The sequence below is a fragment of the Pristis pectinata genome, chromosome 8, assembly GCF_009764475.1.
Source record: "Pristis pectinata isolate sPriPec2 chromosome 8, sPriPec2.1.pri, whole genome shotgun sequence".
In the NCBI taxonomy this organism is placed as follows: domain Eukaryota; kingdom Metazoa; phylum Chordata; class Chondrichthyes; order Rhinopristiformes; family Pristidae; genus Pristis; species Pristis pectinata.
Genome location: NC_067412.1, coordinates 6,457,529 through 6,518,476, shown reverse-complemented (window position 1 = coordinate 6,518,476; position 60,948 = coordinate 6,457,529). Strand labels below are relative to the sequence as shown.

The 60,948-nt window shown below is 41.0% G+C and overlaps 1 protein-coding gene across 1 annotated transcript; it reads left to right on the top strand.

The window, feature by feature from the left end:
- Positions 1–4,749: 4,749 nt before the first annotated feature.
- On the top strand, positions 4,750–43,043 carry LOC127573456 (cAMP-dependent protein kinase type I-beta regulatory subunit-like). Its single transcript, XM_052021697.1, has 4 exons — positions 4,750–4,905; positions 5,193–5,363; positions 34,155–34,328; positions 42,954–43,043. Exons 2-4 carry the CDS (start codon positions 5,196–5,198, stop codon positions 43,035–43,037), a joined length of 426 nt encoding a protein of 141 aa, XP_051877657.1. The 5' UTR covers positions 4,750–4,905; positions 5,193–5,195; the 3' UTR covers positions 43,038–43,043.
- The last annotated feature ends 17,905 nt before the right edge of the window (positions 43,044–60,948 follow it).

The window sequence follows — 60,948 nt, the reverse complement described above, 5'->3', positions numbered from 1 at the left end:
CCTGACCTGCTGAGTACCTCCAGCATTTCATGTGTGTTGCTCCTGAATTCCATCATCTGAAGTCTCTGTTGTGTCAAGGTTTTTTTCAAATTTACGCATTCATGGGATGTGGATGTTGCAGGCAATACTGGCATTTACTTTCCTTCTCGAATTCTCCCTAAACTGAGGCGGTTGTTAATAGTGGATGACAGTTGTGTATCTGGAGCCACATCATAGGCCAAACCAAGTCAGAATAGCAGACTTCCTTCCCTAAAGGGCACGAGTGGACCAGTTGGATTTCTCTGACAATCCATTAGATTCACGATTCCTGCAATACATAGTGAAATTAGCCTTTTAATTCCAAGATTTTTATTTAACCCCATGAACCCAAGTTCCTCAACTGCTTTGAACTAATGTCTTTGGTTCAATCATGTAGAACTTGGGCTACAACTCTAATAACTGAACCATGATGCTACCATAACATAAATTGTCCAGCCACCATTGTTCTATCCTCTGTAAACTTGCTGTCCATAATGAATTGAATGGTTGGGGAGGGGAGCACTTAAAACGTATGGACGCACGGTAGTGTCGCGGTTAGCGTAACACTATTACAGTGCCAGCGACCCAGGTTCAATTCCGGCTGCTGTCCGTAAGGAGTTTGTACGTTCTCCCCATGTCTGCGTGGGCTTCCTCCGGGTGCTCCGGTTTCCTCCCACATTCCAAAGACGTACGGGTTAGGAAGTTGTGGGCGTGCTATGTTGGCGCCGGAAGCGTGGTGACACTTGCGGGCTGCCCCCAGAACACTCTACGCAAAAGATGCATTTCACTGTGTGTTTCGATGTACATGTGACTAATAAAGATATCTTATCTTCCACTTGTCCTAACTGGTACAAGACCTTTTCACCCTTTATCCTTGTTTACAAAACTTCACGTAGCCTTGCTCTCCCTGACTCTATAATCCACTTTCTTTTTCAGGCATCTCAATTTTAACTAATCCACCACTGGTGGCCGGAACTCTTTCCCTAAACCTCTCTTTTCTCCTCTGAGAGGCTCTTTAAGACCTCACTCTTCACAGAGTGATAGAACATGGAAGGGAATCTTCGCTGCATCATGTCAGCACCCACCATCAGGCGTGTAATTTTACACTAATCCTACCCTAACCCATTTTATTCTCCCCACATTCCCATCAACTTCCCCCTAAATTCTGCCATTCATCTAGGGGCAATTTACATTGTCCAATTAACCTACCAATCCCACGTCTTTGGAATGTGGGAAGGAAACTGGAGCACCCAGCGGAATTCTGCGTGGCCACAGGAAAAATGTGCAGACTGAATCTGGGTTGCTGCAGTTGAGGCAGCAGCTCTTCAAGCTTGTTATCAGCTGCCCTTCTATGTCCTTATTTCCTATTTGATTCTTTGTCAAATTTTGTGTGATAACACTCTCATGAAGAGCCCTGTGTTACAGCTGCCATAAAGATGCAAGTCCTTGTTGCTGGTAAAGGAAACAAATCCATTATGCAAGTAAAATTAATAAATATTGGATGTATTTGGTGAAATCAAGTCAAAGGTACAATCTGGCATGTGGCTAAAATCAGAGGAGCCACACAAATTGCCAGTTATCACCCTGCCATCTTCAGATTCGGATTAGTTTATTGTCATATGGCAAACCCACCATCCCTGGAACCATTTAAATGAATCTTAGCTGCATTCACTCTGTGACAAATACATTTCCCTTTATGTAAGGAAACCATAACTGCACGTAATACTCCATATATGGTCTCACAATGACAAGGTCACAATTACAAGGCAATAAAACGTTGTTACTCTTGTATTCCAACAAGCAATAAAGGCTAAAATACACTTGTCTTCTCATTGGCTTTCTTTACCTGTATCTTGGCCTTCAGTAACTTATATACAAGCACATCTAGGTCTCTATGAACTCTAACACTACTCAATTGCTCACCATTTAATTACTCTATTTTTCTGCTATGTGCATCTAAGTGGATGATTTTCGCGTTTTTCCTTTTTACGTTCCATCTGCTGTGCTCTCCCTCGTTCACCTTCTCCATACTCACAATCCTATCAAGATTAGTATCATCAGCAAATGCAGAAATTTGATATTTGGTCCCCTGAGCCAAATTGTTAATATAGACAAACATTGACTTGTGCAGTATTTGACTCGTCAGTGCCTGCTATCTGGAGAAGGATGGTTTATTCCCACACTCTGCTTTCAGTTCAATAACCAGTTTTGAAGAGACGCAAGAGCCTGCAGATGTTGGAATCTGGAGCAACAATCTGCTGCAGGAACTCTGCAGATCGAGCAGCATCTTGGGGGGTGGGGGGGTGGAAGAAATTGTTGACATTTCGTGTCAAGATCCTGTATTGGGGTAATTTTCAATCTATGTTGGTATATTACCCCTAATTCCATGTGCTCTAACATTTTTGATTGACCTGTGTGGGACCTTTATCGAATGACTTTTTTAAAAAAGAAAAATATATAAATTCACCATATTCACTAGTTTCCCCTTTTCCGTTCTGCTACGTTTCAGGAACAGCTTCTTCCCCTCTGCCATCAGATTTCTGAACGGTCCGTGAACCCATGAACATTACCTCGTTATTCCTCTTTTGCACACTATTTTATTTATTTTTGTAACTTATAGTAATTTTTATGTCTTGCACTGTACTGCTGCTGAAAAACAACAAATTTCACTACATATGTCAGTGATAATAAACCTGATTCTATTCTGTTCTGTTCTAATCACGTCCTTGATGAACTTCAGCAGATTAGTCAAACATAATTTTCCTCTTTAAGTCCATACTGACTCTGTTCTATTGGACAGTATAACTCTTTTTAAGATGTTCTGTTATTTGACCCTTAGTTAGACCTGTTACTGAAAAGGCAGCACATGGGCTACACCAGTCCTTTGCTAAGTAGGATGGGAATTGGCATAGACTAGATGGGCAGCATGGTCTCCTGTGTAATACATATATGAGTATATAACCTAATTACAAGCAGACATTTGTAGGTGAGTACACCAGGTTTGCCAAGTCTATTTTGACGTGACTGATTTTGAGATGTCGTATTTTTAAGTGGGCTTGCAATTGAACGGGAAAGCAGAGGAACAGGCTCTTTGGCCCACCGTGTTGGGACCAACCAGGATGCCAATCAAAACTACTCCCATCTGCAATCTACCTCATTGTTTGATATGGTAAGTTGCACTGCCAGCAGAACATCACATGATTTGAATGTTAGCTGTGCTTGGATATGTGCCAATAGCACAGCTAATATTCAAATCATCAAATGTCTGCTGTCAATAGCAGGGAAGTATCAGGGGGTCTACCCCCCTCCTTTCCAGTCCTGATGAAGGGTCTCGGCCCGAAACGTCGACTGTTTATTTCCCTCCATAGATGCTGCCTGACCTGCTGAGTTCCTCCAGCATTTTGCTCCAGATTCCAGCATCTGCAGATTTTTTTTGTGTGACCATATAAGTAGTGGTGATTTATGAAGGTAGATAGTGTCTGGAGCGTTATGGAGGGTAATTAAAAATAAATGTATCCCAAACAAATTGACTTGCCACAAACGTGCTGGAGGAACTCAGTGGGTCGAGCAGCATCTGTGGGAGGAAAGGAATTGCTGACATTTCAGCACTGACTGATGTTTGATGCAGGATTTTGACCCAAAATGTCTACAATTCCTTTCCTCCCACAGATGCTGCTCGACCCACTGAGTTCCTCCAGCACATTGTTTGTGGCAAGTCAATTTGTTTGTGATTCCAGCATCTGCAGTCTTGTGTGTCTCCAGATTGAGTTGCCACGTCAGATTGAAAGCATTCCTGGAAATTTCATATCAGCTTCTACTTTGCACTATCCTCTCTACATTCCCTCCCACCACATCCTCTACACTTTGCCTTCCCATGACCAACTGGAAAAGCAACCTGTTAAATCCATCAACCATTTCCCAGCTCCATTTCCAAATTTGTTTTATGAGCATCTGAAAATGTAAAATTAAACATTTTGTTTTAATACTCCAGTTTTTTTCTCCCATGTTGTTTGCATTTGTGACTTTGAGATTAACTTGCAATTCCCAGACACTGCAGGAAAATCTTGGAGGATTGGTAATGTTATGAACAAATGAACAAGGGAGGGATAATACCTGCCAAAAAAGGGCCATGGAGGTCGATGGAAACGTCGTGTGATTTCGGCTTGGAATAAAAATTGAATTTTTTTAAAAAGCATTTCATGTTCTGGATCTAATGCTCTTCCTGCTGGGGTCAAGAACAAATTGAACAGGGGCGGATTATTCACATTCTATTGCTTTATTTAGGGAGGTTGATAGCCAGTTACTGTCAATAAATTGACTGCCAGGTTTCCTGTATTGCAACAGTGAGTATATTTCACAAGTACTTAATTGGCTGTGAAGTGGGTTGAGTCGTCAATCAGGGCATTGCGAGAAACTAGATCTTTTCTCTCTCTCTCTATGCTTCCGGATCTTCTGAGGTTTGTCTGACAATGAAAAAAATGTATTCGTTCTATTTTAGATCTCTAACATCCGGAAACATGCCTGATTTCCGTTACAGTAAATCTCTTAAGCGTTTGCAACGCACAGCGCTGCATTCCCAGCATCTTGCAAAGAGCATCTGCGGGAGAGCTCAGCCTTTGATTGACGTGGGCAGCAGCGGAGCGCACGGGGAAGGCGGGGCGATGCAGCGGGGGAGAGAGGGAGGGAGTGCGCACGCGCAGCCCCGCCGCCCGGGGGCTCCGTGCGCGCGGGCGGTGGCCGTTTCGATCGCCGACTCGCGCGCGGCCGGCAGAGGCGCGTGCACGCCCGAAGGGCGCGCGGGTTGGTCGCCTGCAGCGAGAGGAGGAGGAGGAGGAGGGGGCGGAGCGAGAGCGCGCGCGCGCGTACGTGAGCGAGCGAGCCGGTCAGGTAGCGTCCGACTGTTTTGTCTTTCAAACGCCAACGGCCGGTGGCGGTGGCGGTGGCGGTGGCGGCGGCGGCGGGAGGGCCGGGCACCGGCCATCGCTGCTCCCCCCCCCTCCTCCAACACCCAGCACGGCACCCAACCCCATCTTCTTCATTTCCAGTCATTGATCACGGTGTCTGCGCGTGCACGAGCGAGGTGGGCGGGGGGGGGGGGGGAAGGAGGTGAGGGTTTGTGCAGAGACGAGTCATTCATTTGCATCTAATTCTCTTCATAATACATAACCGCATAGAAGATGGCGTCGTCGAATATGGAGGAAGATGAGAGCTTGAGGGGATGTGAAGTTTACGTTCAGAAGCACAACATCCAGCAAATCCTGAAGGAATGTATCGTCAGCCTCTGCATTGCAAAACCTGAGCGCCCAATGAAGTTCCTCAAGGAGCATTTCGATAAGCTGGAAAAGGTAAAACAAGAAAAGCTGCCTCCATTGCATAGAAATGGAATTCTTACAAAAAAAATTAGGGTAGGAATGGTTCCTGGTTGCTTTCCCCCGGTGTTTTATGTTGCAATGAGTGTTGTGTTTTTTTTAACTTAAGGTGACAGTTCTCTGATGTTTGGGTGGCCCATTGGCAATGTTGATGGGAACCCTCAAGTTGACTTCTGAGGTTCAGTAAACACCTTGACAGCTGTGCATCTATGGAGATCTTTAAATTAAATCAAAGCCTAAAAATATGATGTGCCTAAATTGTAAGATCTTGTGCTCTGCAGTCGTTATCATGTCCTTTGGACCCCTTTTTTAGCTCTACACTCCAGTTCTGGCATCTAATGAATTATTACTGGAAAATACCCACCTTTTTAGCCTGTATTGTGTGGCATTGCAATTTTTTTTCTTCATCTGCATGCTGGTTTTCAACTACCTTGTTCATTCTGAAATTAGATTTTTAACTTCCCCAAACCCTTGTGTCCAGATCATAACACGTGCACAAAAGTGTGCCAGGGAACATCAGGTGACATTTAATACTGGCATTAACAATTTGAGATTTAAGACTTGTGCTTGCACCTAGTGGTGCTACATACTTCCCTGTGATGTAATGATTCTCTCACTTGCACTGAAATTGTCAGCCTAATGTTGTGAATAAAATTACATTAGTGGTAGTACCTTCAAAAGATGCAATGCATGTGATTGGTAAAAGAATATCAGATTGAATTTTAAGGTTCTGTCCATTTTTGTGTTACTGTTAAGTTATATGGTCACCTGAATTACTAGATTATGTTTTACCTTGTTAGGAACAATAGGTGCTTGCCAGGTATATCCATGTGGTGTATCCCACCTAATCTGCCTTTTGGTAGAAAGTCTTTCATGTGCTAGGTGGCTTTGTTTCTAGCCTTCAATGAAATGGAGGTTGTGCATTGGATCAAGCCACTATTTGAATTATGGTTCTGAAGACTGGCAGGAGATGCAGTTTAATCAAAACGAGTTCCAGTTGAACAGCTGATTGGAATGTGCAAAATACTTCCAATTGAAGCTGGTGTGTCTGACAGATATGGTGCTCTGGCTGTCATTATCAACTTGATAATTTGAACTACATTTTCTTATTTTGTTTTCAATTATGATGACTATCTTATGCCTCTTACTGTATGTTGAATGGTGATTTGATGAATTTGTTTTTTACCTCAATAAGTTCCAGGTGATTGTGATCGTTCTGAACTTGATTGAGGGGCAGGAATGTATGGGTTTTGGTGGAGGGAATCAAAATTTACTGGAAATACTCAGCAGGTCAGCCATCATCTATGGAGAGAGGAACAGTTAGTGTTTCAGCCCTGAACAAGATTTTAAGATGCGTAGAAAGCCTGGCAGGCAGGGCAGTGGTAGGGGGAGTGTGGGGTTCGTTCCTTATCACAGATGCGGCATGACTTATTGAGTGTTTCCTGCATTTCCTGTTTCTATTTTAATTCCCAACAACATGGGAGCATTTTCAGAACCACTGCAGTGGTTAAGAAAGGCGATTTTCTACTACTGTCACCTTCTCTGGAGTAATGCCCATGTTCTGTGAAATAAGGGAAGGTCTGCAAAAGGGTGGAAGGTGAGAAAGATTTATTGATAAAAAAGAGTGAAGGGTGACAGAACTGTAGAGTAAATAAAACTGCAGCATAATTACCTGAAATTATCAAAATAATGTGGAAGGAATGCTAGAAATCTTAAATTAAAAATGCCAGAGCTGCTAATTATATGAAATTGTTTCAAGAAATATTGAGTCAAGAACACTAATCTGCCTGTTTGGAGGATGAGCTGCTGTTCTTTGTGCTGATGTTAAATTTCACAGAACAATATAGGAAAAGAGAACAGAGGTTGGAATGGGAAAATAACAAAAAATTTAAGGACTGGCGGCCAGAAGCATGAGGTTGTGTGGACAGGACATGGGTATTGCAACAGATTTAAATGTAGTTCATTTGTGTTTCATGGTGTAACTGGTTCATTAGAATATCTGAAAATGGTTGTCAAAATCTCCTTGTGATCTTCTGGTGACTGGTATCTAAAAAGGGCGAGTTGTTCCACAAGCTATTCAAACAACAGCCTGACATTGGCTACTCACAAAATTGTACCTCCAAGGCATTTTGTGAGAAACCGCCACCACAAATGCATGGTAAGTTCTCTCCCACCGACAGGACAGAGCCAACAAAGATAGCGGTCAATTAGTATACAGGCTGTCCCTGGGTTAGTAACATCCAACTAATGGACATCGTACATCCAAATGAGCTCCCATAACATTAAATTAAAAAGCCTGACCACATACATTCATTCCTACGAATGGCGGAATTAGTTTCCTCTCTCCACCTTAAGTAATTGTTTTTTTATCAGTCTTATGTGCTTTTGATGCCATTGATAACAATACTGTGAAGGTATCATTAACATATCGAGCGACTTCTGTGTATTTTCTGACTTATGGACAAAATCGACTTATGGACATCTGTAAAATTAACCTGGTCATTACCCAAGGATGGCCTGTACATGCGGAGAGGAGCTGCTAAGGGAATCCACAAAGGTCACTCCAATCAAATCAGAAATGGCCAAGAAAACCACCTCTTGATTACCACTTGCCATCATCAGTGACGTGATTAATCTACACTCTTCTCTGCTGAACAATAATTAGAGAAGTTACTGAAAGGCACAGAATGCATTCTGAACAGGAGACTTCAATGTCCATTGCCAAGAGTGGCTTGGTAGCATCACCGTTACCAAGCTGGCCAAGTCTCGAAGAACAAAGCTGTCAGAGTGGATGCGACTAATGGGGAACAAACACAAAGGATAAACCTATTTGACTTTATTATTATCATTCTACTTGTTGCATATGTACCTATCCATGATGCCGATGATGGGAGAGACCACTACGTAGTCCTTGTGTTGTGTGGCACTACCATTCTGGTAAGTGGGATAGGTTTATTTCAAAACTGGGCATCTCTGAAGTGCTGTGGACAATCAACAAAAGCAGAAATATATTCCACCACAGTCTATAACCTAATGACCCAGTATATTCCACCCTCCACCAGCAAGATCAAGCCAAGGGTTCAACCACGGCTCAATGAGTACAAAATGTCATGCAGGGAGCAGCACCAGACATACCTAAAAATAAGATTCCAACCTGGCAAGTTTGCAACATTGGACAACCTGAGTCTAATCAGCATGCAGTAGACAGAGCTAAGCAATTAATGGATCAGGTCAAAGCTCTACAGCCCTGCCATGAACATGGTGAATAATTAAACAGCTGACAGGATGCTTCAAGAATCTCCCCATCCTTAACGATGGCAGAATCCAGCAGGCGAGTGCCAGAAAGAATGGTGTAGTATTTGTGGCCAATATTCATTCACAAGTTTTGAGTGGATGATCCATCTTGTCTCTTGCTGAGAATCCCCACCATCACATAATCCAGTATTTAGCCAATTTGATTCGCTCTGTGATATCGAGAAATGGCTAAGTGCACTGGATAACAGCAAAGTCGAACAGTATCCTGACTGTAATACTGAAAATTTGAATTCTTTCGACTTGCACCTTGAGCCAAACTGTTCCAGTACATTTACAGCAGTGGCACATTCTTGACAAAGTAGCAACTTTCTCATGTTAAGCATAATAAATTCAATATGGCTAATCACCACCCAATCAGTTTGTCCTTGGACATCAGCCAAGTGTTGGAAAGTGTCATCAACAGAACCATCAAGCAGCACTTGCTCACCAGTGTCCAGCTTAGATTTCACAAGGTCCATTCTTGTTCAAACCTCATTGCAGCCTTGGGCCAAGAACTGAAAGTCAGTGGTGAGGTGAAAGTGATTGTTTTTGATTCAAGGGCAATATTTGATCGGTTGTGACATCAAGGCCTTTGATAAAACTGCAGTCAAGGAGCATGAGGGGAAAAATATTCTTGGCCCAACCTCCTTCAGTTGCTTCATCAATGACCTACCTTTCATTATAAAGACAGAAGTGGGCATGTGTAGTCATCAACAAACAACATTCAGTTCCGTTCACAACTTAGAAGGTTATTGGGATTGGTTCATTATTGTCACTTGCACCGAGATACCAGGACAGGCTATTGGTGATGTTCACTCCTAGGAACTTGAAGCTCTCAACCCTCTGGACATTAGCACTGTTGTACTGCCCCCCCACCCCCCGAAGTCAATGACCAGCTCTTTTGTTTTGCTGACATTGAGGGAAAGGTTGTTATCATGACACCATGTCACTAAGCTCTCTATCTCCTTTCTGTACTCTGACTCATCGTTATTTGAGGTACGGCCCACTACCGTGGTATCATCTGCAAACTTGTTGATGGAGTTAGAGTAGAATCTGGCCACGCAGTCATGAACGTATAGGGAGTAGAGAAGGGGGCTGAAGATGCAGCCTTGTGGGGCGCCAGTGCTGAGAATAATCGTGCTGGAGGTGTTGCTGTCTATCCTTACTGATTGCGGTCTGTTGGTCAGGAAGTCAAGGTTCCAGTTGCAAAGGGAGGTGTTAAGTTAAACAGTCCACACCTGCGTGCATCAGGAAGTGGATAAAATTGAGCACGTTCTGATAAGTTACAAATTTTTGCCAGGCAAATGCTAGACTATGACCATCTCCATAAAGAGAGAATCTACTTGTCCTTGTGTTCAGTGGCATAACCATTGCTGAATAGCAGGTTGCCAACATTCAGGGGATCACCATTGACTGGAAACTCGAGTGGACCTGCCACAAATATTGTGTCTACAAGAGCAAGTTAGAGGCTGGGTTTCTCACAGCTAAATCGCCTCCTAATTCCCCAAAGCTTTTGTCAGCGTGACCAAGGCCCAAGTGAGAAGCATGATGGTATGCTTGCTGTCCTGTTGCCAGGATGAATGAAGCTCCAACTGCACTCGAGAAACTTAACACCATTCAGAACAGAGTAGGATGCTTGATTAACATCTTGTCCACCACTTTAAATAGTAATTCCTTCTGCTGCAGGCACATTGTGGCTGCAGTGTATACCATCTGCAAACTGTTATTCGCTTGGGGTACTCTGAGAGGAATTCCCAAACCTGAGTCATCTACCACTAAGAAAGGCGAGGATATCAGTGGCATGGAGCCATCACAACCTATCGATTATCTTCCAAGTTGTGCACTATCTTAACTTGGAAATATTGTCATTGCTTCCATGTTACTGGGTCTAAATCCTCGACAACTCTACTTAAAAGAATTGTGGGAATACATTTTCGATAAGGTGGTTTAAGAAGGCAGCTCACCACCTCCCTCTTTGAAGAGTTATTATTGATGGATTATAAATGGTGTTTTTGCCTGTGATGCTTGCGTTCTGAAAAATGCAAGCATCACAGGCACAATGATGCTTGCATTTTTCAGAATGAATAAATTGTGAAATGATATCTTAGTTCCTTGGAGTCAAAGATGATTTGCTTCCGCTTCAGTTCTCGATTCTGACGTGGCTGAAGGGTCTTTTGCAGATTCTGTCACAGGTAGGATTAGTAGTGCTTGACAGAGAAGAGGGATGGGTTGTTTGGGATGTTGTGCATTCCCTTTGAAGATGCTTGAGGTACTGTGCCTTTCCGAAAATGGAAAGTGATCCATGGCTTCCAGTGTCTCATTGTGGATAAAAAGATTAATTCCTGATTGTAAAAGCACTCTGTTGCCAGAAGAGGCTATTGCATAAGAAAAAAGCGCAAAGGATACTTCATATATTGATCTTCCCAATGTCCTAGCAATTTCCAGGAAATTGAGTGAGAATAATCACTACAGAGTTATGTATAAAGTGGAACCAAATAGGTGTATTATGGCAATAACCAAAAAAGAGTGTATTTTCCTTGGTTGATCTTAGCAAAATCATAGATTGTGTGGTGAGTGATAAATGCATGTCTAGAATCAGAATCAGGTTTATTATCACTGACATATGTCATGAAATTTGTTGTTTAATGGCAGCAGTGTGGTGCAAGACAAAAATTACTATGTGGAAAAATGAATAAATAGTACAAAAGATTTAAGCATATCTGCGCATTCATTAAAAACATTGAAAGCTAATGAAAAGAGTACTACGCGTTATAAATTATTTGTAGATCATTAACATTTTTCTTAATGGAAAAAGGCGCAACTGTGATGCACAAGTCATTTACAAATTTGTGAATAAAAATCCAAAACTGGATATGAACTGCCAGTATGTTTGTTTGGACTTAATGAGGAATTTCACTCTTAAACTTCTACAAAGCACATTGCTTATCATTAATTCATGTTATTTCCAGATGTTAAAAATAGTGTGTATAAAGAGGAGTCAGCAGATAGTGAAGACTCTGTGGGTGAAAATCAAGAAATTTAGCTCAAAAATAGTAGGGTTGTAGAGGTATTTATATGCAGGCCGCCTGATAGCTGTGTAATATTATAGGGCAATTCCAATATGACCAGTTACCTCCCTATCCATTTATTCTTCATCACCAACAAAGTACTGGAAGGTGTCATCAAGAATTGAGAGAGATACCTCACCTCAAGCCCAAGGGTATGTGATTGCTTTCAGGTCAGTTTTTGTGTATATTCTGATACAATGCTAGGTTTCAAATTGGGTTGGGCCATGTTGGTTTGGCTCATTACTTGATTTAGGTTGGGGTGATTTGTGTTTATATTGTTTCTTGTGCCGTCTGATTTTGATCAATATTAGTGTATGTCAAAGGGATAAGGACAAATTTCCAAAAAGGTATGGAGCTGGATTCCAGGTGAAGTGAGACTGAGGTGTCATTTGTACTGTGCAAGATTCTTGAGCCATCACAGTTGCCAAATTTCCCCACCACTCTATTTTGTGTGTTACCATTTACCAGAAATTTAACTGGACCAGTTGTATTCAGTTACTACAAGAGTAGCACAGACGTTGTTTATTCTGGAACAAGTAACTTGTCTCCTGACTCTTCAGAGTCTTCTCGCTGTCTAAGTATTTGTCAGGAGGCAACTCAATTGCTCCAGGAAAAAGCTGGAATAGTGTAGTTCCAGCAGCATTCTTTACACCATCCATGGCAAAGCAGGCTGGTTAACTGGCACTCTGTGTACCACTTTGAACATTTCTCTCTTCGCCACTGTTGAACCATATCTGCATCTTGCACCATCCACAAAGTGGATCTCAAGACTACTTTTCTAACTCTTCCCACACCTGTGACTTAGAAAGAAATGGGCAGCAGGAACATGGGAACACCACCATCTGAAAATTCCCTTTCAGGTCTCTCAATGTACTGTTTTGGAAATTTGTCCTTTTTCTTTTGGCAGTACTTGATGAACGTCTTAGAATTCTTTATCTAATACCATTCAGAATGCCTTCAAAACAAGCAGTGTGTGGCTTGTGGTGGAGTTTATCACCATCTTAACAAGGGCAATTAGAAGTGAGGTATAGATGCTGAGTTTTTCAGCAACTTTCATAATCATTGAGTAAATGGAAAAACAAATCCCTCCAGCATAAATGGTACTAATCATTTTCTGCATTGTTGAGAACCAGTTTCAAATTCATTAGTTGTGATCTTGGGAAAATGGTGGTTTTGTTCAAAATGTAAATATGAATGCACAGCTAATGTAAATAAGACAGATTTTGAGATTAGGAATGAAAGAAATTAATGCATTGATATTTTATCACCACTGCCCAATTGCTACCAGTTGCCAGAAGCTTCCTTCCATGAACTGCTGTACCCAGTTGATGCTTCTACACTGGGGCTCCTTTTCAATGCATTCCTGCTGCAATGTTCCTTATTTCTGAAAGTTCCATCTGTTCTTCAAAAGCTTTGCAACTGCCAGTGCCTCCATATTCCCATTCTGGTCTCCAGTTATAAATTTTCCCACTGGCTATTTCCCTTTGCTTTCTCCTGCTGAACCAATTTTTTGCCCAACTCCTTGTCATGATCTTTTGAAACCCATGGGTTTCACTTTGTCATATTGTCATAGTTAAATGCTTGGAAATTTCAAGTTTTCTTTTTCAGTATGTTTTGTTTTCTTTTCTGTTTTCATTAGCTTGGCAAAATTGGGTGTTCTTGGTTCTTCAAAAAAAAAACTTTCCTCAAGATGCATCTACTTCCGGTCTCTATAATGTCCAACTAAGTCAAAGTAAGAATTAATATTACAGACCAGCTTAAGCTTTATCTTCAGTGTTTCTGGGACAAAATCTTCATTATCTTTCATGTAATTACAAATTTCTTCTGTCTTTAGACACATTTCCAGTTGTTCTGTTATTCTTTTGGCCTTTTTTCACCTCGTGTCATGCCATTGACCATTGAATCTTGCAAGCTGGGATTGGTTAATAGTTTTTGAACATTTTGAAAGCCACGTACAATTTAAAGCAGAATAGATAAAGAATACAATTTTTGTACATTTGGCTTTTATTTCTCGGGCATAGTTCTGTCGGGGGGGGGGGGGAGGTGGGTGGGGGATAAGCAAACAATTTTTCAGCTAGCGTTTTCAGCTATATCTGAAAAATTTCAGGCCCTGCATATAGATAGCATAAGGGAGATTCAACTGTTGCTACACGGTTGTTTTGTTGCTATTTCAGGGCTTATTTCCCATAGAATCATAAACAAGACTTGAACGTAGAAGAATGCAGTCATAAGAATCATTTGGTGAGCTTCTTAAAAAATTTTGTTTTGAAAGGAGAAAAAAAACTATCATAATTCAATTAAGTTTCTGAGCTTGGAGGCACAGAGATGGCAGATGCTGGAATCTGGAGCAACAATCCGCTGGTGGAACTCAGCGGGTCGAGCAGCATCTTTGGGAGGAAAGAAATTGTTGACATTATGTGTTGAAACTTTGCGAAACATTGATAATTTATTTTCTTCCACAGATGCTGCATGACCCACTGAGCCTCCAGCAGATTATTTGTTGCTCCAAGTTTCTGAGCTTCCTTGGGTAGACAGAACTTTTTTATTTGGTGAAAAATGTGGTGCTGGTATAGGAAGTTGTATCAGACATCTTCACCTGTCGTCCACTTAACTTTAGTACTCGGTCTGTATCTTTTCTGATGGAGAGAGATCCATGAAGATTCAGTTTGTGTACCAGAGAGTATCCCATTTAAACACCCTTAAGAAGTGACCTCTAATCCTAAAATGAATGTCTTGAATATTGCAAAAATGCACATTGTGATTTACACAATGTTCCCGGATTATCAGAGTTTTATTTCTTCCCAACTGTTGCATTGGATTGTCTTGAACTTGCACTCTGGCTCAATTACTTTGAGTTGGGGAGCTCAGGACATGCACGTCTCTCACGGGTGAGATGTTCAGAGGCAGACTAATGGGTGCACGTTTTCAAATTAAGCAATTGTAACACATTGCCTTTCTTGCCAAGACCTATATGTTTATTTTCTAGCATTTATTATTCATCTCAAATGCTAGCACCATGGCTCAAAGGCAGCACAGTGGCGCTGCAGTTAGTGCATCCCATGTTCAAATCTCTGCTGCCTGTGTGGAGTTTGAACGAGTTTGTAATTGTTATCACTGACTTGAATTTAGTTGTGTTTTTGGGGACCAAAGTTGATGCATCTCTTGTGGGTTTTAAATGTTCAATTTTGAGGAGAACTTCAAAGGCATGGAGAGAAACTGCAAGCATGGTAGTTAAAGAAGAAAGATGTGTTTACTATCCTTTTACTATCTGCTAATTAAATACTTTTCAAGTAAATTTAGTGGTCTAGCAAGAGTTCACAAATGGCATTGAGAATGACCACATAATCTGTTTCAGTGATGTTATTTGAGGGGCAAATTTAGAGGGAGTTCGGAGCAAATACTTCTTCCCTCCATCAAAAGATGCCAACCGGAGGGGACAAATGGATACTCAGTTTAATGTAGATACGAGACTGCAGATGCTGGATCTGGATCAAAAAACAAACTCGGTGGGTTGAGCAGCATCTGTGAGGTTGGTTTGGGGGGGGTGGGGAGGAATTGTCAGTCTCGGATCAGGCCTGCATCAGGTCTGATTGTCAACATTTCGGATCAAGACCCTGCATCAGTTTAATGTGTCACTTAAAACATGGCACCATTGAGCGTACTTGGGGGAAAATAAGTTTGAATTAAATTGTGGACAAAATTGCAAAAGTCGATAGGCATATTTGTTAGTGGGGGTGCAGGAAACAGCTTTAACTACATATAGAGACAAGGGACTGCAGTTGCTAGATTCTGGAGCAACTAACAATCTGCTGAGGGAACTTAGCAGGTTAAGCAGCATCTCTGAGGGGAAAGGAATTGTCACTGTTTGGGGTCAAAACCCTGCATCTGGACTGCATGCACATTTTGAATATCTGTTACTAGTGGTGTCGTTTTGTGGTTCCTGTTGACAACTAGTTGCTATCCTTCCTCGGGTCTCAGCCTCTGTGGAGTGGCACTTAGTGCTGAAGAGCTGGAGGCGGATGGTGGTGGTGGAGGAGATGAGGCTGCTTTTCTCTCTCTCTCAACCAGGTATGAGGAGGTGCAGCTGCAAAACTGAGCATTTTCTGATCCTTGAAGCAGGTCCCACCAGTTTGCCTGATTGTCCTTCCACAGCAGAGTGAGCTGACTCCTCAGAAGCTTCACAGCCCACTGTTTTTCCCTGTTCACTGACGGTCAGTAACTATTGCATTCGTCTCCACTGTCCACCCCCTTCCTTGTCCCATTATCTGTCAGTTTGTTCCACCTTCTCTCTCCTGAAGTTCTGGTACCAATTTGGGACTTTGCTGCTGGACTTCCCTAACAGTGGAATGAGTTGCTGTCAATCTACCCTACCCTATCACATTCCCATTAATAACTTCAATGAAATCACACTAACCTCTATTTCAGGAAATACAACTGTGTAATCTCTTCTTGTAATTGAGCCCTGAGAGTCTGGCTATCATTTGTGTAAATCTACACTGCACTTCCTCCAAGGCAAATATATCCTTCCCTAGGTGAAATGTCCAGGAAGCCTCTCAATATCCAGAAGTAAAACCAGAAAATTCCAGAAGTACTCAGTAGGTCTAACAGCATCAATAGAAAGATTTAAGAGAAAGTTTCAGGTCCCAGGCACTTTGTCAGAGAACTGAAGAAATGAGGAATTACTCTGTTTTAAATTGCAGGGGATGATGGAAGAATGGATAGGGCAAAAGGAATGCCCTGATAGGTGGGTCATGGTTGCTGTGGTGAGTTGGAGATTTATGCTAAGGGAAGAAATATGGCTCTTTGGTTAACACCTATCGGAGATCCAGGGGGATTTTGTATTTGAAATATATCACGTGTGAATTACTCCTTGGGTAGCTTCATCAGGCTATTAATAAAGACTGCAAGCCCTGAGAAAGATCCCTGTAAGACTCCACCTATCATTTTCATACAGAGCTGCCACCATTAAGAAGTACTTTCTTTGTACAAGTACAACTAATTCTCTGTTCACCCATTAATCATCTATGTAGTGTGACCTTCCCTTGCTAGGTTTTATGTCACCTTGTGAGGTTTCTACAAAACAATTTTGTAATCTTCTCATTTCTGAAGTGGTTTGAACACAGTCTTCTGACTCAAAGTCACAACAACAAGCGATGCCCTGTTGGATGAACTATGATGCTGGAGGAACTCAGCAGGCCAGGCAGCATCCACGTGGAAAAGCAGGCAAAACCTTTTGGGTCAGGACCCTCCTTCAGGACTGAAGATTGGAAAAAGGGGAGTCTAATATATTTGGAGGAAAAAGCAGAGCAGGGATAGGTGGACAAAAGAGGGGAGGCAGGGTGGGCACAGGTTGGTGATAGGCAGGTGCGGGGGAAGAGGGGAGAGCAGATCCACCATGGGATGGGTCAAAGGTAAAGAGGAAAAAAGCAGGGTAGGAAAAAAGAGAGGCTAGGGAAGGGAAGAAGAGAAGAAGCAGGGTAGGGGTGTGGGGATTACTAATTACTTAAAGTGGGAGAATTCGATGTTCATGCCGTTTGGCTGCAAGGTTCCAAGACGGAAAATGAGGTGCAGTTCCTCCAGTTTGCGCTTGGAATTCTCCTGGCAGTGGAGGATGCCATGGATTGACATAGCTGTGATAGTGAGAGAGGGGGAGTCGAAGTGACTGGCAACGGGGAGTGCAGGTGAATCTGTCTCACCTGAAAGGACTGTTTGGGTCCCTGGATGGAAGTGGTGTAGGAGCAGGTGTTGCACCTATGGCAGGGGCAGTGGAAAGTTCCTAGGGTGAGAGCAGCATGGGTGGGGGGTGGGGGAGGAGTGAACTGGGGAGTCATGGAGAGAGCAGTCTGTGTGGAGACTGTTGGAGATCGCGGAATTGGCGGAGAATGATGTGTTGGATACTTAGGCTGGTGGGGTGAAATGTGAGGACAAGGGGTATCCTATCCCTGTTGGGTCTGGGAGAGGTGGGGGTGAGAGCTGAGGTGTGGGAAATAGCAGAGATACGAGTGCGAGTGCTCTTGACCACAGCTGGGGGGAAGCCCCGGTTAGAAAAGAAGTTGGACATCTCAGATGTCCTGGAGTGGAAAGCCTCATTGTGGGAGCAGCTGCGGCAGAAGCAGGGAAATTGAGAAAAAGGGATTACATCCTTGCAAGAGACAGGGTGGGAGGAGCGGTAATCGAGGTAGATATGGGCGTTAGTGGGTTTGTAGAAGATGTCGGTGGATAAGGAATCTCCTGAGATGGAGATGGAAAAATCGAGGAAGGAGAGAGAGAGGTGTCTGATATAGTACAAGTTAATTGGAGAGCCGGGTGAAAATTTGTGGCAAAATGTATGAAACTGTCGAGTTCCGCATGAGTACAAGAGGTGGCACCAATGCAGTTGACGATATAACAAAGAAAGAGTTGAGGAATGGGGCTAGAGTGGGCTTGGAACAGAGAATGTTCAACATAGCCAGTGAAGAGGCAGGCATAGCTGGGGCCCATGCAAGTGCCCTTGGTCTTAGAAAGTGAGAGAAATTGAAAGTGAAGTTGTTTAGGCTGAGGACAAGTTCAGCCAGGTGGAGGAGAGTGTTAGTGGAAGGGGACTGGTTCTGTCTCTGGTCAAGAATGAAGCAGAGGGCGGTGAGGGCATCGTGATAGGGAATGGAGGTATATAGGGACTGGACGTCCATGGTGAAGATGAGGTTGTGCGTGCCGGAGAACTTAAAGCTATGGAAGAGTTGAAGAGCATGTGATGTGTCACGGACGTAGGTGGGAAGGGATTGGACCAGGGAGGACAGGATAGTGTCCAGGTATGAGGATACGAGCTCCATGGGGCAAGAGCATGCGGAGACAATAGGTCTGCTGGGACAGTCCATCTTGTGGATTTTGGGGAGGAGATAGAAGTGGGCACTCGTAGGTTGAGGGACTATCATGTTGGTAGCTGTGGGGGGGTGGTGGTGGGGGGAGATCTCCCGAGGTGATGAGGTCAGTGATGGTGCGGGAGATAATGTCCTGGTGGTCCTTGGTGGGGTCCTGGTTCAGGGGTAGGTAGGAGGAAGTGTCTGAGAGTTGCATGGTTCAGGGGTAGGTTTCTCTAGTACTTATGCCCTGTTGTCTGTTAACCTTTGGGTAAAGGAGGAAAATAAGGACTTGAACAAAAATGAATGCACCAATTCCTCATGTAGAACTGGTGGTAAATTCTCACGGCTCTTGTCAATGTAATGATGCCAGGAGGAGGAAATCTGAACTGGGCAGAAAAGGGACACTTAAATATTTCACACTTTTTGAGAGCTATTGGTGTGAGTCAAATATAATTACAGTATCTGAGTGGACAAATGTTAAAATTAACAATCCTTATGAAAGGCAGCAAAGGATACCTATGGAACGACTGGGTGATCATTGGGAAGCTCATTGAATCCTGGCGGTTTTTCTTTACACTAACAAGTACTTGTGTATCCACATATATTTTATAAGTTTAAATCATTAATGATTTTTCTAAGTTAGGAAGGGTTTGTATACTGAGTATTTATATTGCACTTGTGAGCTTCCTGAACAATATATAATGATAACAGCATGTTAGAATCTAGAACAAAGATTTATTTTGCAGCATTAAATTATTTTCTTAAGATTAAATATATCTTTCTGGCTTGTAATTTAAAGTTTCAAGGAACTTGATTTAAATGTCTTTATTCACATTTTATTTTTGAAAGTTTTAAAAATATATTTATTTGTTTGGAGGCATTCTATGTTTAAACAGTTTGGGTGCTTCCAGTGAATTTTTTTTTAAAGTATTAAATGTGCAGTTACCATAATCATTCACTAAAAATCAATTTTTGTCAGGAATAGTATGATTTTTATGTTTGGCGATGAAGATGATGTATGAAGGGTTGAGTATGTCCAAAAGAGAATTTCCTGAAGCACTCTATTGAAGTATAAAGTCAAAGAAGCTGCTCTCGTATGTACAAAATAATGGTAGGAAAGAGGGATGTACAAGGGAGAACTTGTTTTTTTAAAAGTATTTTGATCAGCTGTATTCTGCTTTTTTTAGTTGATGATAATGTAAATGTGTAAAGGGTTTGCCCTTTATTATACATTCAAGTATCCAGACTTTGATCACCTAACTTGATTTCTGTTGTAATGGATTAGGTGATATGAATTGCTATACCTTGTTAACCAGATGAAATCTAAAGCATAGTTGTACAATATCCAGAAATGTTATGACCAACAGATACATGGATCCTGAGCCATATACAGAGCTCTCAAATTATGATCATCGTGTGAAATTGTATGATCTGATCTGAATTATTGGATCTTGGTTGGGGTAAAAGTGATTTGATTTTATTGTTAGTGCCAGAAGTGGAAGAGGGCAGCTGAAGTACAAAATATTACATTTGTGATCACCCCTTGTAACATCTCTTAGGAATCTCTCAATTGGTTCATGTTGAATGAATCACTCCAAACACAGTTACCTTGGTAAGGACTCCAATCATTCTGTACACATTAAAGTCCTGTGTTCAACAAACTCAATGTAGGATCAGCTCATTTGCTCTGTGATGTTGCATTGGGGAGGATTACTGGAGGTGGTGACAATCTCTGGATAATTGCCATTAGATTTTTGATATCTGCTTCAATGGCTGATTTCACGTATTTTACAGATGATCTTTTGGTCATGCACACTCCGATTCAGCAGTGACATTAAGTCTGTATTTGTCTCAATTATTTGTTGACTTCTTGGAAGAGGCTTGAGCCTATAACTTGATTCAAGTACCAATTTAGTAGACTAGACAAAATGTTGACTGCTGTTCTTCTGGTCATTGTATAGAATTTGAATGCATGTGGATGTCATTTAATGGCTGAATGGAGCCCACCTTCATTGTCCAATTTCAATAAATAGCTACTTGATGAGCTTCAGAGGACCGTTGCACAGTAGTCTAGCAGTTAGCATAACGCTTTACAGCGCCAGTGACCCAGGTTCAATTCTGGCTGCTGTCTGTAAGGAGTTTATACGTTCTCCCTGTGCCTGCGTGGGTTTCCTCCGGGATCTCCGGTTTCCTCCCACATTCCAAAGACGTATGGGTTAGGAAGTCGTGGGCATGGTATGTTGGCGCCGGAAGTGTGGCGACACTTGCGGGCTGCCCCCAGAACACTACGCAAAAGATGCATTTCCCTGTGTGTTTCGATGTACACGTGACTAATAAAGATATCTTATCTCTGTGAGTGTACTGTTCAAGTAAAATCAGTGCCTACAGGAGAAAAATATACATTTTGATGAAAATGTGATGACTTTTAACAGCTATTGCTGATGTTGTGATATATTGCTTTGCCACGAGAACCCAGAATTATTAATAGCTGGTGATAGCCAATTTGGATCCAGACTTCCAGTGACATGAAGAATGAGAGATTTGATGGTTTGTTCTCAAATTATGTTTTAAAGGCACGGTATACAGACGAGGAAATTATTTCCTTTTAACTCCTTGAAATTGGATTATAGTTACAGATAAGTAGCTTGATCCCAAAATGAACTACTAATGTGGACAGTTTTGTATTTAAAGGTACAGTGGAACTGTGCAATTGCTCAACTGTTTTTTAATTTGTAGAAGAACTGTAAATGTTGTCCTGCTAAAAATGGTCTAAAATGTGTATAGAATTGCAAAGACATGCATCTGAGAATGGCTGTTTCTAACCCAATACCCTTGGAGTTGGATTAGTGCCCATGGTGGTGAAGGGTGGAGGGTTAAGTGTTCAGGATAAATAAAAGCTTACGTTTTCATTTAAGGCTTTGAGGTTTGTCTTTGACTTAACCAGTGCCAGATTTGCTGATTAAAATCAATTTAAAAAGAGGGTTTTCACCACACCCCAGAACACCTGTTTTGTTGATGTTGCATGTTTGTGCATTTATAATCTAGTATATGAGATGGGGAAAGAAAGCAGCATTATTCTAGCAAATGGAAATGTGGGATAACTGCTAAAGAAACTCAATGAGAAGAAAATGGTTAATCTTTAACTTTTAGCAAAATATACTTTTTAAAGAGTTGTTTTTATATCTGCATCCCCACACACTTCAGAAGTGTAATCTAAATCGACTGGCTTGAGGGAAATTATTTGCGCAGCTCCAACCTAAAATATTATAGCCTTGTCAACAGAAGATGCCATGGATAATGATTTACTTGTGCATTGCATAAGGCTTTAGAAGCACAAGTTCTTGAGATTTCTCATGATCCCAAAGATATTTTAATAAAATTTGGTAACCTTATTAGTGAAAAACTGCATGTTATACCTATTGCAGAATTGATGATTGTGGACGATAAGCAAGAAGTTCACATCTGAGAATACATTGAGAAACATATGTGCTTTGACTCAAATAGCAGTGAAACTCTAGATTCCTTATGCAAAGCTGAATAGAGCCATAACCTTTTAAAAGCATCACCTCGTACAGATGCCTCTGGCTTTCCCAAGCTATTTTTTTTAGCTGCATCCCTATTTTAAGATGTGAAATTCCTTATAACTCCAACAGTCAAATGAAAAGACAAAGTTGTCAAGCCATGTAGTAATTGACAATAATTATGTCATGATATCAGTTTGCGTTTTGTCAAGCAATGTATGAAAGAATAAACTAAAATTTACTTATTTGAAGTCATTTTGAAGAAAGTTGTCCAGAGCAGGTCCCCGCTCTTCTTCCTCTCTCTCTCCTTGGTCATCTGTCCCTCTAATTCTGTATTTTTATATGTCTGTCTACAGGGCTGTCAGATTTCAGCTGTAGTCCATGGATGTCAGCCTGTCAGGTCATGTCACTGTTGCCTTCATTCCCAAATCTCAGATTAATCCTGACTTTTGAGGCAATAGGAAGGAGGGGGGGGAATCTGGCAACATGGAATGAGAGACTGAGTGAATGAGGAGAGAGGATCCAGCAGAGTACCTGGGGAGATTGGTGGCCAGGGCAGTCCAAACAGTGTGACCTTTTCTACCGAAGTTTCAATCACAGCATAAACACATAATCTGAACATCGAACCACCAGCTGGTATTCCAGAGACCTGGACTAACAATCCAGAGAAGTGATTTCAAATTCCTCCATGGCAGCTATTGAATTTAAATTCAGTTAAGGATTTGAGGGAGGGCATGGGTGGATGGAAATGCAGCTGCTCATTTAGTCATTAGCAGTGATGAGCATGAAACCTACCAGATTGTCATAAAAACTCATCATGTTCACTCAGGCCTTCAGGTAGGAAATCTACCATACTTACTTGGTGTAACCTGCATGTGACTCCACACCCAGCCCATGGGGTTAACTTTTGGACACTCTCTGAAGCGGCCAAGTGAGGCCCTCAGTTGTACCATTACCAGTAAGTGTCAGAATAAAACTGGACAGACATCAAACATCAGTGTACACAGCAAAATCACTCCCAGCACAGCTGAATTTGCAAAGTCCTTTGCGCAAAATCTGGTGTCTAAATTGGAAGATTTGTCCCAAGCCTAGTCAAGCAACATGCTTTACAGATAATGTTCCAGACTCTTCCATCAGGCCACTTCTTTGGCACTCCATCAACCTCCCTAAAAGTTAATTCCCTCCACCATCTACAAAATGCACTGCAAATATTTGCCCAGGCTACTCCGACAGCATCTCCCAATGTTGTCCCGATTTTAAGTTCCCACTCCTGTCCACTGCAAGTAACAGTGCCACCAGGTTGATTCAATAAAACGCGTTTATTAGCAGTGTACCCGCTAGGGAGAGGTCTCTTCAGCACTCGTTGAGAGTCGCTACCTGAGGTCTCCACAGTACAAAGGAGCAGACAGTAATTTATACAGATATTGTCACGCACACTTAATGAATGCAGCTCAGCGAGTTTCGGTCAGGCCTTAGAGATCCAAAGACAAACGTCGTGCCTATTGTCCAATATAATTGATTTACAATCAAGAGATTCAAAGACAGGTATCACCCTCATGGTTAAGGACAGCTTCCCACTCGCTGTTTATTGCACTCCACCACCCTTATTGTGTTGTATAACTGGCCTGTAACCAAGGTTCCGGACACAGTAATTATCACCTAGCCCTGAGTCAGTAGCTTGCGTGCTCTTGTTTGCGAGGTATTTTCCCATCAGTTTTATGTACAGTCCACAGTTTCTTAACCCTTTAACTTCCTCACCAAACCTGCAACCTCAACCATCAAGGCCGAGGGCAATGGGTGCGTTGGAACGCCACTACCGTCAGGTTCCCTTCCAAGTCGCACACTATCCTGACTTGGAAATATATTGCCATTCCTTCATTGTTCTTGGGTCGAAGCCCTGGAACTCCCTATATAACAACACTTTGGAATACCCTTCACCGTAATGCAGCAGTTCAAGCAGGCAGTTCACCGCTACCTTCTCTCGTGTACAATTCACAATGGGCAATGAATGCTGGCCTTGCCTATGGTGCCCAGATCCTGATTTTAAAAAAATTTTTTTAAAAATTCTTCTCGTTTGAGTAATGCAAGACACACAGATAATCATAACTGAGAACCACCAGTTAATGTTGATCGTTTTATTATATATTCAGTTGTTTTTTGCTTGCCTTTCTAAACGAGATAATGGAAAACTGTAGAATCTTTTGTGTGTGTTGGAAACTTTGTTGTAGTCAGATGTGCCCTAGTTGTCAAATCCCCTTTAGTGATAAAGCACGATTCCATGAAATTGTGACATTGGATCTCCTTTGAAATCTTAATGTTGGAATAGTTGAATCAACTAAGCTACCAGCATTGGGTCTATTTGGAGAGAATGGGCTTTTATAGATATTGAGTAGATCCTTAAAAGACCAGGCCACTATGCCCTTTCAAGTATCCTGTGGTTCTAAATGAATTCCTGAACCAGGAAGAATTCAAGATGTTTTCACTGCTACATATGGCTCTGGCAGTATATTGAGGGACTGGCTAGTTCAACCACATGCCTTTCTAACAAGGCTTACGTGTGGCACACAATGCTGCTCAGGGTTATTTTCAAGTAATGTACTCAACCCTTTTTGTTCTTGTGGTTGAACTAACTCTTAATGTAAATCTAACTTATGTTCTAAGACAGCAGATACGCTATACAGTCCAAGATTTGGGAGTCAGTGTTGCTTACAAGTTAAACCCACAGGAGCTCATACAGGCGACTCCTGCATTACGTCCGTTCGGTTACGGAAATTCACACTTGCGCAATTCTCAAATCGCTACCCAAAAATTAGAGATGTCACCTGCAAGATGTGGGGGTGAAATATAAACATCATGTCAAAGAAGCAAAGCATTTTGCCAATCTTTGTTCATAGTCACTCAGTACTGTGTGATGATGAGCTTTGGATATAATGTCATCGTGTCAATTGGATTGGCAGTCACAGCAGAGTCCCTCCTTTTGCCATGCCCTCTCCAGTCAAAGGAGATATGAACAGATGCCTGGAGTGCAGTGCTGTCGCCCTCCATCTGTAAGGCATTTTCTCTGTCACGCAAGGTTTATGGATTAGGAAAGGGTTTAAGAAGTAAGGATATCAGGGAATGGGATGAATTTTGAGGATCAGGGTTCGTGGGAGAAAGATGGTGTAGAAGGAATCCATGGCAGCAATAGGTTAATGCGTGGTGACATAATGGAAGTGGAGTAAAGGTTGAACGATTATTTTAAGGAGCTGGCCGTGGCTGCTGCTGCTGCTCCCCTCAATGCAGTGTGTCAGAGAAGGTGCCCCGCGGAAGCACTACACTCTGAGACGTCTGTTCACGTCCTTGGACTGGAGAGGGCATGGCAAAGGAGGGACTCCTCTCAGAGTGCAGGGCTGCTGTGCTCTTCAGCTGCGAGGCATTTTCTCTGATGACCTGGCTGGTGTGTCTGGATTTGGGGGTCACAGTTTTAACATGAGGGATTGGTTGTTCAGAACGCAGATGGGAAATTTCTTCATCCCGAGGGGGTGAATCTTTGGAATTTGCTTCCCAAGAGGGCTGTGAGGATCAGTTGTTGAGCATATTCAAGATGGAGGCAGATAAAATTTTTAGATATCGCTGTATGGGGATGGTTTAGGGGAAATGGCACCCAAGGCCAGTTATTTTGTCCAATAGTAGATCAGGCAGGAAGGGCTAAATAGCAACTCTTGCTTTTTTGTACTTCAGTGATTATGTTTAGGAATCTTTTGAATTTTTGCATTAAGTATGGTAAATATTGTTTGTTTTCTTAAAGATAATTTTGGTATTACAGTTGATAATGCAACCTTTTTAAAAAAAAGAATTGATCAACATGCACCCAGCCAAATAGGGAACCCATGAATTCCCTTCTATCCCTGGAGGCAATTTTTCAACTAGGAAGGCCTAATCTCCAACCAGCGTGTTGTGAGTCAGTCTCTCACCTTTCACTCCCTTTCCCCAGTTCAGAGATTCAGCATCATCAAGTTTTAAACCTGTCCAAATTCGTAGAGGCATTTCACCCCTGTGAGTGCTTTGCTAGACTTGAAGTGAATAATCTCAGAACAATATAGTTGCAGTCTTGGCTCAGCGCACTTGCTTCTGGGTCAGAATGTTGTGGATTCAACCCCACTTCACAAACATGTGAAGAGGATCTAAGCTGCCATTGCATTGCAGTAGCGAGGAGTGTTGAACTATTGGGGCAAGCTGTTTTTGCAATGATGCTTTGGTCATTTATCATTGCTGTCTGTTGGAACTTGTGCACTAGTTGTCTGCAGTGCTACGTACATCACAACAATCACTACACTGCAAGGGTACTTAATAGGCTGTGACAGCGTCCTGAAATCATAAAAGGTGCTATATAAATGCGAGATCTTTCTTTCTTTTAGCACAGATTGAAAGAATAATGATAAACTACCACACCTGAGTCTGCAGAGAACATTGAAAGGACAGCAGATAAAGTAAAGGAGAGTTCAGATGAGCACAAACAGGTACTTAATAGTGCACTTACAGAAGTATTTTGACTGCGTTTTTAAAGAGGTGTGGTGGCGCTTCATGTGCTCCCCCACCCCCACCGCACTCCAGAAAAAGCAAGGATGTAGAGTTGTTGAACAATGGGAATCTATCGTGATATCTACTTAAATCGTCCAAGAAAAAGCATAAAAACTGATAGCGTGATAGTTAGTAGTTACTTAACTTTATCTGTTTCTTTAAATTGGTATTGGTTTATTATTGTCACATATACCAAGGTACAGTGAGAAACTTGTCTTGCATACCGTTCATACAGGTCAATTCATTACACAGTGCAGATACATTGAGGTAGTACGGAGTGCATTGAGGTAGTACAGGTAAAAACAATAACAGTACAGAGTAAAGTGTCACAGCTACAGAGAAAGTGCAGTGCAATAAGGTGCAAGGCCACAAGAAGGTAGATCGTGAGGTCAGAGTCCATCTCATCGTATAAGGGAACCGTTCAATAGTCTTACCTCAGTGGGGTAGAAGCTGTCCTTGAGCTTGGTGGTATGTGCCATTGGGCTCCTGTATCTTCTGCCTGATGGGAGAAGAGAGAATGACCTGGGTGGGGGTCTTTGATTATGCCGGCTGCTTCACCAAGGCAGTGAGAGGTATAGACAGAGTCCAAGGAGGGGAGGCTGGTTTCCGTGACGCGCTGGGCTGTGTCCACAACTCTCTGCAGTTTCTTGCGGTCCTGGGCAGAGCAGTTGCCATACCAAGCCGTGATGCATCCAGATAGGATGCTTTCTCTGGTGCATTGATAAAAGTTGGTGAGTGTCAAAGGGGCATGCCAAATTTCTTTAGCCTCCTGAGGAAATAGAAGTGCTGGTGAGCTTTCTTGGCCGTGGTGTCTATATGTGGTTGGACCAGTACAGGCTATTGGTGATGTTCACTCTAGGAACTTGAAGCTCTCAACCCTTTCGAACCTTAGCACCATTGATGTAGACAGGTGCATGTACGCCGCCCCCTTTCCTGAAGTCAATGACCAAACTCTTTTGTTTTGCTGACATTGAGGGAAAAGTTGTTGTCATGGACACATGTCACTAAGCTCTCTATCTCCTTCCTGTACTGTGACTCATCATTATTTGAGATATGGCCTAATATGGTGGTATGATCTGCAAACTTGTAGACTGAGTTAGAGCAGAATCTGGCCACACAGTTGTGAGCATATAGGGAGTAGAGTAGAGGGCTGAGGACGAGGCCTTGTGGGGCACCAGTGTTCAGAATAATCGTGCTGGAGGTATTGCTGCCTATCCTCACTGATTGCTGTCTGTTGGTCAGAAAGTCAAGGATCCAGTTACAGAGGGAGGTGTTGAGCTCCAGGTCTCGGAGTTTGATGAGTTTGCTTGGAAATATATAGTATTGAAGGCAGAGCTGTAGTCATAAACAATAGCCTAACTTTGTGTCTTTACTGTCCAGATGCTCCAGAGCTGAGTGTAGGGCCACGGAGATGGTGTCCGCTGTAGACCTGTTAGGGCAATAGGTGAATTGCAGTGGGTTGAGGTTGTCTGGGAGGCTGGAGTTGATGTGTGCCATGACCAGCCTTTCAAAGCACTTCATGATGGTGGATGTCAGAGCTACTGGTTGGTAGTCATTAAGGCATGTTACCTTGCTTTTCTTCAGTGCCGGGATGATAGTGGTCGTCTTAAAACAGTTGGGAACCTGAGATTGAAGCAGGGAGAGGTTAAATATGTCTGCAAATACTCCTGCCAGCTGATCAGCACAAGATCTGATTACTCGGCCAGGGACACTGTGGGCCAGATGCTTTCCTCGTGTTCACTCTCCAGAAGACTGATCTTGCGTCCTCGATGTGTTCAGTTGCATTAGAGGCTATCAGGGTGGGTGGTGACAATCCACTTCCCTTCTGTTCAAAACGCACATAGAATGCATTAAGCTCATCAGGAAGAGATGTGCTGTTGTTAACTATGTAGCCTGACTTCGTTTTGTAGCCCGTTTGTAGCATGTAAGCCCTACCATAGCTGACGGCTGGTCTGGGACTCTATTTTGAACCAGTATTGTCTCTTGGCATTCCTGATAGTTTTCCGGAGAGGTCATATCTCAATTTCTTGTACAGGTCAGGATCACCAGATTTGTGTGCAGCAGTCCTTGACTTCAGTCGGGAGTGGATCTCCTGGTTCATCCTTGGTTTCCAGTTTGGGAACACCCGTATTGTCCTCATCACACTTGCTGATAAAATCTGTGATGGAGGTAAATCTTCTTCACGTGGGAATTCTTGATTATGCTAAAACCATCAAGAAGAATTTCCACTAGTATTGCAAGGCATACAGGTCATTCCTCAAACCAAGTGCATTTGTAAGCTAGCACGTAGATCCATAATGCAGCAGTAAGAATACCTGGGAGCAAAGCTATAATAATTTTACATTCACAGTTCTTGGACAACAAACAACTTCTATTACAGCGTCTAATTTGTCATGACATAAAATTAAAGTATGTATACACTTGTACTTTTGCATATCTGCCGTAATGCATTTGCATTTGCCTCAGCCTTATCTTCCCTTTTGGCAAGTCCTGACTTTTGATTTTGGAAGTTGATGAGGAGGTGGATATGTAGGTAAGGCTGTAAGAGAGTTTCCAGAAAACGTTTAAATGAATATTATGTTAAACTGATCCTATAACAACAATTGAGGAAGAAGGTTTTCATTCTTGCAACCTATAAAATATATAATCTTACTAATAAATTGGTATCACGGTTCAGCAAGTATTTGATAGTTGCTTTAACTCTGAGTCATTTTATAATTTACAACAATGAAATAGCACTGTCTAAAGTAGATGTGTTTGTGTCATTGTATCTTAGGACAGAGTTAAGGCTTCTGTTTTACTGGAAGCAGTAATATCTGAAATGGCTCCTCAAGCCTACTCTGCTGGCTGATGTTATGCCTCAAGTCCATTTTTCCATTGATGTATAAAAATATATTGTCCTTAACCTTGAATGTACTCAGTGGCTGAGAATTCATAACCCTGAGGTAGAGATAGGAAAGATGTATAAACCACTGCGTAAATTTCTTCCACTCTCAATTCCAAATGGTTTACTCCATATCCTGATACCGCCTGCTAGATTTTTCAGCCGGAGGAAGCTGAATGTACGCTGTCATTGCTTCTCAGAATTTTAATTGACAATGAGATCGCCTCTTACTTTTCCAGATGGGAGTGAGTGTATGGCAACCTTGCCTCTATTCTATTGCTGGAACAACTTCCTCATCCTAGACGTCAACCTAGTGAATCACTACTGTACTAATTCTGAGGTAAGTATAACCTCCTTTATGCACGGAACCAAGAAGTGCAAAGATTCGTCCAAATGAGGTCTTATCTGATACATACGTTCCCAACAGGAACTCCCTACTTTTGTACTCCAACTTTCCTTGCAGTGAAGGCCAACAAACTATTTGTCTTCCCAATTGCATGCTTTACCTACATGTTTGTCTTACGTAAGAAGGCTAAAAATAGGAACAGGATTGGCCATCTGGGCCCTTGAGCCTGCTCCACTGTTCAACAAGATCATGGTTTATCTTCTTTGCCAAAACCATTTTCCTGCCCTATCCCCATACCCTTTGATTCCCTTAATATCCAGAAATCTATTTATCCCTGTTTTGAATGAACTCAGTGACTGAGCCTCCGCAGCCTTCCAGAGTAGAGAATTCCAAAGACTCGCCACCCTCTGCGCAAAGAAATTCTACTCATCTCTGTCCTAAATGGTCTACCCCTTGCTTTGAGATTGTTAATCTGGTTCTACATTCCTCAGCCGGGGAAACTTCCTCCCTGCATTTAGCCTCTTGTACCTTTTGAAGCATTTTGCAAGTTTCAATGAGATCACCTCTCATTCTTCTAAACTCAAGCAGTTTACAGGCCTAGCCCATTCCATCTCTGCTTGTACAGCAAATTTGTCCCAGGAACCAAATTTGTGAATCTTTGCTACATTCCCTCGATGGCAAGTATATCTTTGATTAGATAAGGAGACCAAAGCCATGCACAATGCTTCAGGTTAATGGCTTGCTATCGGTGTAAATATCGCTGCTCCATGGGGTTTCTAACATTGAGTCCACCAGTCTCTCCTCCGAAGGCTACAAGGATGGCTGGATGTTTTCTTAATCTAGTGTGTTGCAACCAGAGTGTGTGTGAGTGAACGTGGTGAATTGGATTACAACTGAGCATGTTACTTTTCTCTGAATGGTATGAGACTTCATAAACCGTGAAAAACACTTACTGAGATGTGTGGAAAGTATTCCATTTTGCTGCTAATGTGCATGTCCCTGTCTTCATGTTGTCCGGATCTTGCTGCACGTAGGCACAGATATCTGCATTATTTGAGGGGTTGTAATTTAGAAGTGCAGGCTTCAGTACACATCCCTCCTCCTGATATTTGTGGTGAAGGGAAGAAATTCACAGTTTTGCCATTGTCCCAGATCTGTATTGCTGCTTTTTAAAGTAAGCAATGCACAATTATTTTAGCAACCAGTAAAAGCACAGTTATAATAGATTATATAAGATAAACGTGAGTGCTGCTCTGTGAATTATTGTAATTTATCGTCATAATGATTTATATGACCTTTTGTTTGCACCTGTTTGTATGCTGATTGCTAAAGGGATAATGAAGATTTTTAGAAAGCATTTTCGGGAATTTGACAGTTAGAAGGTGTCTGCAGGTATTTCTGAGTGGAAGAAATGTTGTCATAACAACAAGTGGATGGTGGGATATTTCCTGCATTGTACATACTGGGCACAAGGACTGCATACTTGTAAAATAATAGATTAGAAGAAAGAATCTGAGCATAGCTGAAATATTTGTCAGCTTTGTGGGAAATAGTGTCTGCTCCCTCTGGGATAAGTGTGCAGTGATCAGGTGGCTTCTGAGAAGATTCTGGAGCTAATAGTGGTGGTATTTCGGTGGCTACATTCTTCTGACTTGCAAAATTATGTCTTTCATGTCACAGTGTAGAGCCTTGACCACTGTGAGAATGCAGTGCGGTTCGCTATGCATCTTTCCAACAGGAAAATAATCCTCTCTAATAGATGCATCTGATCTCGTACATTGTTCAGGGTAGAGTAGGCCAGTATACAGAAGTGAGGGTTAAGGATGAGACAAAGGTTAGTAGGTGATAGGTGGAAACAGATAAGGGAGGAGTGGTGGGCAGATGGAACCAGATAGGGGAGGGTAATGATGAAAAACACGATGATGCTGAAGGAATTCAACAGGTCAGGCAGCAGCCGTGGAGAAAAGCAGGCGGTCAATGTTTTGGGTCAGGACCCTTCTTCAGGACTGAAGATAGGAAAAGGGGAAGCCCAATATATAGGAGGGAAAAGCGGAGCAGTGATAGGTGGACAAAAGAGGGGAAGTGGGAGTGGGCACAGGGTGGTGATAGGTAGATGCAGATAAGAGATAGTAATAGGCAGGGGAGGGGGGAGAGTAGGTCCACTGGGGGATGGGTCAAAGGTAAGGAGGGAAAAAAGGGGCTCAGAAAGGGAAGAAAAGAAGAGGTTGGGGGAGTGGGTGTGGGGACTACTTAAAGTGGGAGAATTCAATGTTCTTGCTGTTAGGCTACAAGGTTCCAAGATGGAAAATGAGGTGCTGTTCCTCTAGTTTGCACTTGGAATTCTGCTGGCAGTGGAGGAGGCTGAGGACTGACATATCTCTGGTAGTGTGGGAGGGGGAGTTGAAGCGACTGGCAATAGGGAGATGCAAATTGCAGTCATGGACAGAGCGCAGGTATTCTGCGAAACGGTCACCTAGTCTGTGTTTGGTCTCGCCAATGTCGAGGAGGCCACACTTGCTTGGAGAATTCCATGCACAAACTAGAGGAACAGCACCTCATTTTCCATCTTGGAACCTTGTAGCTTAATGGCATGAACATTGAATTCTCCCACTTTAAGTAATCCCCACACCCTACACCACCTCCCCCCCCCCCCCCCACACCCACCCCCAACCATGCCTCTTCTTCCCTTCCCTTTTGACAACAAGGTAAAATTATGTCCCCCTGCATCTACCTATCACCACCCTGTGCCCACCCCGCCTCCCCTCTTTTGTCCACCTATCACTGCTCTGTTTTTCCCTCCTATATATATTGGGCTTCCCCTTTTCCTATCTTCAGTCCTGAAGAAGGGTCCTGACCCAAAACGTTGACTGCCTGCTTTTCTCCACAGCTGCTACCTGGCCTGCTGAGTTCCTCCAGCATCATTGTGTTTTTCATCTAGATTCCAGCATCTGCAGGTCTTTGTTTCTCTAGGGGAGGGTAACGAGTCTTTGAAAGTTGGAAAATTCAGTGTTCTTACCATTGGATTGTAGGCTACCCAGGCTGGTTCTTCTGGTTTGAATTTAGTGTTACTGTCGCAGTGGAGAAGGCCAAGGACAGACAGGTCAGCGTGGGACTGGGAAGGGGAGGTGAAATGACATACAACCAGAAGCTCAAGATGGCCATTGTAAACAGAGCGCAAGTGCTTTGCAGAGAAAAAATCAATGTATTGGTATTGGTTTATTATTGTCACTTGTACCGAGGTACAGTGAAAAGCTTGTCTTACAAACCGATCGTACAGGTCAATTCATTACACAGTGCAGTTACCTTGAGTCAGTACAGAGTGCATTGATGTAGTACAGGTAAAAACAATAACAGTACTGAGTAAAGTGTCACAGCTACAGAGAAAGTGCAGTGCAGTAAGGTGCAAAATCACAAGGTAGATTGTGAGGTCATAGTCCATCTCATTGTATAAGGGAACCGTTCGATGTCAAATTGTGCAGCCATTCACTGAAGTCCTGGACATGTGCAGACCTGCTGTAAAACTAGGAAGTGCTGAATGACAGGTGGTGGTGCATCTCTCACCTTTGCATTGCTGAACTCCACACAAGTCCAATGAAAGAGCCTCATTTTGGTGGGATTCCTAGGCATCTGCCTCTCTGATCCTATGCCATTTAGACCTGGCGTAACATCAGAGACTCCATTCAAGTGAATGGGGATTCCCGGCATGGGGATTAGAAAGAAATTAAGTTGTATATTGTTGACATACTGTGTTTAATAATTTCTTCATATTTTAGTATTTTTTTAATATTAGCGAAGAAGTCTCATGATTTTGACCGCAAGGTAAAATTATGTCCCCCAGCTTTGCTTCCTGTCAGAAACAATTTGGCATCTGGGGCCTCAGCAATATGTTCCTGAAGCATGCTTGCCACCAAGACAATTGGCTGCTTAGGTCTTGCATTACCTTGCCAGGTGCAGAAGGTCAGATTGATCGGCCCTCACATCCAGCCCAGGTAAGTGCAGGTGGCCGTGAATGACAGGCCTGAGCCGGGTCCAGTTTGATTCAGCCAAATGGGACACCACAATGAAGGACAAGACAGTTCTAACCTGTTGCTGAATGGCATGGTGTCCATTGTCATTTATATTTAGTTTAGTCTTCATATGGTATTTTAATTTCTATTTTCAGAACTTGGAGAATTCTCATTTAGTTTCCTGGTTTTAACAAAGAGATGGGAATGTATGTAAAAAAAAAAATATTTTTTTTCTTTCTTCTATGTAGGAAGAGTGCAAACAAATTTTGGCTCGACAGAAGTCTAATTCTCAATCAGACTCGCATGATGATGAGATTTCACCACCACCACCAAATCCAGTCGTAAAGGCCAGGCGCAGAAGAGGCGGTGTAAGTGCCGAAGTATACACTGAGGAAGATGCAGTCTCTTATGTTCGAAAGGTACAATGCATATTTGGATTTTGTACAGAAAAACGGATCTGGCTTGTGACATCTGGCATTTTCTCCACCTTTGCATATTTCTCCTCTTATTTTACCTCTTCATCTTGCATTTAAAATCTGGATTCTCTATCAGCTGTTGAGGGGACTTTAGATTGAGAACATTTGACCAACAGCCTTAAGTGCTTTCCTTTCTACTCTGGCCTATCAAGTCAGACTTCCTCTAGCTTTTTCTTGTCCTAATCTTGAACCTACGTCTGTCTCTAATTTCTTTATCTCCCATAAAATTGTCTCTATCCTTATCATGTCCATGGCATACACTTTGTTTTGCTCCCTTGACCCTACTTCCACTAAACTGCTGACTTTCCACTTCCCCCTTCACAACTCCCGTGTTAACTGATTTGTATTAATGGTTCCCTCTCCTCAGATCTTCCCCCAGTCACCCCCCCCCCCCCCCCCCCCCCCCCCCCGGCAAACACAGCCTTGTTCATGTCTTTCCTCCTTTTTAAGAGCCACCCTGAAACTAATTTTTGGTCATTTGTTCAATAGTCTCTAGAATGCTTTACCATGTGGAAAGTGTGGTGAATAGAAATTGACATTGAGTATGGTCCTCCCTAAGTTGCAACAGAGCTGAAATTGCAGGTTTCACAATATCAGACCTCTGTAGAGGGCTGGGATCATCTGACCTGCTCCTGTTCCTGGGGTCTCTGGCTTCTGTATTGGCTGCTTCTTGGATCTCTGACTTTCCTGTCAGCAGCTCTTGGAGTTTACTGTCTGCCCATTCAATCCTGGACCCCTGTCAAGTCTATTTCTAGACTCTGCAAACTAAACCAGTCACATCTCTGATTTGGAGTATTAATTGCGATTCACCAAGGGATGTGTGTAGGAACAAAAGTGATGGCCACTGGGGTAAAATGGGTCAGGAACATGATTTGAGTAGCGTGATTTAAATGTTTTTCAATAAGCTTGATAATAGTTTATGTAGATTATGCTGTTTCCCTGCCTCTTGCCCCCAGAATTAAAATATCAACTGATGTGTAAATTATCATAGTTAATAAGTATTACTTTGCTGCAATTTAATGTCCACAACTCAACCACAATTTTTTAAGTTTATCCTGCATTTCAGGTGGGGCCTTGAAGTACTCAAATGGAATATACTATAGTGCCTTGCGTAGCACTTGAAATAAGTTACTAGGAATGAGAGCGATAATTTTGTCAGCACTAAGAGGGCATTGTACCATTAGATGCTTTAAAATCATCTTGTTATATGACTTAGTGAGCCACCGAGGCAACGTGCAGTAGTTGCCTCTTGAGGGCTGGTGTTGGGCTGGCTGGAGTGAGTGATAGGGCTGCTTATTTTTGAGATGGGGGTTCAGGGCTGTAACCTGAGTACATATGGTCCACTGTTGAGGACAAGCATTGGCAGAGTGTTCACAGACTCCCCCTATCCTACGCCTCTCTTATGGCCTCAGTTGAGCTTGTTATAGAGGAATCTCCAGGCTGGGGGGGAGCTGTGCAGCGAAGCAGAAAGAGGGGAAGGTAGCAACTTTTACCATGCACATCTAGAGCCAATGAGAGGGCTGTAAGAACTAGATGGTCTATTAACACTGAGCAGCTGCTGCCAGTCACCAGCAAAAGCCTATACTCATGGTGACAGCCAGGGTGCATCTTTGAGCCCCCATCCCAAAGCTGAATGGTTGCCTTTCTTACCCAAGCCTTCCCAACGCCAGCAAGTTACTTTGGTGATTCACTCCATACTGAGCTGCATGGCAATGAGCTCACCACTTCATTGCTGTGTGAGTGCCAGATTCTAGATAGAGGGAACACAGCAGTACAGAGCCTAAGCAGGTGTCTTTTTTAATGTACTGAAGAATGTGCTTGAGTGTTTTGGCTTCAGGGCCAAGAACACGATAATGAATCAGCAGTCAGTGTGATGGTTCTAAGTGAGGTACCAGGGTAAATCTCTTACAGCATTTTGAAATATTGTCACAATCCCCCTCATTTCTTCTTGGAGACTCATGACAAAGACAAATGCATTTTTTGTTTAAATGCAGTAAATAAGGCACTCTAAAATCTGAAGAACAAAATATTCGAGATGCTGGAAATCTGAACTGAAAACAAAATGCTGGAAATATTTAGGTCATGCAGCATCTGTGGAGAGAGAAACATTTCAGTTCAATAATCTTTCATCAGAATTCTTAAAATCTCATTTAAAGAGATTCCTCCAATACTTGTGTCTTTGTATATTTTCTTCATTGTTGGTCCATCTGTTAAACATCAACATTGTATTCAATTTCATCAGGTAGATAAATAACACTTGAGTTTACCGAATTTCTTTTCCTCTTTTAGAATTGTGTCCTTTAAATTGCTGCTTATTCTTTGTATCAATGTTACATCTGCCATGTGTCCACCCATTCCATCATACTGTGTATAACCTCCTGAAATCTATTATTATATTCCTTATAGTTCACCAAGCTCCCAAGGATTGTGCCATGTCTAAATTTGGTAATTGTTCCCTCTATGTATGAGTCAATATATATTTAGAAAAGCAGTGACCCTGGTACCAATCCTGGGGGAACCCCATGATACATTCCCTTCAGTTCAATAAACAGTTCACTGCTACCCTTTACTGTTGGATAGCCAATTTTATATCCGTGCTGTCACTGCTTCTTTTATTCCACAGGCGTCGATATTTATGACAAGCTTATTATGTGCTACCTTCTCAAAAGTCCTTTCACAGTCCCTATAGATTATGTTAGCCACATTTATTTCATCATCCTTTTCTATCTCCTCAAAAAAACACTAGTTTTAACATGATTAGCTTTTTAACAAATCAACGCTGGCTTTTTCTAATCAAACCACATTTTGGTTAATAATTCTGACCCTGATTATCCTAACTTTCTGGTCATGAAATCATAAATGTGAGAGCATCCATGCTTGCATTTTTGTCATAGTTATACAACATAGAAATGGACCCTTTGGCCCAGGGTGTTCATACTGATCATTAAGTATCCATCTGAATGGGCTCTATGTACAGGCACATTCTCCATAGCTTTCGATGCCTTGACAATTCAAGTGCTCTTCTAGATACTTAAATGATGCGAGAGTCTCTGCCTCCACCACTCATTTGGACGGTTCCAACTAACCTCTGGATAAAAAGAAATTCTTCCTCAAATCTTTTTTAAGCCTTTTACCCCTTTACCCTAAACTAATGCCTTTTAGACTTGGATACCTCTTGTATGGAGAAAAAAAACTCCAACTGTCCCCCCTATCTCTGCTCTTCATAATTTTGTATACATCGATCATGTCCCTGCTTGGCTGCCTCCTCTCCAAGGAAAGCAAATGAGTCTTTACTCATAACTGAAACACTCCATTTGAGGCAATATCCTGAATCTCATCCTTTCCATGTGCGGTGACCAGAACTGCTCACCTGCAGCATAACCAAGGTTTTACAACATTGTACCATAACCTCCCTACTCTTGTGTTCTGTAGCCCGGAGTGTAAAGACAACTATCCTGTCAGCCTTCTTTACTGACTTTGACCTATGCTGTTACCTTCAGGGAGTGTTGGACTTGTACACCAAGGTCTCTCTATTCCTCAGTGCTCCCAAGGGCCATACCATTCATGGTGTACTTTTCACTCTTCTATCAACACCACAAATTTTAGTGTCATCTGCAAACCTACTAACCTAATAATTAATGTATTTAAAAGTGGCTGTCCCAGAATTGACCTCCATGGTACACCACTTGTCACAGGTTTTCAAACACAGATCAACCCTCCACCATCATCATCTCTCATACTACCAAGCCAGTTTTGGATCCATATTGCCGATTTGCCTTGTATCCCTTGAGAACCAGTCAAAGGCCTTACTGAAGTCGATGTGGACTATATCAACCACACTGCTCTCCCATGCATTTTGTTATCTCTTCAAAAGAAAACTCAATCAAGTATATCAGACAGGATCACTCCTGAAGCCATGCTATGCTTGATTAGTCTTTGCCTTTCCATGTGTAGATTTGTCCTGTCCCTTATAATTTTTTCCAATAACTTCCCTACCACTGATGTTAGACATACAGGCTTATAATTACCAGAGTATATGGGTGGGAAGAGGAACAGTTGTGGAAAGGATTGCCTGTGGTGGTGGGGTGGGCTGGAATAAAGATAATAAATTTGAGGTAGAAATTGAGCACACTGTCTAAATTTCCATGTTGAAAATATTGCAATATGGGCTTGTGTCCAATTATTCCAAATCTCTGTTCTGTTTGAGCAAGATTATGTCAGGAGAGAGCAAAAAAAAGTCATTAAGGAGGTGTTTGGGGGAACGTTACTGATGCATTTTTACTGCTGCTTTGAAGTGCTGTGATTAAAACATTGGTGACAATTGCACTTAGATATGTGCAAATTTAGGAGGTATGTATGTATGTTGCTAAAGAGAGAGCAAGAGAAGCATTTTAAATCATTTTTCCAACTCCTTGTCAATGGTATATCAAGCTTTCATTTCATTGATAGTTCCCAGTACAGGAGGATTACCAAGTTAGCAAATTAGAGACTGCTACTTTTGCATTTGCAGAACATCTGGGCAGGTTTACTTCTGCTTTTAAGTTTTTCCATTCTGTAATTGGGGTAGAAAAATTCTCCTGTATAAACAAAAAAAAGATATTAGTCATGATTTATTAAATCAAACATCAAAATAAAAACATGAAAGTTTCATTTCAGAAGAAAATCTCATTGAGGTTTTGTCCTTTTATCTTAGTAAAATATTCTTCTATATAATTTCTGGTTCTGTAACACATTTACTTCTTACGGGGCTCTGTGTAGTAAGACAATATCAAATCCATTAAACAGGAATATTTGGCATGGAAACAGTATGTCCTTCTGGTTGATGCTCGACTCTTGAGAAGTCAGCTGAGTACAATTTTTTTAAGTACTTCCTGGGATGACTGGCATTTCGTGCTAATCTCAATTTGCCCTAGATTGACTTGTTTGCTGGACCATAATATGGCTGACTCTTAACATCATTTTATTGTTTTTGGTATCACATATAAACCAGACTCAATTCAGGAAGGTAGAATTCTCCTTAATGAACAGCCAGGTTTTTATGGCTATCCAGTAGACTCATGTTCACAGTTTATTGATACTGCTTCTTATTTCAGATTATTATTTCTGCTTAAATTCTCCTCCTGCTTATGGATTCCTGATTCCAGATTAATTTCTGGATTACTAATCCAGTCATTTAACCAGAACATTACAGCAGCGAATTCAAGAGTTCTAAAGGCTTTTTTCAAGTTCGTTTGCATCTTTACCCAAAATTTTAAAATTGTCTTCTGGTCCTGGAATCTCCCACTAATGGGGTAACTTTCCTCTATTTATCTTAATTAAGATGGTCATGATCCAGTACACCTCTATCAGATCTCCTTTGCTTCATTATGAACAACCCCAACTTTTCCAGTCTCACCTCTGTACCTGAAATCCCTCATCCCTGGAACCATTCTGGTAAATTTCTGCACCCGTTATCAGTTCCATATCCTACCTACTGTGTGACCAAAATCTGATGTAATAGTTCCATTGTGCCCCAACTAGTGCTTTTTCACTGAGTGCTTCTATTTACAAGTCTGAGATCCTATCTGTTTACTAATTGTTCTCTCAACATGCCCCTCTACTTTCAAGGGTTTGTGCATATGCTCTTCAGTTGCTGCACACCTCTGAGAATTATGCAACTTAATCTGTACTCTCCCTTTTTCTTAAAATTAAATACTTTTCTGTGTTTAATTTATCTTGCACTTCCTGCCTATTCAGCCAGTTTATATACATTTTTTTTGGAGTCCATTACTGTCTCTTCACTGTTTATTACACCTCTGACCTTTGTATCATCTGCAGCTCTGGAGATTTTAACCTGCCACACCCATGCCCAAGTCATTAAAAGTATTTTTAAAAAAAACAGTTGTCCCAGCCCTGACTCCTGAAGAACGCAATAACTTATTGTCCTCCAATCTTGAAACAATCATTCAAAACTCTGCTTTCTGCCTTTATGCCAATTTCCTATCGGTGTGACCTCTCTATTCCACAAGCCTCAATTTTGCTTACCAGGCTTTTGTGAAAGTCCTATCAACCATTCTGAAAAACTATGCAAGTGTCATTTATTAAATTCCCTTCGTCAACCTTTTCTGGTAATTCATCAAAAAATACAGTTGGGTAGTCAAATAAGGATTGCCTTAAGAATTCCATGCTGGTTCTTCTTTATCAACTCAACCTTTTTCATTGTGTCTATAATGTTTTCCCCTGATATTGTTTCTACAAGCTTTTAAAAAAAAAAGTTAAACTACTTGGCCTGGAGTTTCCTCAGATGTCCTTGCACTACATTTCGAACAAGGGTGTCATTTCTTGTCCTCTGCACCATCCTTGTATCTAGGGAGGATTTCTTATGATTGTCAGCAAAATTATTGGTAACAGTTTTTTTTTTCCCCCAGTTTTAAGGATTCTCTATGCAAGTCTTTTAGGATGTGTCACCAAAACAAACTGTCCAGAATTTAGTTGTAATTGGTGTTAAATACTAATGATTTAGATAATCGTATGGCTATGGTGAGAAGAGGAAGTGCTGTACATTTGCTTTTGCTGGTGCTGTTGAGCATTGCTTTGTCTTTATTTACCTTGTGTGAAGTGGCTGTTACTTGCGTTGAGCATAAATTTCACAATGTGTGTCTCCTTGCATTAATTAGGCAGTATGATGTAGGCTTTTCTTGCTATATTTCATTGTCCTGAAATAATATGGCCTTTCACATTTATATTTCCTTTTAGTTACCTTTTGAGATGGACAGCATGTAGTGAGAAGTTGCAGAGGTGAATCTTGTATACCAAGCCATTGTATTTTTCTGTGGGCTACTACTGCAAACAACATTATTGAAGCAATTTAACACAGTGCCTGGTTATTATGGATCTTTTAAGTAACTCGGGCGCAAGAGGTTATACAGGGAAGGAGTAGGTCCTCTGGGGACCAAAGGGGTAATCTATGTATGGAGCCAGGCGATGCGGGCAAGATCCAAAATGGTACTTCTCATCTGTATTCACCAGGAGAAAGATGTGGAAGGTGCTGAGTTTGGGGAGGGGTATGTGGATAATCTGGAGGAGATTATTAACAAGGAGAAGGTATTAGCGGTCATGGGGCACGTAAGGGTTGATAAGTCCTCCAGGGCCAGATGAAATCTATTCCAGGTTGCAAAGGAGGAGATAGCTGCGTCCTTGACAGGAATTTTCGCATCTTAGAAGAGTGGAAGACAGCTAATGTTGTTCCTTTGAAATGGCAGTAGGTATTGCCTATATGGACTTTAGTAAAGCATTGACGAGGTCCAGGAGGTTAAGGCACCAAGGCGAGCTGGCTAATTGGATCCAAAATTAGCTTGGTGATAGGAGGCCAAGACTGGTGGTGGAAGGATGTTTGTCTGATTGGGAGTCTGTGACTAGTGGTGTACCACAGGGATCAGTGCTGGGACCTTTGTTGTTTGTGATATACTGCATATTAACAACTTGGATGTGATTTTCCAATTGACACAAAGTTGGCGCTATTGTGGATAGCGAGGTAAAGCTGTCTGAAGGTACATCAGGTACAGATCAGATGGAAAGTTGGCTGGAGCATTGGCAGATGGAATCCAGATGTGTGCAAGGTGATGCATTTTGGGAAGTCAAAGAAGGGTAGGACATGTACATTAAATGGTAGGGCGCTAAGGAATGCTGAATAAACAGAGGGATATTTGGGTTCAAGTTCATAGTTCCCTGAAAATGACAACAACAGGTAGATGGGGTGGTGAAGAAAGCATATAGTATGCTTGCCATGATAGGTTGCGGTATAGAAAGTAAAAGTTGGGATGTTAGGTTGCAACTTTACAAAACACCTGCTTAGATCACACTTGGAATATTGTCTGCAGTTCTGCTCGCCATGCTATAGGAAGGATGGGGATAGGGTGCAGGGGAGATTAACCAGATTGCCTGGCTTGGAGGACTTGAGTTATGGGGGAGAGATTGGATAGACTGGGTATGTTTTTGCATGGAGTGAAGGAGGCTGAGGGGTGACCCGATGGAGGTGTATGAAATTATAAGAGACATAAATAAGATAGATGGTCAGAACCTTTCTGCCACAGTAGGGATATCAGAAACAAGAGGGCATAGGTTTAACGTGAGAGGAAGGAGATTTAAAGGGGGTTTGAGGAGAAAGTTTTTTTTATGCAGAGTAGTTGATATCTGAACTCACTACCGGAGGAGATGCTGGAAACTGATACAATCATTTGAGAGATACTTAGCCACGCACTTAATTAGGCAATGCATTGGAAGGATTTGTGGGGAAATAATAGGGTTAGTTTAGATGGGCAAAAAGGTTGGCATGGACATGGTGGGCTGAAGGGCCCTTTCTGTGCTGTACAACTCTGATTAATGTGATTTTGTTTAGACTTCACTAATTTGCGTGCATCCGTTAGGGTAGAAACACATCAGTGTAATGAATTCTTCATGGACTTTTTATTGTGAAACATCTATTATGTTCCTTGATACGGTTTTTTTCAATTGTCTGAATACTGTGTTACCTACTAAAAGCTGATAAATTCTGAAGTAGGCTTCATTTTTCTAGTACTGTTATGCAGGTAGATACCAAAGGACTACAAGACCATGACTGCCCTGGCAAAAGCTATTTCTAAGAATGTTCTTTTTGCTCATCTTGATGATATATGAACGAAGGTAGGAGGCGTACTTGATGACGTACAAGTTTGTTACTCAAGTTAACAGTTTATTTATTTATTCTTTGTGTATTAATGTGTCTTCCAATTTTAAGACTTGCCATTCACTGTATTTATACAACATAGTACATTCTCACTTTGGGATCATTGAAAAGGAGTGACGCAAAAGTGCTTCTGTTATCAGAAAACTTTTGTTTCAAATGTTCTAGCTAACTAAATATGGCCTTGAAATGGGAAACTATGAAATACAAAAAAAAACTCCATAATTACAGCAGCCAGTTTGCAAAGATGTGTTTGCTTGTATTTTTACCAACTTTGAAAATATTTTCCTATAACATACCAGTACAAAAGGGCTTTTGTTCAGTTTTAACAGAGACTGCAATGTCTAAAGTGTTACCGTTGATGTACAGCAGGTAGAATTGGTGGTCAAGTTGCAGTTCAAATTTCTGTTGCAGTAGTACATTGGTATAGTAATTATCCAACAATATCATTATGACCACGAAACTCCTTCACATTCGCATAATATTTAGTGAGCATTATAAAAAAAATCTTCAAAAGTGTGCTTCCATGAATTTAATGAACCGAGTCTGTGTCCAATGTGTCTGAATGTGTAATGTTTATGGGTTTGGTTTTTGTGATTGAAAATTGCCATTGTAACCTACATATATTTTTGCAGTACTTGCACGACTACATTTTGATTTCAATGTGAAACAAATATTATCATAGGATTTAACAAGATTCCTAACAAGATTAACAAGATTTCTGAAATCAGTCAGTGCACTTGTTTGAAAAGTTGGCAGTTATGCCACTTTTGCTTTGTGTCTCCTGACACTGAAGTTTTTTTTTGCCTTTGCAAAGCAACTGGTTTCTGGGGCTGCCTCTGGAGATGGTCATTATTATTGCTATTTTTCTGAAAGCTGATCTTGTGCATTGGATTTCGTGGAACATATTTTACACAAAGGAAGTTGAAATTGTCATAATGATCAATTATAAAGCGGTAATCCTTTCAAGAATACGTGCCATTGAAAACTTTCATTCTAGCTGCTTTTGTTATTACGTGAACAAATATTAGAATTCAAGGAACACACAAATTGATGTATTTTGAATTAGTGATAAGAAATGATTGTGCCATGTTGTGAGAGCTGCATTTGTCCTTGCTACGCTTTTAAGGATATTCACCTTTCAGTACAGGTTCTGGAGCTGAAGTCAGTCATATGGCATTCCTGGTTGGTTTCAGGTTTTCATGTTGTTACTGGTATTAGCCGGAAGAGAATGTTCTTCCCCTCCTAACCTTTTACAGCTGGAAGGTTCAAGCTCGACTCATGCCGACCTAGCTTCTTGCACCATGTTCTAACGGCCAAAATGTGAAGAAAGGAATTGCAGAAGGCATGTAGCCACTTTAAATGAACATTTGGCTGACTTGCACTTTGACAATGGTCACCTTTTTCCAATTGGTCAGCTAATTTGTGAGAAATGCAGTCGTGGGATTTAATGTGAACTGAGAGTTAAAATATAAGAATGAATGGCTGGCATGGATTTCAAAGGGGAAAGTCTTAGTTGCCAACATTGATTATTAGGACATGTATAAATAGAGTAGACAGGGATAATTTGTTGATGCAGTTCATTTTTAAACATAGGAGAATTACTGAATATGGTCACAGCATGTAGAGTTGGATTCGTACGAGAATGAGTAGATGAGTGAAAGCAATGTAGGGTTTAAGGAGTGGTATGTAAGAGTGATGGTACATTGAAAATTTCAGAAGAATTGGTACATTAACGTTATGTCTTATAATAGCTCTTCTTAGCTGTTCCAAAGGGAGTGATTAAGATGACCAGTAACTGTGCATTTAAGAGGAGACTCTGATCCAAATTCAAGAGAAAAGGAAATAGAAACTTGTTAAAGCTCAAGTGGTGCATAATCATTAGCATGGACTCAGGTGTGTTGAATAACCTGTTGGTGTGCTCTATATTTTATCATTCTGTTCCATTTTTGGTTCTTTTTTTTTGTTTTAAACTGACATCAATCCATATATGTCAAAAGTTTGAGAGCTAAAATTGAGGGTGTTGGATAATCATGTTCCAGTTGAATGTCTTCTCGGAGATTCTTCTCAGTTACTGTTATTATTTCATGATGCTAATGCATGCTTCCCATTTGAGATGAAAGGCATTTAGGTTAGCAAGTCCACCAAAATCATTGCTACAATCCCTCAGACATCTTTGGCAGAAGAACTTGCTGTATGCAGCTGAACCAAATCAAGGAATGCCTGCCTATTTAAGGGTCTGCTTTCGTCCTATTTAAATCGTTGCAGTACACCACTTGCTCCTGCTGAGAGGCATTCCAACAGCTGGAACTTGTTGTCTGATCTGCTAGGTATTTCCAGAGTTTGCTATTTTATTCCTAACTTACTTTGTCTGGCTTCTCTCTCAATTTCATTTTACCCCATTTGCCATGGTACATCCAAGTTCATTGCTTGCCTTCTACTAGACAAAGTGATCTGCTTGATTGGTACCCATCCACCATTCCTTTTTATTTCTTCCCTCAATGGCATGCTGGTGGTTTCAGTATGTTTCATCTGCAGGATGTGTTTGCAGGAATTCACTATGGCTTCTTCAACCAGCACCTCTCCAACCTGTGGTGTCTTCAGCTTAGAAGTAGAAGCAAAGCATGTGCACTTGAGCATCACCAGTACCTGCAGATTCCCTTCCAAGTCGCATGCATCCCTGATTTGGAAATACTTCGCTGTGCTTCATTACCATTTCGCTATTGGATTGTGGTAGTTCATTTAGAGAAGGGCAGTAAGTACTGGCCCTGCCAGTGATATCTGCATCCCTTGAACATAAATGATTTTTCTATTGGAGCTCTAATTATTTATTTTATATTTTTTGAACTGCTTGGTGATTCTTGCACAGCAGATGTGTGAAAAGCACTGAGTAATTTTAGATAAAGGTAAACAGCTGAAATTTACACTGATAAATTGCAGCCAGCAATCCTTGGCAAAGCTGGGGAAAGGTGTCGGTAACATAAGTACAATGGATGCTTTGCAGAAAAGGTTATTTTTTAAAAAAAAGATGAAGAGTACTTGTGCTAAACAAAAATTGATGCAGGAAATAGTAGGAGGATAAAAGACTAGAGATTTCTTTTTTTCATTGGCTCCTCTCCCATACTATTGCTTCGTTGTTATCTTGTCCCTATTCAGTTTCACTTTGAGTTTGCAATCATTTGGGATAGGAGTTATGTCTATAGTGCTATCAATAGTTTAGACTAAATCGAATCAAGAAAACTGCAGAGAGCAACTGAGAAAGCCCAATTAAGCCTACTTTAGTCATCAGCCATTCCTGAACTAACTGTATTCCTGGTGCTTTCTGCTCTCATACAGAATATGAAAGTTTTGCCTTTTTTTTCAGGCCTACTCGCACTTTCACATGTTCAATCTATGAGTTCTTGACTTTTCTAAATCCATGTTGATGGTACGGCGGGGATTGGTTGTTAACCATTTTACATTCCATACTCTTTGCTGCCTTAGTAAATCAGAATCAGGTTTATTATCACCAATGTATGTTGTGAAATTTTTGTTTTATGGCAGCAGTACAGTGCAAGACAAAGATGTAAAAATTACTATAAGTTACAAAACTAAATAGTGCAAAAGAGGAATAACGAGGTAGTGTTCATGGGTTCATGGACCTTTCAGAATCTGATGGCAGAGGGGAAGAAGCTGTTCCTGAAATGTTGAGTGTGGGTTTTCAGGCTCCTGTACCTCCCTGATGGTAGCAACATGAAGAGGGCATGTCCCGGGTGGTGAGGGTCCTTGATGATGGATGCCGCCTTCTTGAGGTACCACCTCTTGAAGATGTCCTCGATGGCGGGGAGGGTTGTGCCCGTGATGGAGCTGGCTGAGTCTACAACCCTCTGCAGCCTCTTGCGATCCTGTGCATTGGAGCCTCCATACCAGGCAAGGATACAACCAGTAAGAATGCAGCCAGCATAATCAAAGACCCCACCCACCCCAGATATTCTCTCTTCTCCCCTCTCCCATCAGGCAGAATATACAAAAGCCTGACAGCACGTACCACCAGGCTCAAGGACAGCTTCTGTTTCGCTGTGATAAGACTATTGAATTGTTCCCTAGTATGATAAGGTGGACTCTTGACCTCACAGTCTATCTCATTGTGACCTTACTACTTATTGTCTGCCTGCACTGCACTTTCTCTGTAACTGTAACACTTTATTCTGCATTCTGTTATTGTTTTACCTTGTACTACCTCAATGCATTGTTTAATGAATGATCTGTATGAATGATATGCAAGACAAGTTTTTCACTGTACCTCAGTACATGTGACAATAATAAACCAATTTGCTAATTTACCAATAGACTCGAGCAGCTATCTTGACTACACCATCTGCCACCCTTCCTCCTACAAAGACTCTGTTCCATTTTCCCAGTTATTATCTCAGGTTTTGTTATTATCTTAGAGCTGTATGGTATGGAAACAGGCTATTTGGCCTACTATGTCTGTGTGGACCAATGGGTAATAATCTGTACTAATCCCATCTCTTGTTACTTGGCCAGTAACCTTCAGTACCTCGGTGATATTTGTTGCAATAATTTCCACACCAGCACTTCTGAGCGGTCTGCTTTTCCTTAACCATGGTTACTCCCAGTCCTCCCCCACCCCAACCCTTTGCTTACCCTGAAAAAGGACGTTCACCTTGTCCATGTCTTCCATTTTTCAGGCTTCTACATTGAACAGATCATCCTCTCACTTCTACTTTCAGTGCAATGCCATCACCAGTGTCCCCCGACTCCTCCTCCCCCCCCAGAAGGGATTATTCCTTCTGCATCTCCATGGTTTATTCTTCCATCTCCACAAATACTCAGTTCCTTTCTCAGAGGACCTTCTCATACAGTACCTGGCCTTTTACTACTTCCACTCCTACCATCCAGGGACTTCAAACAGTCCTTCCAGATGAAGCAGAGAAACTAATTTACTATACTGCTTTTGTTGCTTACAGTGTGATCTCTTGTGTATTGAAGAAACTAAACTTTTTTTTGGGTTATCTGCCGACCACTACTATTCAGTTGGCAAGGGTGACCCTGATCTTCCAGTTGCCTGTCATTTAAATTTTAGTTCACCATCCCACTTCCATTCTCACCTGCCTATCTTTGGCCTCTGAAACTGTTCTAACAAAGATCAACGTAAGCCAGGTGAACAGCATCTCAGTATAAAAATGAAGATGTCTTGCCACAACTATATAAGATTTTGGTGAGATCACACCTCGGCTGTTTAGTACAATTTTGGGCTTCTTGCCAAAAAAAAATACTTGCTTATAGAGGCCATACAGCAAAGTTTCACCAGATTTGGTTCTTGAGGTGGTAGCTTCACAATATAAGGAGAGGTTGAGTAGGTCAGGTCTCTATTCTCTGGAGGTTTGTGACCTTGTAGGGTAGGAAAATGGTGTTTGATGTTCAGGCATGATTTTGTTGGATGGTGATGAAGGCTTGATGCGGGGTGGGGAGAGTGGGATGTGAAGCAAGCAGCCCACTATTGCTCTAGTTTTCTTACAACCAGCCTTTCCAGTTTGTGCTGGAACTGGCCATTTCTAATGAACAGTCAGCGTCCAGCTATGTTAACTTGGTTTTTCTGTCTCCACTGCTGCCGGATTTGTGTGCAGCATTTTTTCTTTCAGATTTCTATCAACTGCAACGTCTGTATCTCACAGTCCCAGCATTGTTTCTTTTTTCTCTCTCCTCTGTTCTCATTCATCATCTTCCATTTACATCATCTCCAGATGGGTCAACTGCCATTGAAAAGCCTCCACTACCCTGTCTCCATTAGTACCATGCCATTGCATCACTTAATTTCTCATGGTCTCTGTCCTTTCACAGACATTCTTTTTGTTCTCTCCAGCCCTCTTGTGATTTAAAACTTATCTGATTTCTGACTTTTTTCAATTCTGGTGAAAGGTCATTCATCTGAAAAGTTAACTCTGTTTTCTCTCCTCAGATGCTGCCTGATCTGTTGAATATTTCTAGTGTCCTGTTTTTACTTCAAACTTGCAGCATCTGCATATTCTTGCTTTTCACTTGTATGTTTGTTTTGAATGGCTGTGCCCCTCCAACAATTCTCTCTTTATATATTTATAAAAAAGACTTTGCAACTTCTCTGAATTCCTACTTTTCCTTGCATCTCCTTGCTGTTCTCACCAAGTAAAGTCAAAACAGCATGTTTGGGCAACTTCTAAAACTATCGTATAATTTTTATCTGTCTCTCAATTTGAACTAATATGTAGGACAGTTATTTATCCTTTTCTGTATATTGGCTCAAAATTTAAATTTATCCCTTTTTTGGTCAGTTTAGACTACAGAATGAAATCTTAGAAGGAGACATATTAATTATATGTGGCACCTTGCTCTTTTTGGAGTGGACTTGAATGTGTTTACATTGTTGTATTGCATTGCAACACTGCTTTTGGCAGCTGTCCAGGATGCCTACTTTTGAAGATGCAGTCCAAAGAAGCAATGTTGTTTTCCATTATAAATGTCATTTCTTTGAAGTACTTTTTTTATTCTGAGAGGATCTGAACATGTTTTCGTTCTTCTCTCCCTTTGATGTTTATTCTTTTGGTTTTGTATTTCTTCGAACAGGCAGCAATTTAATGAGTAGGTTACTTGTTGTATTAAGAAGCAACCATTTGAGCTAAGGATTAATTTTACAGTTGCACAGAACCAGAGTCATGAGGGAAACCATCTTTAGTAAAATCAATATCATTTTCCAAACGATAACTTCACCATAATGCAGGTAATTTGTAAGTGAATTTTCTGATCCTGGTTTAATTTGAGTAATAATTTTGTGAGTATTTTAAGTAAACCAATTGGATTACTTGTTTTTTGTGTAAGAATTAGGGGCAAGAATAGACCACTTGGCATCTCGGACCTTTTCTGCCATTCCACAAGATCATGGCTGACGTACCATAGCACTATTTCCATGCACCCACCCCCCCCCCCCCCCCCCAATACCACTAATATCCAGAAATAAATCAATATCAGTTTTGAATGCATTGTGACTGAGATTCTACAGTCCTCTAAGGTAAAGAAGTCCAAAGATTATTATTGTTCTGTGTGAAGAAATTTCTCTTCATTTCAGTTCTGCATAGCTTACTCCATTTTGTTTGAGTGGGAGACCCTGATTTCTAGTCTCCTTAGCAAGGGGAAGATGTCCTCCCTACGTCCATTCTGTTGAGCTGTCTAAGTAATAGGTGAAGGCTATTCTATTCAATCTCTCCTCATACAGCAAAGCCGCCTCCAACCCACCGCCCCCACCCCCCATCATCCCCTGAATCACCCTAGTGAATATTTGCTGTGCTCCCTCCATGGCAACTACGTATTTCCTATTGTACTTTGGGTGTGGTCTCACCAAGGCCATTTAGAGCACAGAACAGTACAGCGCAGGAACAGGTCATTCAGCCACTGTCTGTGCTGACCATGATGTCAAATTAAACTAACTTATCTTTCTGCATATGATCCATATCCCTCCATTCCCTGCATGTTCACATGCCTGTCTAAATGTCTCTTAAACTCCACTATTGTGTCTGCTCCAAACACCAGTCCTGGCACGGCATTCCATTCGCCTCTCACTCTCTGTAATTATCCCGTAGAGAGTATTTGCAATTATAGTAAAACATCTTTCCTCTTGTACTCAAATCCTCTGGCCTTAAAATATAACATGCCACTTGCCTGCTGCACCTGTATGTTGGCTTTCAGTGATTTGTGTGAATGCCTTTTGGATATCAATATTTCCAGTTTCTCACCATTCCTGTTTACTCTACCAAAGCAGATATCCTCACATTTTTCCACATTGTATTCCATCTGTCATAATGTTGTCCACTTACTAACCTTGTTTATGTCCCCTTGAAGTCTCTTTGAATCCTCATCACATCCATCAGCAAACCTGGAATGGTTACATTGGTTCCCTCAGCCAAATCATTGATATAAATCGTGAATAGTTAGGGCACAAGCACTAATCCCCATGATATCCTACTTGTTACTTACTACCTGCCAACCTAAGAAGGAGCAGTTTGGTCCTTCTTTGTTTTTGATCTGTTAAGCAGTTCCCATTCCGTGTTGATATATTCCCCCAAATTCAAGATGTACCCTTGTTCACCTAGCTCTTGTATGGGAGCTTATCAAAATTGGAATGGACTGTACTCTTTGTTCCCTTTTCATTTACTCTACTCAGTACATCCTCAAAATTACATTTGACATCGACTGAGAACCTACCATGCCTGTTAGTTAATTTCTTTTTAACCTTGTGGGCATTTGATATTCACTGAGGTTTGTGGTTTGGCACCAGGTAAAAGCAAATTTGAATGTGACATATGTATGTATTTATTCTATCAATTCCTTTTTATCTATATGATTCAAGTTTACTTTTCCTCTGTGGCATTTTCAAAAAATAACTAATAGTAAATTATATACTGGTGTTATAAGCACAATAGAATGTTATTCCCCATTCTTTAAGAACCTATATTACTGTTAGTTTTAAAATGAGCCTTAAAAAGATGATGCTTAGAATGGTATTGCATTGTTAAACATTTATTTATATGGTATACATAACGTTTAGATTTCATGAATAGCATTTTTTATTTGTGTGATCAAGAGCTGCATCCAAAGATTGGTTTAATTTTAAAAAGTTGACTGCAGCTGGGCCACTGAGCAGCAGAATTCTTGCATTGAACAGAAGAAAATAGGAGCAGTAGTAGGCTCCTTGGCCCCTCAAGCCTGCCCTACCATTCAATATGATCATGTTTGATCTGCCCTGGATCTCCTCTGTGCCAGATCGCCATCGCCCTCAACTCCCTGATCTTTCCAAATAAATGTATGTGCCTTCACTTAGCATACTTCCAATGATCTGACCTCCACACTCTCTGGGACAGAGAATTCCAGAGATTCACTACCCTCTGAGAAGAAATTTATGTATACCTGAGCTTTAAATGACTGGCTGTCCTCTTTTTATCTTGTAACTATGTCCCCTCATTTGAGATGCTTCCACTAGTGAAAACATCTTGATATCTACCCTGTTGTGCCCCCTGAGGATCCTACATGTTTCAATAAGATCACCCCTCATTCTTCTAAACTCAAAAGAATACAGACCTAAGCTGTTGAATGCTTCTTGATAGGACAGTTCTCTCAACCCTGTAATTAGCCTAGTGAATCTCTTTTATTTCCAATACTACTTATCCTTTCTTAAAGAAATAGCTAAGGATATGGTGGGAGCACAGGTCATAATTTTTCAAAACTTTCTGGATTTGTATGTTGTATTTTTTGGATTAGAACATTTTTGAATGTATTCCATTCTATAAGAGGGGTTGAGGGAATAAATCAGACGTATTTATGTAACAAATTAGTGGAATTTGTCATCATGGGCATATTGGCTCAGTCAAAGAGAGTCAGCATGGATTAAATGGTAGGTCATATCTGACCTGTCTTGCTGTAATTTTCTGTGAAGGTTGTTTATCTGATAGATAGGGGAGTATTTATGTAACAAATTATGGGAGTGCAGATCCTGGAATCTGGAGCAAGAAATGAACTGCTGGAAGAACTCCGTGGGTCGAATAGCATCTGTGGAGGTAAAGGGCTAGTTGACATTTTGGGTCAAGAACCTCATCAGTATCAATATGGATATTCTGTCTATCAACTTCCAAAAGGCATTTGATAAAGTTACACAAAGATTATTTAGAAAAATGAAAGTGCATGGAATTGGAGATAATCTTGTGAAAGATTGACGATTGGTTGCAAGGATAGGACATAGGAATAGATAAAGGGAAGTTTGGGGTAATGTTTTACCTATACACAGCCAGTGAAGTTGTACACAACTTTAGTTTTATTTCCACATTTTTAATATACTTTCATTATTGTTAATTTACTTTCTTCAGTAAAGAATTCTTTCCATTAAGTTAACTCGTTAATAAAGCCTCCTTGCTATCTACTATTTTCAGATTGTTAAGACTGAGGAAACCCAAAATCCCAAACAGGAGTTTTCCTTCTGCCTCAACTCTTCCATTTTTGTTTCTTTTTGAATTTTTTTTTAAACCCGGGCTTTCGTATGTCTGTCAGGCTAGCAGCTGGGTCCATCATTGGCCTTGAAAAGTAGATGCAACAGTTGCTACATTTTCAAATAACAAAGATGGCCTTTGAGGAAAGAACAGCTGCAAGGTTTGACACATCTTTCACTGTCAGCTGCAGAATCCAGATACTTAAACTCAGTTCTACAGTATTAATTCAAGTAGGAGTAATGAAACAAGTCCATACGGTAAACAAATGGTAGCTTACTGTTTTTATGTGTACACCACACAAACTTAATTTTCCTACACCACATTAATAGCAATTTGATTTTAGTTATGCTGTGCTCTAACACCATTCCAAAAGCAATTTATTCCAAGATGTATTGTAAAATGCACAAGTATGGTTGTGCAGACAAATGCCTGTTCTAGACAGCAACTGGCAATAAAATAAGCATAGGTTGTTATTGAAGTAAATAGTTTACTACAAATCAGTAACACTTGCTTTCTTACTGGAATCTTTATTGTTAAAGTAAGAAAATCAAGTAGCAAGCCATGCTGTGAGCAAATATAGGAATTTGTATTATTGTACAATGTCATGTTCCATATTACTCATCTGCAAATTGAGGAGTTTTGAATATGCTGAAGTGCTGGTATGACAATATATCAATATTACTTCATTTTATTTCTTTAATAAAAAGGTTTCAGTTGCCTTTAATAAATTCAGTAAGCAGCCAAATGAGTTTCCAGCCAGACTAGCAGGTTGTGTACTAAAGGTTCTTTAGACTAGCCACTATGCAAATTTAAGTCTGGGAATGCTTGTTTGATCATTGTAATAATTTAAAAGTTTTCTTATTTATGCTGTGCAATACCAGTAAAACTTAATAGTGCAGTAATGATAAGTGAATTGAGAGCACAATTTGTGAAGGGGGCAGGCACAATAGTGTAGCAGTTAGCATAATGCTATTACAGCGCTAGCGATCTGGGTTCAATTTTGGCCGCTGTCTGTAAGGAGCTTGTACGTTCTCCCCGTGTCTGCGTGGATTTCCTCCGGGTGCTCCGGTTTCCTCACAATTCCAAAGACGTATGGGTTAGGAAGTTGTGGGCATGCTATGTTGGTGCCAGAGGCATGGCGACACTTGCGGGCTGCCCCCGGAATACTCTATGCAAAAGATGCATTTCACTGTGTGTTTCAATGTACATGTGACTAATAAAGCTATCTTATTATCAAGTTTGTGTGTTATTCCATAATGATTCTGGAACTAATTGTTGAATGTGGAGACAAATTTCAGTTTGATCTTGGTGGTAGAACACTTAAACTGCTGAAAATTGTATCTGGTTCCTGGACTAGGATCTAGAGAGCAAGAAAGCATTGAATTGTTCAGATAAAGGTGATATTACACAGCAAATGGAACTTAGCTTGTATAAATGATGTAGCTCCAATTGAAAGGAAGTATCTCTGTCTATTTACTGAGTAAATCATGACTGATTCAGGTCATGGTTTTTAATCTGAAATCTCATAGTTGCAAGAACATAAATAGGAGCAGACGAAGGCTGTCTGGCACTTCGAGCCTTTTCTGACATTCATGGCAGATGTGGTGGTGGTGAAGAAGGTTTATGGGATATTAGTTGTGGCATGGCATATCAGAGCAGAGTGGTTATAGTACAGCTTTATAAAATATTGGTTAGGCCAGAGATGAAGTCCTGTGGACAGCTCTGATTGCCACACTACAGGAAGGATGTGAATACACTTGAGAGGTTGCGGTGGAGATTCACCAGGATGTTCCACCGGAGGGAACATTTCAGTTGAGGAGAGACTGAAAAGACTAGGTTTGTTTTCCTTGGAGTGGAGGTGGGTCCTGATAGAGGTGTACAAAATTATAAGGAGCATAGTAAAAAAACCTTTCCCCATAGTAGAGGTATCTTAAACCAAAGGGCATAAGGTTTAGGTAAAGGCCTAAGATGTTTAGAGGGGATCTGATCGACAACTTTTTCACCCAGAGGGTGTTGGAGTCTGCCTGAGTGTTAGAGGCAAGTACTTGCATTTAAGATGCATTTCATTAAACTTTGATAACGTGGTAAAGGCATGGCATCTAATTTCTGGACACTTTGCTGGAATGGTGGTAGTCTTTGGACTTTGAAATTTGAGTAATTAATGCAAGAAGAAACAGGAAATGTGGACTTCATGGCCAAGTGCTCTTTTATTTTAACATATAAATGGCAGAGAAGACACTTGCTGTGATGAATGGAAGGTATTAGAAATGTCACTGTATAATGTTTTTATAAATCTTCATAAATTTGACTGACATACTGTGTACATTTCTAATAATTTCTAGTTTCTTTTCCAGTATTTGATTTTTATTTAATTCAATACATGTATTTACCTGAGGAGCAGTAGAGAAAACATTCAGGCTTCCAGAGCAGGATACCTCTGGAGGTTTGAGGAAAAGAAGACTGCACTTAATCAATAAAATCACAACCAAGGAAACTGGAAGATGATAAATGTTTCCAGACCAGGGATAAACAAGTAAAATTAAGTCTTATTAGCATGCTAAATTGTTGGTTGACTATTGAATAGGTAGACATTTTGGCCAAATAATAGATCATAAAAATGTTAAAAAAAAGTGTTTGTATCTGTAACCTGTTTTGCAAGTTTTTAAAGCTATTTTAAATCTTGCATTTATGGGTTCTGAACTTTAGTGGATGATATGGCTGTATACTTGCATATTCAATTGCTTGCAAGATTTTAATTTTCTTAATTTTGCATTAGTGAGATTCAAAAACAAAAATAATAATTGTCACAGATCCAAAAATCTCTGTTCCAGAAATGGAGATCTTCCTTAATTGCCAAATAGTTTAAATTTACTATCAGTAAATATATTTTGCTTGTATTGAAATGGAACTTAGTAAGAGTAATTTGGACCCAGCTGCATGTCATTTTTTATTCTGGGGTGGGGAGAATGTGTAATGGCTGAATAGCATCTCTGGGAAATGTTTTCTTTCTATATGTCAGAGTGATAATCCTTCAAAATCAAGATATTTTTCCTACAGACTACTCATCACTCTTGATCCTCAAGTCACCAGTTGTGACACCACTTCCATGAATGTCACAAGATTAGATTCTGTTCTAATTACACTAAGTTCTTGTTATTTGCAAGGGATTGGATCACAGACTTCCCAAGGACAACAAATAACATGGATATTTCTAAGGCCATTGGCAATGACAGAAGGCACAGTGGCATTCTGTATCAGACTTTCCATGGGTATAACAACTTCTATGTACGTTAGAGCTTGTATGCTTTAGCTTGTCAAAGCAAACCCAGTTTGTTTCTGATTTAGTGCATTCCTACAGGGAGTAGAGTGACTAGCTTCAGCCTTCCTTGATGTCCATGGCTGTTGAGAGCTAATTGCTACCACTGAAACTGCAAACAGAGTTGTCAGTACAACTATCCATATTCCCACTTTAGCTCCAGTTACGAACCTACCAAGTTCCTGACCTTCAGTGATTCTAACCCTGACCCCAGCCCTGAAATTGGCTACACACCTGGCTCACATTCCAACACCCGACTCCAGCCGCAATGCTAGCCATAAACAAATGTAGCTTTTACTACAACTTACCCATAAAACACCAGCCAGCCCAGGTTCCTGACACCAGCTCCAGCCGTGCAGTGGCTATTGATTTTAAGACTTGCCAGCACAAGAAATCAAATCTATCCATCTCATGGCTAACAGGATTTAATGGAATCAGAGAGGGCTCTGTTGGCATCTGTGATATTTACCATCACTCTCGGTAATGCATGGATAACCTTGTGAGTACATGGATCTGTGGATAGTAAGATGGCAGATGACAAAGATCTGGTCAACATTTCCTTTTTGCTTAAATAATTAACGTCCAGAGTTCCCCTTTATCAACTCATATGGGTTTACATAGTTTGCTTGATAATGCAGATTTATACAAAGTCTGAAGTTCTAATTAATTGAGTGCAAGTACAGTACTATATTTACCTGTGATGTGCTTTGCCAGATCATTTGTATTTAAAAATACAAATTATGGAGAAGATGGATTGAGCTACAGTGGGGAAAGGAATGGTGGAAGAAGAAATGGTGATGGCAGACAGGAATTTACATACAGGCAGTCCGCAGGTTATGAACGCCCAACTTATGTACACCCCTAAATATGAGCTTACCATCAGATTATTAATTTAAAGTATGACATACTTGTATACTACTGTTCATATGAACAGCAGAACTAGTTAACTCTCACTTTCCACTTTTAGTAATTGTTCTTACCCATCTTCTGTGGTTTTGATGCCATTCATTGCAATACTGTGGAGGTATGGATACTTCATTGAGTGATTTTTATGTATTTTCTGACATGGATAAAATTTAACTTATGGACGTCTGTTTCTGTTTTATTTTACAGATGTCTGTAAGTTAATTTGGGGATCTGGAGCTGGTCTGTCATTTTCAGAGCTGATGCCGTACCATTAAATATAAACAATTATTAAGGTTTACTCATGGCTAAGTGTTGACCATCTTGATAGGAAGGATATGGTACCAAACTTGCTCAGTGGTAGGATTCAGCCTGTGCTGAGGGAGTTGTACATTGTCAGAGGTACCATCTTTCATATGAGCTAAGAAACTAGAGTTGGCTTGTTTTTCCACCTGAATGTTAAGATTTATAGTGATATTCGGAAAAGAATATGAGAAATCTCCTAGTCCTTTAGTCAGAGTTTATCCTGCAGTGATACAAACAAGATCACTGCCCTGATCATTTATCTCACTGCTGTTTGTTGTATCCTGCTTTTTGTATGTTGGCTTCTACTTTCAGAAGTACTTCCTTTGGCTCTGAAGCAGTTTGGGACAGCCGGAGGATGTGGTGGATGCTCAACAAATAAAGTTATTTTTATCAGATTCATTTCAATAAAGCCAAGAATTGGTTTCATGTTAAGTGAATAAAACAGATACTCTGTGCTTCATGGTTTATATATATGAATGTTTGTAAAGCTTGGCTGAAAGATACCATCTTGTGGTAAAACAGGGGTGTCTCTTTTGAGCCCAATAAATTGTGGGCTTTATCCAAACATAAGCTTTCCATAAATGCTAAGATGCATGGAAAATATTTTTCCTGCCTTAGAATCTGTTTTCCAGTAAAGCCTGTATGAAGGAAACGAATTAGTCCTTGCAGTAGAATTTGGAATGGCCATCTTTCATCCACTGTGAAGAAAAAATGGCTTTATTTCAATCATGTTGCACACTCCCTTCAGATTGCTGTTTTGCTGTCAATGTTCTTCATCCTTTTTCATGCTGTGGCTTGCTAATCAAAGGAAGAAAGACCAAATTAAGCCAAGTAACTCAGTATCCTTAATGCAAATGAAAGAGGAATGACAGATTGTTGCAAAGTAATTAAAATTTGCAGAAATCATCTGGTTAAGTATTTAGCCACTGTCTAGCCACAAGGAACTAGTTTGCTTATCTGTGGATTGTAGCATGTGACACATGTACTGGTTAAGGGTCAGTGCAAAAGTAGGTGGGTAAAAGAACCGGAGGACAGCATTCAGTTCAGCTATTCGCAATGGAAACTTGCTAATGTTCTATTAGACGCCGATCACGGAGGTGTGATTTCTGATTCTTTTGGAGTCTGCATTCAGAAGATCTTCTGCATTGCAGCAAAGGCAGTCTTAGGTTGAAATGTTTATAGCCTTTAAAGGGTACAGTTATGTGATAAATGGCCCTCTTTTGATCTGTTGCCTTTTTCATATGTGAGTTACAGGCTACTAGACTATCTTAAGCCTTAAAATGCAGGCAAGGCTGAATAAAATGTAAGTTTCAGCACCTGTTATCTTTCCATTTTAGCTTTCCTTAAGCCTTCCATTCTAGCCATCCTTCCCGTAACCAGAATGTCTGGAATATCTAAACAAACTCTTCTGATTTGTCATTATTCTTAATTTAAGTTCTATTTCAATAACACTCTATTTACCCAAACCTCCTTTCTCAGATCAGTTCTTATTTCCACTTGGTTTTTCATGGATTTATTGGCCCTTTCCCTCTTACCATGTTTGCATGTTTACTTCATGGCAGTGGAAGAAATTTGCATTTTTAAGTCTAATGATCACTTGTGAACAGTAGACTACCTTTCTTCAGCTGAGGTAATATTTTGTTAATAAGCTGAGGTTCGTGTTTCCATATTTTAAAAGCAAACTTGATTTTTTTTTCCTTCCACCTTCACTCCTGAATGGTCTATTTTAACATTGTTACATGCCTAAATTCATACTCCTACAACTGAATGTGTATTTTACTACACTATTTCCCAGCAACATCTATTGATATATTTACATACTCAACCGTACTACTATGTAGCCATAGGTATTGATCACCATGGATCGTCTCAACTGATACTGTTGCTTTTATGTGGGTATGTTGATTCTCGAAATGTCAGTCCAACAGCTGGAAACTTCTGGAGCAGATAAAATCACTGCTGAGGTACTGACATATGGCTCATATTCACAGTATCATTTCCCACATCTTCAAGGAGAACAGCATATCAAAGATCTTCTGCTATAACTGTGATGGTGTGCAAGAGGGGAAGCATAGAGGCTTTTCTGCTCTGCCGTGAGGCAAGTGATCACAAGGATTCTCCTCAACCATCTCTTCCCAGTGGATGAAGAACAACTTCGAGTTGCAATGCAGATTCCTTCCATTCTAACCTTCACTGCACAACATTACGAAGAAAAATGTAGAGCCATACCAACTTCATCTTACTCAACCTCACAAAAGCCTTTGACTTTATTGACTGAGGGGGGATTGTAGAAAAGTTTCTCAGATTTGGCCTTGCCAGAAATTTGTTACCATGTTGTGCCTGCAATGCTATTATCCTAAGGGAAGGCCCACTGTCAACCCAATCCAAGAACAGACTGGGTCAAGCAAGGCTGTGTCATCGCACCAACCTGAATCTTCATGCTTGCAATACTTAGCTGCCCCCACACCCCAAGCAAGTTTCTAGCTGAAGCTGATCTAGGAAACTGTTCAAGCATTTGGTTTCTGATCCAGAATCATGTTCACCTCCACCTCAGACATCAATTTATAATATGTAGATAATGCCTGGTATGCATACATATATGGATGCTGAGTCACAGGTTGTTGAGTCTTTCACTGGTGCATGTAGGGTGATGGGGTTTTCACAGAACATCTGGAAGACCTGTTTCTTCATTAGTCTGACCCTTCAGCACATAACAACACTCTCCTGACCATCATGGGCCCACTGAAACCCTGGAAAGCAGTGCTAAATTTCCAGATTTTGGGAGCCACCTCTCAATGAGACCAGACATCAGTGAAATTCGCAATCGCCACAGCAGGAAGGAGCAACAGGAAAAGGCACCAAGCACCTCCAGTCTACAGTGGTTTTTGTGTGAACAACGGGAGTGAACAAAATTCCAAATAACCCACCCACTTTTTCAAGCACCAGCTGTACCATCTTGGGTAGATTTTGAAAATCCTTTGTAGAGCTCTTCAGGTGTCAAAACCCATAGGACTGGGGCAGAAACGAGACATCCTCGACTCAAGGAACTAGCAAAGAAGATGCTACATAGTCAACTTAAAATGTATTTTGTCATTATCAGCAAAAACAAAGGAGTATATTCTAACAAATAAAAATAGAAAATGCTGGAAGTACTCAGCAGGTTAGGCAGCATCTGTGGAAAGAGAAACAGAGCCAATGATTCTGGTACCAGACCCTTTATCAGAACCAAAAAAGAGAAAAAACAGGTTACTTTTCAGTAGCAGAGAATGTGTGGGAGGAATGGGTAGAACAAAAGGAATATCTCTTGGACGTGGATGGGAAAGGTTTAGA

What these genes read in the sequence shown, in the direction of transcription:
- LOC127573456 (XM_052021697.1), top strand. Translation starts at nt 5,196, where the DNA reads ATGGCGTCGTCGAATATGGAGGAAGATGAGAGCTTGAGGGGATGTGAA. An exon ending in ATTTCGATAAGCTGGAAAAG is followed by an intron (nt 5,364 to 34,154) that starts GTAAAACAAGAA and finishes TCTTCTATGTAG; the next exon opens with GAAGAGTGCAAACAAATTTT. An exon ending in TCTCTTATGTTCGAAAGGTA is followed by an intron (nt 34,329 to 42,953) that starts CAATGCATATTT and finishes TTATGCAGGTAG; the next exon opens with ATACCAAAGGACTACAAGAC.